The 65,311-nt window shown below is 46.6% G+C and overlaps 1 protein-coding gene across 1 annotated transcript; it reads left to right on the plus strand.

The window, feature by feature from the left end:
• Positions 1–39,316: 39,316 nt before the first annotated feature.
• Positions 39,317–40,164, plus strand: LOC123094560 (dirigent protein 22). Its single transcript, XM_044516536.1, has one exon. It carries the CDS (start codon positions 39,375–39,377, stop codon positions 39,936–39,938), a length of 564 nt encoding a protein of 187 aa, XP_044372471.1. The 5' UTR covers positions 39,317–39,374; the 3' UTR covers positions 39,939–40,164.
• Positions 40,165–65,311: the final 25,147 nt, after the last annotated feature.

Raw genomic sequence — 65,311 nt, forward strand, 5'->3', positions numbered from 1 at the left:
CTTAGAGTCCCATGTACCATACCCCTGCTGAGCCACTAAATCGGAGTCGCTGAAGCAACATACCCGGATTAGGTTCATCTCCTTAGCCACCCGAAGACCGTGGAGCAAAGCCTCATACTCAGCTGCATTGTTAGTACAGGGAAACATTAAGCGGAGAACATAACAAAAAAATTCACCTCGAGGGGAAGTAAGAACCACTCCAGCCCCCGAGCCCTCCAATTGTCTGGATCCATCGAAGTGAATAGTCCAGTATGTGTTATCCGGTTTATCCTCTGGTGCCTGCAATTCTGTCTAGTCATTGATGAAATCCACGAGTGCTTGGGATTTGATAGCAGTGCGAGGCATATATTTTAACCCGTGAGGCCCAAGCTCAATAGCCCACTTAGCGACCCGGCCAGTCGCCTCCTTGTTCTGAATGATGTCTCCCAATGGAGCGGAACTGACCACAGTGATGGGATGGCCTTGAAAGTATTCCTTAAGCTTCCGGCTTGCCATAAAAACTCCATACACCAGCTTCTGTCAATGTGGATATCTCTGTTTGGACTCGATAAGTACCTCACTGATATAATAAACCGGCCGTTGAACCGGATATTCCCTACCAGCCTCCTTGCACTCCATCACGATAGCCACGCTCACAGCTCAGGCATTAGCAGCCACATATAACAGCAAAGGTTCCTTATCGATGGGGGCAGCAAGAACGGGTGGTTCGGCGAACTGCCTCTTCAAATCCTCAAACGCTGTGTTAGCATCATCACTCTAGACAAAGTTGTCTGTCTTCTTCATCATCTGATAAAGCGGGATCGGCTTCTCCCCCAATCGGGTGATAAACCAGCTTAGCGCTACAATACGACCCGCCAGCCGTTGAACATCATTGATACACACCGGTTTAGCCAGGGACGTAATAGCCTTGATCTTCTCTGGATTAGCTTCAATGCCCCTGTTAGACACCAGAAAACCCAAGAGCTTGCCAGCTGGCACACCAAAAACACACTTAGCCGGATTAAGCATCATCTTATAATTCCTCAGATTATCAAAAGTTTCCTGCAAGTCAGCTATGAGTGTCTCTGCTTTCCTGGATTTCACCACGATATCATCCACATAAGCATGAACATTGCGCCCAATCCGATTATGAAGGCAATTCTGCACACACCGCTGATAAGTTGGCTGAGCACTCTTGAGCCCAAAAGGCATAGAAACATAGCAGAAGGCTCGAAAAGGAGTTTTAAAAGCCGTCTTCTCCTGGTCCTTAACTGCCATTTTGATCTGATGGTAATCCGAATAAGCATCCAGAAAACTCAAACTCACAACCCGCCGTAGCATCAATGATTTGATCAATATGAGGGAGGGCAAAGGGATCAGCTGGGCCAGCCTTGTTCAAATCTGTGTAGTCCACACACATACGCCAAGTGCCGTTCTTCTTAAGTACCAGCACCTGGTTAGCCAACCACTCAGGGTGAAAGACCTCCACAATAAACCCTGTTACCAATAGCTGGGCTACCTCTTCACCGATGGCCTTGCGTCTCTCTTCATTAAAGCGGCGAAGAAACTGTTTGACCGGTTTAAACTTGAGATCAATATTAAGAGTGTGCTCAGCGATTTTCCTCGACACACCTGGCATGTCAGAAGGTTTCCATGCAAAGATGTCCTGGTTCTGACAGATGAACTCGATGAGCGCGCTTTCCGATTTCGGATCCAAGTTAACACTGATGCTAAACTGCTTGGATGAATCGCCAGGAACAAAATCAACCAACTTGGTCTCATCAGCCGATTTAAACTTCAAAGTCAGATCATGCTCTTTAGTGGGTTTCTCCAGAGAAGTCATATCCGCCAGATCAACATTGTCTTTATAAAATTTTAACTCCTCTGTTGCACAAACTGACTCAGCATAAGCCGCATCACCCTCCTTGCATTCCAAAGCAATCTTGCGGCTGCCATGAACTATGATGGTCCCCTTATGACCCGGCATCTTGAGCTGTAGATAAACATAACACGTCCTTGCCATGAACTTAGCATAAACCGGCCATCCAAACAGGGCATGATATGGACTTCTGATTTTGACCACTTCAAAGGTCAATGTCTCGGACCTTGAATCATGATCATATCCAAAAACCACCTCCAGAGCTATCTTACCGACCGGGTAGGCCGATTTACCAGGTACCACACCGTGAGAAATGGTGTTCGATGGTTTAAGATTCTTATCCGTTAACCCCATACGCCGGAAGGTTTCATAATACAAGATGTTGATACTGCTCCCTCCATCCATGAGCACTTTGGTGAACTTATAACCTCCAACCTGTGGTGCGACCATTAACGCCAGGTGACCCGGATTATCAACCCGGGGCAGATGATCTTCTCGACTCCACACAATAGGCTGCTCAGACCAGCGCAGATAACGAGGCACTGCCGGTTCAACGGATTTCACTGCCCTCTTATGGAGTTTTTTATCGCGTTTGCATAGACTAGTAGTGAAAACATGATACTGTCCACCATTTAATTGCTTCGGGTTACTCTGATAACCTGACTGCTGCTGTTGTTGATTCCCTTGTTGATTATAACCACCTTGGTTGCCCTGATTGCCTTGATTACCCTGTCCACCTTGGTTACCCTAAAAACCTGAACCGGAGTTACCTCCACCATAACCCGGCCCATGAAACTCGGGTCGTGAACCACTGGACGGTCCATGATCATACCGGAAGAGATCTTAATTTTTGAATTCTCTCATAATGAAGCATTCCTTCCATAGGTGCGTAGCCGGTTTATCTTGCGTCCCATGCTTTGGGCAGGGCTGGTTCAACAGACGCTCCAGATTCATGCCTGATCCTCCGCCCCGTGGGGGCGTTTTACCCTTGCGGCGCTGATTATTGCCCTGCACATTGGTGTTAGCCACAAAGCCAGAATTATTATCCGCCTTGCGCTTACCGTTATTCCCATGGCTCGCCTGGTTATGCTGCTGCCCTTTTGTGTCGGTGTTCTTCTTTCCCTTCTCCGGCTCCTCGTCGTCAGACTCGGGATCCTTAGAATTATCAGAATCGGCATACTTAACCAAAGCTGCCATATGCGTTCCCATGTCATTAAAGTGACGCTTGAGCCGTCCCAATTTCAACTTCAACGGTTTTAACCGGGAATTGCCCTCCAATGTTATGATTGCCGAATCAGCATTGATGCGGTCCGATGAATGCAGAATTTCCGAAACCCGGCGCACCCAATGAGTCGTTGATTCGCCTTCTCCTTGGATACAGGCGGCCAGATCCATGATTGACATTGGTTGCTTGCACGTGTCTTTGAAATTTGCTATAGATCGGGCCTTCAACTCGTCCCATGAACCGATCGAATTAACCGGCAGACTCTTTAACCAAGTGCGAGTCGTTCCACCCAACATCATGGTGAAGTACTTTGCACACGCCGCTTCATCCACATCCAGCATCTCCATTTCCATCTCATAACTCTCAACCCATGACTCGGGGGGTAAATGGGCGGTGTAATTAGGCACTTTACGCGGGCCCTTGAAATCCTTGGGTAACCGCACATTACGCAGAGATGGGTTGAGACATGGTACCCCCCAAGAGCTGAAAGCCAACCCTCTTTCAACTGATGCTGTCAGTTGAACCAGAGCGGGTTGATGATTCGCGTACTGTGCTACCAACTGCGCTGCTAACTCTGCCTCCCATCATGCTCTGCCATTGTTTACCACATCCTGAGCATTCATACCACTGCGCGCAGGATTAGGCCCTCGAGGGGCGTCACGGTGCCGCGCACTGCTTGACACGGTCGGTTCATCAATGTGCATGCTGTAACTCTTGCTCGGACGAGGGGTTGAATGTATTCTGTCTCGGCTATATGAATAAGCTTGCTGCTACACTATAGTGGTTTGAAGAAGATCCCTGGCCCGGCGCATTTCAACCGCCGCTAGTGATTCGCCCTCCATCAGAATAGCTGCCAAATGAGACGCCACAACAATCATGTTATACAAAGGGCTAGAGAAGTGACCCGACGGCGTCGACATGTATTGCGGCGGGTTATCTGTTCGTCGAGGCGGGTGATACGTCTCCAATGTATCTATAATTTTTGATTGCTCCATGCTACTTTATCTACTGTTTTGGACTATATTGGGCTTTATTTTCCACTTTTATATTATTTTTGGGACTAACCTATTAACCGAAGTCCCAGCCCAGAATTTTTGTTTTTGCCTATTTCAGTGTTTCGAAGAAACAGAATATCAAACGGAGTCCAAACGGAATGAAACCTTTAGGAACGTGATTTTCTCACCGAACGTGATCCAGGAGACTTGGACCCTACTCCAGGAAGTGCTAGACGCAGTCATGAGGGTGGAGGCCCCCCCTAGGCGCCTCCCTACCTCGTGGGCCCCCTGTTGCTCCAACGACGTACTCCTTCCTCCTATATATACCTACGTACCCCCGACAGATCAGAGACGGAGCCAAAAACCTAATTCCACCGCTGTAACCTTCTGTATCCACGAGATCCCATCTTGGGGCCTGTTCCGGAGCTCCGCCGGAGGGGGCATCTACCACGGAGGGCTTCTACATCAACACCATAGCCTCTCCGATGAAGTGTGAGTAGTTTACTTCAGGCCTTCGGGTCCATAGCTAGTAGCTAGATGGCTTCTTCTCTCTTTTTGGATCTCAATACAATGTTCTCCCCCTCTCTTGTGGAGATCTATTTGATGCAATCTTCTTTTTGCGGTGTGTTTGTTGAGACCGATGAATTGTGGGTTTATGGTCCAGTATTATCTATGGAAATATTTGAATCTTCTCTAAATTCTTTTATGTATGATTGAATTATCTTTGCAAGTCTCTTCGAATTATCCATTTGGTTTGTCCAACTAGATTGGTAGTTCGTGCAATGGAGAAGTGCTTAGCTTTGGGTTGAATCTTGTGGTGTCCTTACCCAGTGACAGAAAGGGTTGCAAGGCACGTATTGTGTTGTTGCCATCGAGGATAACAAGATGGGGTTTTTATCATATTACATGAATTTATCCCTCTACATCATGTCATCTTGCTTAAGGTGTTACTCTGTTTTTAACTTAATACTCTAGATGCATGCTGGATAGCGGTCGATGAGTGGAGTAATAGTAGTAGATGCAGAATCGTTTCGATGTACTTGTCTCGGACGTGATGCCTACATACATAATCATTACCTAGATATACTCATAACTATGCTCAATTCTGTCAATTGCTCAACAGTAATTTGTTCACCCACCATGGAATACCTATGCTCTTGAGAGAAGCCACTAGTGAAACCTATGGCCCCCGGGTCTATTCTCATCATATCAATCTCTATCGCTTTATTTACTTGCTTTATTTTTTACTTTGCCTTTTACTTTTCACTTTGCATCTATCTATCAAAAATACCAAAAATAATATTTACCATCTCTATCAGATCTCACCCTCATAAGTGACCGTGAAGGGATTGTGAAAGTGCAACTATCCCTAGGTGGTTTTGGTAATTCATAACAACATATAGCTCATTGAGCTAATGCTATTCCAAGACTATTATTTCAGGAAAGCTCAATGAATGGCATGGCATGGATGATGAAAGTGGATCCCTCAAAATATCAAGGACAAAGAATTGGCTCAAGCTCAAAAGCTCAAGACTCTTCATTTTACATTTTAGTGATCCAAGATCACATTGAGTCTATAGGAAAACCCAATACTATCAAGAAGGGATGAGGTGTTGCTTAATGAGCCTCTTGCTTCAAGTGCTTAGTGATATGCTCCAAATACCCTCAACTACTTCCTCACATCCTCATATGACCTAAACCCAAAGTCAAAATCGGTCACACTGTTTCTTTCTATCCGGGGCCACCGAGTTCAAATGTCATAGCCACTGCCACAAACCCTAGGCAAATCGGTCTCACCGATAGGGATCTCGGTCTCGCCAAGATGGGATTGTAATCTCTCTGTTTCCCTTCGTAATGTTTTGGTCTAACCAAAGTGAGTGATTGGTCCCACCGAGATTGCAATGTAAACTCCCTGTTTCCCTTTCGTAACATTTTGGTCTCACCGAAATGAGTGAATCGGTCCTACCGAGTTTACCTGACCAACTCTCTGGAAAGCTTATTACCAAAATCGGTCTCACCGAGTTTGTGTAATCGGTCTTACTGAGATTACGTTATTCCCTAACCCTAACCATATCGGTCCTACCGAGTTGCATGTCGGTCCCACCGAAAACCCTAACGGTCACTAGGTTTACTAAATCGGTCCGACCGAGTCTGTTGAATCGGTCCCATCGAGTTTGGTAAATTGTGTGTAATGGTTAGATTTTGTGTCGAGGCTATATATACCCCTCCACCTCCTCTTCATTCGTGGAGAGAGCCATCAGAACAAACCTACACTTCCAACTTATCATTTCTAAGAGAGAACCACCTACTCATGTGTTGAGGGCAAGATATTCCATTCCTACCATATGAATCTTGATCTCTAGCCTTCCCAAAGTTGCTTTCCACTCAAATCTTCTTTCCACCAGATCCAAATCCCATGTGAGAGAGTTGAGTGTTGGGGAGACTATCATTTGACGCACAAGAGCAAGGAGTTCATCATCAACGCACCATTTGTTACTTCTTGGAGAGTGGTGTCTCCTAGATTGGCTAGGTGTCACTTGGGAGCCTCCGACAAGATTGTGGAGTTGAACCAAGGAGTTTGTAAGGGCAAGGAGATCACCTACTTCGTGAAGATCTACCGCTAGTGAGGCAAGTCCTTCATGGGCGACGACCATGGTGGGATAGACAAGGTTGCTTCTTCGTGGACCCTTCGTGGGTGGAGCCCTCCGTGGACTCGCGCAACCGTTACCCTTTGTGGGTTGAAGTCTCCATCAACGTGGATGTACGATAGCACCACCTATCGGAACCACACCAAAAACATCCGTGTCTCCAATTGCGTTTGAATCCTCCAAACCCTTCCCTTTACTTTCTTGCAAGTTGCATGCTTTAATCTCCGCTGCTCATATACTCTTTGCATGCTTGCTTGAATTGTGTGATGATTGCTTGACTTGTCCAAAGATTGCTAAAATCTGCCAAACTCTAAAATTGGGAAAAGGTTAAGTTTTTAATTGGTCAAGTAGTCTAATCACCCCCCCCTCTAGACATACTTCAAGGTCCTACAAGTGGTATCAGAGCTTTGGTCTCCATTTGCTTTGATTTCCATAGCTTTTGGTGCTCATAGCTTGGTTTCACAACCTAGGAGAGTATGGCGTCTAGCGAGGGAAATTATCACCGTAGAGGTCCTTACTTTGATGGTACTAATTTTGCTAGTTGGAAGCATAAGATGAAAATGCATATTCTCGGACATAACCCCGCCGTTTGGGCTATTTTTTGTATTGGCTTGCAAGGTGAATTCTTTGATAGGAGAGAGCCGAACTATGAAGCTAATGCGGATGAATTGAAGATGATGCAATACAATGCTCAAGCTTGTGATATCCTCTTCAATGGATTGTGCCCCGAAGAATTCAACAAAATCAGCCGTCTTGAGAATGCAAAGGAAATTTGGGATACTTTGATTGATATGCATGAAGGTACTGACTCCGTCAAGGAATCCAAGTTGGATGTGCTCCAAAGTCAGCTTGACAAGTTCAAAATGAAGGATGGTGAAGGTGTTGCTGAAATGTACTCTAGGCTTGCTCTTATCACAAATGAGATTGCCGGTTTAGGAAGTGAAGAGATGACCGACAGATTCATCATCAAGAAGATCCTAAGAGCATTGGATGGAAAGTATGATACCATGTGCACATTGATCCAAATGATGCCAAACTACAAAGATATCAAGACAATGGAAGTCATTGGAAGAATTATTGCTCATGAGATGTCACTCAAGGACAAAGAGGAACTTCACAACAAGTCAAGTGGTGCTTACAAAGCCTCGTGTGAAGCCCCTACATCATCAAGTGTGAAACAAACCTTCAATGAAGAAATGAGCTTAATGGTGAAGAACTTCAACAAATTCTACAAGAGTAGAAGCAAAGAAAGAAGCTCTAAGTCAAGGTCCTACAATGACAAAAGATCTTCTAGTCGAGAGCGCAATTGCTACAGTTGTGGGAGACCCGGACACTATGAGTGTATGGGACCCTATAAAAGAAAAGAAGATTCTCCCAAGAGAAGAAGTAAAAGAGAAGAATCACTGCCAAGAGAGAGAAGGAGTAGAGATGATCGTTATGAACGAAGAACATCCCAGAGAAGCAAGGATTCGGAAAGGAAGGATAGGTCATCAAGGAGCTACACAAAACAAAGACATCAAGCTCATGTTGGTGAATGGGTATCCGGTTCAAACTCTGAACATCACTCCGAGAGAAGTTATCACTCCGACTCCGAACATACTCAAGATGAAGGTGTTGCCGGTCTAGCACTTGTGTCAACAAACTCCTACGACATATTTGATTCACCAAATGAAGGACTTGGAAGATGCTTCATGGCTAAAGGCCCTAAGGTAACACACCCCGAGTATGTTGATTTCAATAGTGATGAAGATGACTTGTTAGGTGATGATGATTTACTTGTTGACAACTCTAGTGATGAATACTATGATGAAATGTCAATTAATCATGCTAAAATGAATGACAATGATAAGGAGAAGATTGAGCTTCTAACTAAAGAACCAGACACTCTTAAGTTAGCTCATGAAACTATCTTTGAAGATCATCGAGAACTTTTAAGGGAACACGAGAAGTTACGCTTTGAAAAGCTCAACCTTGAGCAAGAGCATGAGTTCTTAAAAGCAATCAATGATGATCTTCGCAAGAAAAGTTCTTCTTATATTGTCAAGTGTTTACTCTTCTACTTACATGCCTCAAGTCAAGTCCAGTAACAAGTACAAGAAGGATCCTTCCTCTAGTAGTAACAATAATAATGCTAAATCCAATATTGTTGCTTCTAGTAGTTCTCTTGATTCCACTAATGATTCTCTTAGCCAAGTTACACTTGAGCAAGAAAATAGCTTATTGAAGGGAATTATAGAGAAAGGTGTATACAAGATCCATGCCGGGAGTAAGCAATTCGAGGAAATTGTACGCAAGCAAGGAAGGCACCGGAAGAATCAAGGTGTTGGTTTTGAACGAAAGTTCAATGCCAATGGAGTTGAGTGGGAAGAAGATCAATACCCCAAGACGAAGTTTGTTCCTCAACAAGAGAATTATGATCCTACTTCCTTCAAGGGAACACAAACACAAGATGATCTTCTACCACAAGACCACAAGAACAAAGGCAAGGACAAGCTTCAAGAGGAGATTGATGCATTTGAAGAAGCACCTAAGGCCTTGGTCAAGTGGGTTCCCAAGACTATGTCATGTTCTACTTCATCAAGTACAACTACAACTCCAAGGTTTCCCATCAAGATGATGTGGATCCCGAAGAAGAAGAACTAGAGAGTTCTTGAGGGTGACTCCGCCAACATTCTTCACTCATATCATTATGGAAAGGACAAGTGCAATCAACTTCCACATCTTGCACTAGTTCAACGTGTCACAAACCCTCATGTTGGTAAGGCAAGGGGCAAGGTAACCTAATGATTTCATGGACATCATCTTGTGTGCATCACTCTATGTCTATGGATATTCTTGTTTGTTCCTTGTGGGACTAACCCATGTAGGTATGTTGAAAGTGCAACTCACTCCAAAGGATTGCTCCAAATGATCTACATCAACATTGAGCATCCACATCTTCAACACCTACATGAAGTCATCATCGACAAAACCCAAGGTTAGTTCATCCCTCTAAAAGGGGATATCACATCTAGGGGGAGCTTAACTCGAAGAATTGAGTCAAAGCAACTCTAATGGTGTGAACACATCAATGCATTATGTAAAAGTGGTAACCCCACTTGAGCTTAAACGATGAGTATGACCTATGATCAAATGTTCTCATTTGACTCCTAAGTCAATATACTCATATATAGGTGACCTAGTCATCACCAATTGTTTGATAGATGCTAGAATTGGTTGTGCATGCTTTGCCACATATTTCATTTGTCATTCTATTGTGTGAGCATGTTGGTTGCATATTTTTCTCATTCGAGGACATCCACTTGTTGCTTTGATTGTTTGGGTTCTTTTTCTTTTTGCCAAGTGGATGGACAAGAATGCCTAAGAACCTTCTCTAGCTATCTATGCTTTTCTCGTCTCAAACTCTATTCATGCTACATCACAAAATTTGATCAAGTCAGATTCGAACCACTCTGTGTGAGGAGCACTCGGAGTCCCCGATTCGTCATAGACTTAAACTTCCAAAACTTCTTTGTGATTCTCGGTCTGACCGATTCCTCAATTTCGGTCCTACCGAGATCACTAAGTTGATCTAGGTTTTCAATCTCGGTGAAACCGATTTGAACTTTTCGGTCACACCGAGTTGCTGTAACTGTATACAGTTATGCATCTCGGTGCCACCGAGTTGTTCCACTCGGTCACACCGACAGGGTCGGGCTATATATACTCACAGGCAAATATTTGGAAATTTCTCCAAACCCCTTCGCCCGCGCATAGCTCGCTCTGCCCTCCAGGGTCTCTGGATCGTCTCCTCGTCGCGAGCCGCCTCCTGTTGCTGGTCTCCGCCGCCGTCAACGGAATTCACCCCGCCGTTGCCGCCGTAGCGAGTTCATCGCCAAGTTAGGGTATGGACTCGATCACAGTGCTATCCTCGTCTGATTCCTAGCACATTGTGTTCATTATGCTTCTTGCCACGATTGAGGCACTCCTATCCAGTCAATACAATCCTTAGAATAGATGTGATTTGAAAATTTAGGGTTAGGTTTCCGTGAAACCATCTCGGACCCACCGAGTTGAAAAACTCGGTCCCACCGATTTGGCTAACGCCATTGCAATAGTAACTCTCGGTCTGACCGAGAATTGATAATCGGTGTGACCGATTTTAAAACTTTGTGAAACCCTAGCAGTCTCGGTGCCACCAAACTGTGACTCGGTCCTACCGAGTTCACCAGTTTAGGTTCCAAAAATGCTTCGGTATCACCGAGTTGGAAAATCGGTTGATCCGAAATACTTTCTGTGGAAAACTAAAACTGAGTTTCTGAATCATTCTTTTGCAAAAATCTCTGCATTTTGTGATGCTCATCCATTCTATCTCATCTATAACTATTCATAGGGTCAGCAGTCAGTGATTTGCAGCATGTCAGACCAAAGTGATAGTCAAAACAAGTCAGAAGAGCAGATTCACATGAGTGAGGGCACTAGTCCCTCAAGCACTTCAGATGATGGCAGCAGGAGCAACGCAAGCAATCTGCCTAAAGCTGCCACCAGGACAAGGAAGAAGAGAACCTCAGAATATGCGGATGAGGATTATATGGCAGAAGAAGATGAGGCTACTTCCAAGAAGGTAGTGCTCAAAAAGGAGTATGGCCCAACAAAGACCACAAATCCTGAGAGTCGATCTAGCACTATGCATTTTCTATGAACTTTTTGGTAACTTGTTGCCAAAGGGGGAGAAAAATGTATAGATCATAGGCTTCGAGAGAGAGAGAGAGTGTTGCTTTTGTTCTCTCTTGCTTTGGTGGTTAAACTTTGTTTGCTTTTGATTGCTTGAGATACTATGCTATTATTTGTGAGACATTGATGGTCATGTGTTTGATCATAAGCTACACTTATGCCTGTTTGATGATATTATCTTACCTATCCTTATATGATCATTCACTTTGCTTGGTGATGAGTGCATGTATTCAATCTTTATTATTTTGAGCGCTCCACCAAGATGTATGTGACATGGAAGAGTAACCCATGAGCCTAATTCCTTGTGAATTTGCAGTCCAAATCAAATCTTAAACTATGCACAAATTTAGGGGGAGCTCTTGCTTATCACATACTTCTCAAAGTGACGATGTTTTTCAATCTTATTATCATTTGTCAAAGCTTTGATCTATATGTTGTCATCAATTACCAAAAAGGGGGAGATTGAAAGTGCAACTATCCCTAGGTGGTTTTGGTAATTCATAACAACATATAGCTCATTGAGCTAATGCTATTCCAAGACTATTATTTCAGGAAAGCTCAATGAATGGCATGGCATGGATGATGAAAGTGGATCCCTCAAAATATCAAGAACAAAGGATTGGCTCAAGCTCAAAAGCTCAAGACTATTCATTTTACATTTTAGTGATCCAAGATCACATTGAGTCTATAGGAAAACCCAATACTATCAAGGAGGGATGAGGTGTTGCTTAATGAGCCTCTTGCTTCAAGTGCTTAGTGATATGCTCCAAATACCCTCAACTACTTTCTCACATCCTCATATGACCTAAACCCAAACTCAAAATCGGTCACACCGATTCTTTCTATCCGGCGCCACCGAGTTCAAATGTCATAGCCACTGCCACAAACCCTAGGCAAATCGGTCTCACCGATAGGGATCTCGGTCTCACCGAGATGGGATTGTAATCTCTCTGTTTCCCTTCGTAACATTTCGGTCTAACCGAAGTGAGCAATCGGTCCCACCAAGATTGCAATGTAAACTCCCTGTTTCCCTTCCGTAACATTTCGGTCTCACCGAAATTAGCGAATCGGTCCCACCGAGTTTGCCTGACCAACTCTCTGGAAAGCTTATTACGAAAATCGGTCTCACCGAGTTTGTGTAATCGGTCTTACCGATATTATATTATGCCCTAACCCTAACCATATCGGTCCTACCGAGTTGCATGTCGGTCCCACCGAAAACCCTAACGGTCACTAGGTTTACTAAATCGGTCCGACCGAGTCTGTTGAATCGGTCCCACTAAGTTTGGTAAATTGTGTGTAACGGTTAGATTTTGTGTGGAGGCTATATATACCTCTCCACCTCCTCTTCATTCGTGGAGAGAGCCATCAGAACAAACCTACACTTCCAACTTATCATTTCTGAGAGAGAACCACCTACTCATGTGTTGAGCCCAAGATATTCCATTTCTACCATATGAATCTTGATCTCTAGCCTTCCCCAAGTTGCTTTCCACTCAAATCTTCTTTCCACCAGATCCAAATCCCATGAGAGAGAGTTGAGTGTTGGGGAGACTATCATTTGAAGCACAAGAGCAAGGAGTTCATCCTCAACGCACCATTTGTTACTTCTTGGAGAGTGGTGTCTCCTAGATTGGCTAGGTGTCACTTGGGAGCCTCCGACAAGATTGTGGAGTTGAACCAAGGAGTTTGTAAGGGCAAGGAGATCGCCTACTTCGTGAAGATCTACCGCTAGTGAGGCAAGTCCTTCGTGGGCGACGGCCATGGTGGGATAGACAAGGTTGCTTCTTCGTGGACCCTTCATGGGTGGAGCCCTCCATGGACTCGCGCAACCGTTACCCTTTGTGGGTTGAAGTCTCCATCAACGTGGATGTACGATAGCACCACCTATCGGAACCACGCCAAAAACATCCATGTCTCCAATTGCGTTTGAATCCTCCAAACCCTTCCCTTTACTTTCTTGCAAGTTGCATGCTTTAATTTCCGCTGCTCATATACTCTTTGCATGCTTGCTTGAATTGTGTGATGATTGCTTGACTTGTCCAAAGATTGCTAAAATCTGCCAAACTCTAAAATTGGGAAAGGTTAAGTTTTTAATTGGTCAAGTAGTCTAATCACCCCCCCCCCCTCTAGACATACTTCAAGGTCCTACAGATTGACAACCCCTAATGGCGTTGGTTGTGAGTAGCTACCGTTTTGTGTAGGTACGAGGGACTTGTGCATGGTCTCCTACTGGATTGATACCTTGGTTCTCAAAAACTGAGGGAAATACTTACGCTACTTTACTGCATCATCCTCTCCTCTTCGGGGAAAACCAACGCAATGCTCAAGTGGTAGCAGCAGGTCTGTTACCCGTGGCTGACCCGGCGCTCCTGTCCCAGGTGCCTCGGTCTGGTTCACTGCTGCCGGATCACTTGGTCCAGCTCATGGCGTATTGAAGAGATTCATTCCTTCATAAACTGGTGGCAGACGAGACCGGTGCCTCCTCCTTAGTACTTCGTTTGATGTGTTCTGATCCAGCATGAGCCAGTAATTTTGCGCCTGGATCTGCTGTGACTGGGCATCTAAAGCGGCCCGTTCTTCAGCCATCCTGGTTTCCTCAGCCGCCAAGTCCTCCTTGGCCTGAGTTATCTGATCCGGCAGCTTTGTAACCTCCGCGTTATGCTGATCCCGAGTCTCCGGGGTAACTGCTGTGGTCAACAATGCCGTCCAGCCATCCAATAAACTGGACAGAACTTCAGCCGGCCGGCGCGCAGGGCCTCCTGCCCCGGCTGCCGATCCGGAAATCATTGCTGCTGTAGTTGAAGATTGCAATGTGGGCTGCGTACCGGCCATGAAGATTGCAACCAGGTTTGGTGGTTCAAAGGGATCCGGAATACTGTCGCCATCGGAACAGCCCCCGATCCGGCCGTCTTGCAATTGGTACAGCGACTTGGTTTTGCCAGTGGATGACTCGCCCAATCTTAAACAACTTGATCATGAGCATGTTGCCCAATCTTGGGAAATAATGAAATTAATGCTTCGCAATTGCCCTACTCATGGTTGGAATTTATGGATGATCATACAAAAATTTTATGCCGGATTGAATTTTTCTTCTAGAAATCTTTTAGATTCGGCCGCGGGAGGCACGTTTATGGAAATTACATTAGGAGATGCTACAAAATTGCTTGATAATATTATGGCTAATTATTCTCAATGGCACACCGAAAGATCTTCTAGTAAAAAAGTGCATGCTATAGAAGAGATTAATGTTTTGAGTGAAAAGATGGATGAACTTATGAAGATGTTTGCTCCTAAAAATACTCCTCTTGATCCCAATGATATGTCTTTGTCTACCTTGCTTGATAATAATAATGAATCTATGGATGTGAATTTTGTTGGTAGGAATAGTTTTGGAAACAACGCGTATAGAGGGAATTTTAATCCTAGGCCTTATCCTAGTAATCCTCCTAATAATTATGGAAATTCCTACAACAACTCTTATGGAAATTTTAATGATATGCCCTCTGAATTTTAGAGTAGAGTTAAAGAGTTTATGAATTCACAAAAGAATTTGAATACTTTACTTGAAGAGAAATTGCTTAAAGTTGATGATTTGGCTAGGAACGTTGATAGAATTTCTCTTGAGATTGATTCTTTAAAGCTTAGATCTATTCCTCCTAAGCATGATATCAATGAGTCTCTCAAAGCCATGAGAATTTCCATTGATGAGTGCAAAGAAAGAACCGCTAGGATGCGTGCTTCCAAAGATACCTTTATTAAAGTGTGTTCTTCCAATTCCCATGAAAATCAAGATGAAGATCTAAAAGTTATTGATGTGTCCCCCATTAAATCTTTGTTTTGCAATATGAATCTTGATGAAACTGAATATGATCTTCCTTTACCTAGAAGGCGTTCTAAGAATTCGGAGTTTGTAGATCTTGATGATGAAATTGATGAAAGTGGGATTGAAATCAAGGAATTTAATTATGAAAATTGCTTTTTGATTGGTTGTATTTCCTTGTTGCAATCCGTGCTAGATTCTCCTCATGCTTATAGTCAAAATAAGGCCTTTACCGAACACATTGTTGATGCCTTGATGCAATCTTATGAAGAAAAACTTGAGTTGAAAGTTTCTATCCCTAGAAAACTCTATGATGAGTGGGAACCTACTATTAAAATTAAAATTAAAGATTATGAGTTTCATGCTTTGTGTGATTTGGGTGCTAGTGTCTCTACTATTCCCAAAACTTCATGTGATTTGCTAGATTTCCGTGATTTTGATGAATGCTCTCTAAACTTGCATCTTGCGGATTCCACTATTAAAAAGCCTATGGGAAGAATTAATGATGTTCTTATTGTTGCCAATAGGAATTACGTGCCCGTAGATTTTATCGTTCTTGATATAGATTGCAATCCTTCATGTCCTATTATTCTTGGTAGACCTTTCCTTAGAACGATTGGTGCAATCATTGATATGAAGGAAGGGAATATTAGATTCCAATTTCCCTTAAAGAAGGGCATGGAACACTTCCCTAGAAAGAAAATAAAATTACCATATGAATCTATCATGAGAGCAACTTATGGATTGCCTACCAAAGATGGCAATACCTAGATCTATCCTTGCTTTTATGCCTAGATAGGGGCGTTAAACGATAGCGCTTGTTGGGAGGCAACCCAATTTTATTTTGTGTTTTTTGTTTTTTCTTCTGTTTAGGAATAAATAATCCATCTAGCCTCTATTTGTATGTGGTTTTATGTTTTAATTAGTGTTTGTGCCAAGTAGAACCTATAGGATAAGCTATGATGATAGTTGATTTGATTCTGCTGAAAAACAGAAACTTTGCACTCACGAGAAAAAATTCAATAAATCACAGAAACGTGCTTTTGCATTGATTCTTTTTTATGCTGATCGATAAACAAAGTTTCCAGTACGTCATATTTTGGTAGAATTTTTAGAGTTCCAGAAGTTTGCGTTAGTTACAGATTGTTACAGACTGTTCTGTTTTTGACAGATTCTGTTTTTCGTGTGTTGTTTGCTTATTTCAATGCATCTATGGCTAATAAATTAGTTTATAAACCATAAGGAAGTTGGAATACAGTAGAATTAACACCAATATAAATAAAGAATGAGTTCATTATAGTACCTTAAAGTAGTCTTTTGTTTTCTTTCACTAACGGAGCTCACGAGATTTCTATTGAGTTTTGTGTTGTGAAGTTTTCAAGTTTTGGTGAATTCTTTTGATGGATTATGGAACAAGGAGTGGCAAGAGCCTAAGCTTGGGGATTCCCATGGCACCCCCAAGATAATCCAAGGACACTAAAAATTCAAAGCTTGGGGATGCCCCGGAAGGCATCCCCTCTTTCGTCCACTTCCATCGGTAATTTACTTGGAGCTATATTTTTATTCACCACATGCTATGTGTTTTGCTTGGAGCGTCTTGTATTATTTGTGTCTTCACTTGTTAGTTTACCACAATCATCCTTGTTGTACACACCTTTTGAGAGAGCCATCCATGAATTGTAATTTGTTAGAATACTCTATGTGCTTCACTTACATCTTTTGAGCTTGATAGTTTTTGCTCATAGTACTTCACTTATATCTTTTGAGCGTGATAATTTTTACTCTAGTACTTCACTTATATCTTTTAGAGCACAGTGATGGATTTGTTTTAAAGAAACTATTGATCTCTCATGCTTCACTTAGATTATTTTGGGAGTCGTTAATAGCATGGTAATTTGCTTAATGTTAATATACTTGGTATTCAAGATATGTGAAACTTTCTTTTGAGTGAATTGAATACTAAGATAAGTTTGATGCTTGATAATTGTTTTGAGATATGGAGGTGATAATATCAAATTCTTGCTAGTTGGGTGATTATGAATTTAAGAAATGCTTGTGTTGAAGTTTGCAAGTCCCGTAGCATGCACGTAAGGTTAAAGTTGTGTAACAAATTTGAAACATGAAGTGTACCTGGCTTGTGCATCCTTATGAGTGGCGGTCGGGGACGAGCGATGGTCTTTTCCTACCAATCTATCCCCCTAGGAGCATGCGCGTAGTACTTGATTTTTGATGACTTCTAAATCTTTGCCATAAGTATATGAGTTCTTTTGACTAATGTTGAGTCCATGGATTATACGCACTCTCACCTTTCCGCCTTTCTAGCCTCTTCGGTACCGTGCATTGCCCTTTCTCACCTTGAGAGTTGGCGCAAACTTCGCCGGTGCATCCAAACCCCGAGATACGATACACTCTATCACACATAAACCTCCTTATATCTTCCTCAAAACAGCCACCATACCTACCTATTATGGCATTTCCATAGCCATTCCGAGATATATTGCCATGCAACTTCCACCATCATCATCATGACATACATTACTTTTGTCATATTGCCATTGCATGATCATGTAGTTGACATCGTATTTGTGGCAAGGCCACCATGCATTATTTTTCATACATGTCACTCTTGATTCATTGCACCATCCCGGTACACCGCCGGAGGCATTCATATAGAGTCATATCTTGTTCTAAGTTTTGAGTTGTAATCCTTATGTTGTAATCAATAGAAGTGCGATGATCATCATTATTAGAGCATTGCCCAAAAGAAAAAAAAGAAAAAAAAGAAGAAAGGCCAAAAGAAAAAAAGGCCCAAAAAAGAGAAAAGAAAAAAAAGAGAAAAGAAAAAAGGGCAATGCTACTATCTCTTTTTCCACACTTGTGCTTCAAAGTAGCAACTTGTTCTTCATGTAGTGAGTCTCATATATTGTGCTTCAAAGTAGCACCTTGTTCTTCATTTAGTGAGTCTCATAAGTTGTCCTTTTTATACTAGTGGGAATCTTTCATTATAGAAGTTGGCTTGTATATTCCTACGATGGGCTTCCTCAAATGCCCTAGGTCTTCATGAGCAAGCGAGTTGGATGCACACCCACTAGTTTTCTTTTGTTGAGCATTCATAGCTCTAGTGTATCCATTGCATGGCAATCCCTACTCCTCATGTTGACATCAATTGATGGGCATCTCCATAGCCCGTTGATTATCCTCGTCAATGTGAGACTTTCTCTTTTTTCTGTCTTCTCCACACAATCCCCATCATCATATTCTATTCCACCCATAGTGCTATATCCGTGCTCACGCTCATGTACTGCGTGAAGGTTGAAAAAGTTTGAGATTATTTAAGTATGAAACAATTGCTTGGCTTGTCATCGGGGGTATAGAAGTTGGGAACATCTTTGTGTGACGAAAACGAAGCATAGCCTAACTATATGATTTTGTAGGGATGAACTTTCTTTTGCCATATTATTTTGAGAAGACATGATTGCTTTGATTAGTATGCTTGAAGTATTATTATTTTTGTGTCAATATGAACTTTTGTCTTGAATCTTTCGGATCTGAATATTCATATCACAATCAAGAAGATTTACATTGAAATTATTCCAAAGTATCACTCCACATCAAAAATTATTTTTTATCATTTACCTACTAGAGGACGAGCAGGAATTAAGCTTGGGGATGCCTGATACGTCTCCAACGTATCTATAATTTTTGATTGCTCCATGCTACTTTATCTACTATTTTGGACTATATTGGGCTTTATTTTCCACTTTTATATTATTTTTGGGACTAACCTATTAACTGGAGGCCCAGCCCAGAATTGCTGTTTTTTGCCTATTTCAGTGTTTCGAAGAAACGGAATATCAAACGGAGTCCAAACGGAATGAAACCTTCGGGAACGTCATTTTCTCACCGAACGTGATCCAGGAGACTTGGACCCTACTCCAAGAAGTGCCAGAGGCGGTCACGAGGGTGGAGGGCGCCCCCCTAGGCGCGCCCCTACCTCGTGGGCCCCCCTGTTGCTCCACCAACGTTCTCCTTCCTCCTATATATACCTACATACCCCCGACAGATCAGAGACGGAGCCAAAAACCTAATTCCACCGCTGTAACCTTCTGTATCCACGAGATCCCATCTTGGGGCCTATTCCGGAGCTCCGCCGGAGGGGGCATCTACCACAGAGGGCTTCTACATCAACACCATAGCCTCTCCGATGAAGTGTGAGTAGTTTACTTCAGACCTTCGGGTCCATAGCTAGTAGCTAGATGGCTTCTTCTCTCTTTTTGGATCTCAATACACTGTTCTCCCCCTCTCTTGTGGAGATCTATTCGATGTAATCTTCTTTTTGCGGTGTGTTTGTTGAGAACGATCAATTGTGGGTTTATGGTCCAGTATTATCTATGGAAATATTGAATCTTCTCTAAATTCTTTTATGTATGATTGAGTTATCTTTGCAAGTCTCTTCGAATTATCCATTTGGTTTGGCCAACTAGATTGGTAGTTCTTGCAATGGGACAAGTGCTTAGCTTTGGGTTCAATCTTGCGGTGTCCTTACCCAGTGACAGAAAGGGTTGTAAGGCATGTATTGTATTGTTGCCATCGAGGATAACAAGATGGGGTTTTTATCATATTGCATGAATTTATCCCTCTACATCATGTCATCTTGATTAAGGCGTTACTCCATTTTTAACTTAATACTCTAGATGCATGCTGGATAGCGATCGATGAGTGGAGTAATAGTAGTAGATGCAGAATCGTTTCGATCTACTTGTCTCGGACGTGATGCCTATATACATGATCATTACCTAGATATAATCATAATATGCTCAATTCCGTCAATTGCTCAACAGTAATTTTTTCACCCACCGTAGAATATCTATGCTCTTAAGAGAAGCCACTAGTGAAACCTATGGCCCCCGGGTCTATTCTCATCATATCAATCTCTATCGCTTTATTTACTTGCTTTGTTTTTACTTTGCCTTTTACTTTTCACTTTGCATCTATCTATCAAAAATACCAAAAATATTATTTATCATCTCTATCAGATCTCACTCTCGTAAGTGACCTTGAAGGGATTGACAACCCCTAATCGCGTTGGTTGCGAGTAGCTATCGTTTTGTGTAGGTACGAGGGACTTGTGCGTGGTCTCCTACTGGATTGATACCTTGGTTCTCAAAAACTGAGGGAAATACTTACGCTACTTTACTACATCATCCTCTCCTCTTCGGGGAAAACCAACGCAGTGCTCAAGTGGTAGCAGCGGGTCCGTCACCCGTGGCTGACCCGGCGCTCCTGTCCCAGGTGCCTCGGTCTGGTTCACTGCTGCCGGATCACTTGTTCCAGCTCCTGGCATATTGAAGAGATTCATTCCTTCGTAAACCGGCGGCAGACGAGACCGGTGCCTCCTACTCAGTACTTCGTTTGATGTGTTCTGATCCAACATGAGCCAGTAATTTTGCGCTTGTATCTGCTGTGACTGGGCGTCTAAAGCGGCCCGTTCTTCAGCCATCTTGGTTTCCTCAGCCGCCAAGTCCTCCTTGGCCTGAGTTATCTGATCCGGCAGCTTTGTAACCTCCGTGTTATGATGATCCCGAGTCTCTGGGGTAACTGCTGTGGTCAACAATGCCGTCCAGCCGTCCAATAAATCGGACAGAACTTGAGCCGGCCGGCGCGCAGGGCCTCCTGCCCCAGCTGCCGATCCGAAAATCATTGCTGCTACAGTTGAAGATTGCAATGTGGGCTGCGTACCGGCCATGAAGATTGCAACCAGGTTTGGTGGTTCAGAGGGATTCGGAATACTGTCGCCATCGGAACAGCCCCCGATCCGACCGTCTTGCAATTGGTACAGCGACTCGGTTTTGCCAGTGGATGACTCGCCATCTGAGTAGATAACCGTCTCACCGTCGGACACCGGTTCAGATTCCGCACCATGGATGAATCCTACGAACGCATGCTTCATGGCAGGCTAAACCCGGGAAGGACTCGTGCGCTGAGCCGTCTCGACGAGGTCGGTGGAGATGTCCGGCTCAGGGCCCGGTTCGCCGATCTTGCCCATGAAAATGTGAATTCTACCAAAGGGGACCCGGTACCCGTACTCAATTGAGCCGGCCTCGGGGCCCCAGCCTACATCGTCGATGTAGAGCTTCCCGCGACGACTCTTGGTCATCCGACCAACTGTGTATCCCTTGATTCCGTCAAAGTTGCCCTTCAAGAACTCGAAACCATCGTGCGATAGCCCCACGGTGGGCGCCAACTGTCGTGGAATTAACACGTCAGATGTCCTAGTGAGAGGACTTAGTCGTGGAGGCATCGCAACGAGATTAGCTTAAAGGGGTTAAACCGGACAAAGGACACGGGGAGTTTATACTGGTTCGGCCCCTTGCGGTGAAGGTAAAAGCCTACAATCCAGTTGTGGTGGAATTGATGGGGTCTCGATGAGCAGGGAACGAATCCGCTTTACCTATCTCTCGAGTTGTTGTTTCTTGTCCCTGAACCGCCGCCGGGTCGTCCCTTTATATACACAGGTTGACGCCCGGCGATTTACAGAATACCGAGGCCGTCTCATACACGTGTCCGGCTCGGTTTCTACCTTTCCTTAACTTACAACACAAGTTACACATCTCATGGCGCTTTATGACTATGGGCCCTAATCTGCCCTTGGGCCCTAGGCCTCTAAGCTTCAATAGTACAATGCCATATTCCTTGTCTTCATGGGCTTCAATACGGATGAGCATAACCCGGCCCCTCCTGGGCGGTTTATACTCAATAGTTATATCCCCAACACATGTTATTGCCCATCATCCATTGATACATCACTGTCACCTCGGTCCACCACAGTTTTGTGAGAGACCGTGCAGGTAGCATGCATGTTCAAAATAGGTTCTCCCTCCTCTGTCATGTAAAGAACACATGCACTTTAATTTTCTTTTTACATTTTAGACCATTCTTATATTACACACCGAAATTCGGTTTCTGAATTTTTTTCTATATTTGAATTCATTGAAAAAACACCTAAATAAGACCAATCCCGGATACATTTCAAAGTATTTTAATTTACACGATCTCAGTCATATTTTAATTAATACGTACCAAAGTAGTTTAAATTTCACTATTCAATCGGATTTCAATCAACTGAAATATGTGTAAAAAATATAAAATTCTGAAATAACTAAAACTTGTTTTTTTCCTGAAATTGAGTAAAACAATTCTTCAATCTCTTGCTCAAATAACTGAAACTTATTTCTTGTGAATATAGTGAACTAGTTATACACATATCTTGAAACTTATGTTTTTCAACACGTTAACCTTATTTCACTCAACTTATTTAAAAATACCAAAATAATTTTTTTTGGAAATGGGTGACTCTATATTTTGAAAAAATATTGAAATATATATTTTTATGTAAGTGAAATTTGTTTTTCCTAGTGAGTTAAACCAACTTCTTGAAATGAGTGGAATTTGTTTTTTGAATTAAGTGAAATTGGCTTTTGAAAGTAAAAAAAACATGTTTTTATTAGAAATAAGTGAATTCCGATTTCAAACTGTGTGCCATCAATTGTAATGAGTGAAATAAATATTTTTAAATGAGTGATACATGTTTTCAATGAGCGGAATGTGTCTCTTCAATGAGTATAATTATTTTCCTAATCGAGTGAAATCAGCTTTTTGAAATGGTTGAAAATATAATTTTAAATGAGTGAAATATGTGAAACCGGTTATCTAAAATATGTGCAACTTGTTATTTCAAATACATGAAACTATTTATCTCTTATTTAGCAAAACTCATCATTTCCAATCAGTTTTTTGAAATTAGTGAACTTACCTTTTAATTGCATGAAATATGTAGATTCACAAATATGAAATTCCAATTTCAATAAAATAAGCATGTTCAATGTAAAATATATCTTGAATTGAAATATGATTGAAAATTCGAACTAGTCAAAATATATCCAAAACTGGTCTTATTTTAAAGACCTTGTTGACTTGCATTCAAATAACCAAAAAGTTCTGAAAACAAAATTTTGGTTCACAAGTTATGACTTAAAGAAAATATTACAAATGAAATAAAATGCAAGTCTTTTGCTGGAGAGAGATAATTTTGTATCCATGCAGCCATGCGTCCTCCTCTTTCTCACACTCTCTTATGTGACAGAAAGTGTGACTAGTGGTGGACCATCTTCACATTGTATTTCTATGTATCCCAAAAATTTCTTTTGGAGGCCGAGCTCCATGGAAGTCTCCATTTGCAATTTCTAAAATTCCTATTTCTCTGTTTCAAAATACTCTTGAAAAATACAAATATACATGGAGACATAATGTACATGTGTGTAAATTTTCAGGACGAAATACATTGAAATGAGGGATGTGCAAAAAATACAAATTTGGGGCTTTTTAGCCCATGATACCATTCATCCTCAAAATTCATGGATTTGTTTTTTTGTATAGGTCGCATTTCAAGGTATTTCATCCTGAATTTTTACACGCATATACATTTGATCCTTGTACACTTGCATATTTCTTTTCTTCAGATTTTTTGAAATTGAAAAAATTGAATTTTGAATTTTTCAAAAACTCTAGGCTCCATGGAGCCGGGCCACCAAAATGACCCACTCTTCGTATCCTATATACCTAAATAGTTCATCCCCGCTATCTCACTTCTTTCAACATGCACACATGCCAGGTCACCATATATGCCACCTCACCAACTTTCTCTCTTAACATGCATGAAAAATATTACTTATATTCTCTCTCAACATGCATACATCCCAACTCCCCGTGGATGCCACCTCATGAATCACACTGATTATATTTCTCTCAACATGCATGAGAAATATTTGTGACACCCAATAGTTAAGCTCTAGTAAAACCTTGTTAATGATGCCAGGTCATCATGATTAAATTTTGCTAAACCTCACTTGTTTCAAACTTAGTTCAAATACAAGTTCAAATAACAAGTCAAATTATAGTTTCACAAAACAGTGGATTAAAAATGCTCACAAGGTTACAAATATTCACTAACTAATTAACAAACAACATCCAACACTTAATAAAATATTTAATTGCCCTAAAACAATTAAAATAGTGACCAAAACAACCCCATTAATCCATTTTCAATTATGCAAATTCAAATGAATTAAAATGCTCACCAAACATTTTGTGGCAGTACTAAATAATGCCAGTAATTGAATTGACAAGTTTCTTATTTTACAAAATACATTTGGTGTCTCAACTTAACACAAATAAGAAAAATGAAAATAGAAAATAAAGAAATGTAAAAAGGAGAGAGAAGGCTGAACTGTGCACTGTAGCCCACTGCTATAGTACACAACCCAGCCCATATATCCCTCTTCTTCTTCATACTGCTCATTGAAGCTCTGTGGCTGCACACGGAGCGTCCACGCCGCGGATCCTCCACGCGGCGGTGATCCGGACCTCCCCGGCGTCTACAAAGACCCCCTTGACCCTAGAAACAACCCTAACCCCCTCCGTTCCCCATCCTCGCGTCACTCCCTTCTCCTCCTCGCACACCCAAGACGCCATCGTCACGGCCTCCTCCATGCAGGCGCCAAACGACCTCCCCACCACCTGAGACTACATCGTGAGCACTGTCTGCGTCGCCTACGACGACTATGTGGGAGCGTTCGACCTCGGAGCCACCGCAACGAGGGATCGACTTCGTCTTCAACCTCCGGCCACCGTGACGCCATCGCCGAATTCATCGTGTTCACTGCACCCCTGACCTCCTCGAGCACCTCTTCCGGCTCACCGTGAGCTCCTCTCCTTGTTCCCCCTCTTTACCCCTCGATTTGGTCGGCGTAGGTCACCAATCCACCACTGTGATCGGTGCTCCGTTCGTGCGCGCCCCTGGCACTCTCATCGCGCCTCTGGCCGACCTGGCCGTGCGTCGCGCGCCTTGCCCTTGTCCACCTCTGCACGCGCCCGCTGCCTGCCATTTCCCTCCATACTCCCCTGCTATAGCTGATGCTTCTACTCAAACTGCTCCGGCTGCCGCTGTTGTTGCTACTTCTCAGGCACCTGGGGGTTGCCGTCGCTCGCTTCCGCACCCGTGTTCCCCGTGCCCTGCGCCTGCTCCCCCTCGACGCTGCTCGACGCTGCGCCTCCCCTGCCGCCTAACGCCACGCGCCCGCCGAAGTCGCCTCCCCCACGTGCGTCCTCCTCCCCTACGCCCGCGCACGCAGCTCGGGGCCATGCCTCACGCCCCGCTCGCACCCACGCATGACCGCAGCCACCTGCGCCAGCCGCCCAAGCCCCGAGCTCCTCGCTCGCTGGCCTCGCCCGCCATCCATACCCCGCTCACCCACGCCCGCCGACGCACACCCCCGACCGCTACCGAGGCTGCTGCTAGCATGCTGCTGCCTGCAGCACGCGCTCGGCCGCCGCCATTGCCTGTTGTGCGTCGTCCCGTTCTCCCAGTCTCGCGCTGCTCGCTGCCCCGCTCGCCGTTCCGGCCTGCCGCGCCGCCCCGACCTGCTCCCCGCGTCGCCGCCTCCCCACCTTTCCGACCGGCCGCACCCCCCCCCCCACACGCTCTCCTGGTCCGCGCCCGGCATCCTCTGGCCGCCCAGTCAGCGGGGCCAGCGCCCCGCCGTGTGTATGACGGGGGGGGGGGGGCACCTCCTGTTGATAAGTCAAACTTTGACTGGTCAACTGGGTCCCCTGGCCCACATGTCATCCTGTGTGTACACTTCTGTGTACACAGAGCTGGGTACCCATAGAAATTTACTAATTAATCTCATTTTAATAATAATTTTAGAAATTGCTAAAACTTTAATAATTCATAGAAAATAATCCATAACTCGGATGAAAATACTTTGTACATGAAAGTAATTAAGAACGACGAGACAAATCAGAATACGCAGTCCGTTCATCCGCCACGCATCCCTAGCATAGCAAACATGCAACAATCCACCTCCGGTTCATCTGTCCGAAAACATCAAACACCGGGAATACTTTCCCGGGTGTTTCCCCCCTTTTGCCGATATCACGTACTACCGCATTAGGGCACACCTAGCACCGCTATTTTCCTTGTCATGCATCGGCATGCATCTGTTTGCAATGTATTCATTGTTTATTCCCCCTCTTCTCTCGCTAGACGATGAGGCTGACGCCGCTGCTGCCCCGATCGACTATGGTGTTGACGACCCCTCCTTCTCCGCCGAGCTTCCAGGCAAGCCCCCCCCCTTGATCAACCCGATAGCCCCCCCCCCCCCTTGATCAACCCGATAGCGCCTATTCCTACTCTCTATTGCTTGCATTAGAGTAGTGTAGCATGTTACTGCTTTTGGTTAAGCCTATTCTCCTGCATAGCCCCTCTTTGCTACTAGTGTTGTTACCTTTACCTGCAATCCTAAATGCTTAGTATAGGATGCTAGTTTATCATCAGTGGCCCTACATTCTTGTCCGTCTGCCATGCTATACTACCGGGCCGTGATCACTCAGGAGGGGATCATGGGTATATAGTTACATACTCCCTCCGTTCCAAAATAGATGACCCAACTTTGTACTAACTTTGTAATAAAGTTAGTATAAAGTTGAGTCATCTATTTTAGAACAGAGGGAGTACATATTATACATGATATAGATGGTGACTAAAGTCGGGTCAGCTCGTAGAGTACCTGCGAGTGATTCATGGATTGGGGGCTGAATGGACATTTGTCCCGATGGCCCTCTGTGTGCATCTTTGTGGTGGAGCGACAGGGCAGGTTGTGACCACCTAGAAGACAGGTGGGCCTGGTCCCTGGGCAGCGTCCCTGGATACATCAAATAACATGCTTAACAAGATCTTGGTATTTGATCTGAGTTGGGTCATTGACCTTATATGCACTAACCACCACGTGGGACAAGATATGGGCAACCGGCGTCGTGGTATCAGCCGAAGCATCGCAGACGTTAGCGACTGAGCGCCGCGCGCCGTGTTGGACCGTGTAACGCAACTTCCTTTGTAACAGAGGTTGCTAGGTCTGCTCACCGGCCGTGTATACAACGTGCAGGTGTGCAATGGGTGATGGGCCCAGACCCCTGCGCGCATAGGATTCAGACCAGCGTGCTGACCTCTTTGTTAGGCCTAGGTAGGGCTACGACGTGTTGATCTCCCGAGGCCGGACATGACCCAGGAAAGTGTGCCCGGCCAAAGGGATCGAGCGTGTCGGGTAATGTGATGCCCCCTGCAGGGAAGTTTGATCTATTTGAATAGCCGTGTCCATGCTAACAGGACGACCCGGAGTTGTAACTCGACCTTATGACAATCAGAACCAGATGCTTAATAAAACACACTCTTTAAAGTGCCAGATACAACCCGGTGGTCGCTCTCCCACAGGGCGACAAGGAGAGGATCGTTGGGTAGGATTATGCTATGCGATGACACTTGGTGAACTTACCAGCTACTCTCTTCTACATGCTTCAAGATGGAGGCTGCCAAAAGCATAGACTTCGACTGGACTAGCTATCCCCCTCTTATTCTGGGATTCTACAGTTCAGTCCACCGATATTACCCCTTTATACATATACCAATGCATATGTAGTGTAGGTCCTTGCTTGCGAGTGCTTTGGATGAGTACTCACGGTTGCTTTGCTCCCTCTTTTCCCCTTTTCCATTCTTCTTGGACGCCGCAACCATATGTTGGAGCCCAGGAGCCAGATACCACTGTCGACGATGACCCCTACTACTCCTAGGGTGCCTATTACTACGTGCAGGCCGCCGATGACCAGAAGTAGTTTAGGAGGATCCCAGACAGGAGGCATGCGCCTCTTTCGATCTATATCCCAGTTTGTGCTAGCCATCTTATGGCACCTTGTTTAACTTATGGCTGTACTCAGATATTGTTGCTTCTGCTTACTCGTTTATGTTCGAGCACTTTCGAGCCCTTGAGGCCCCTGTCTTGTAATATGATGCTTGTATGACTTATATACTTTTGGAGTTGTTTTGTGATATCTTCCCGTGAGTCTCTGCTCTTGATCGTACATGTTTGCGTGCATGATTAGTGTATGATTGAATCGGGGGCGTCACAAGTTGGTATTAGAGCCGACTACTTGTAGGAATCCCCCTTCCACACTCCTTGGCCGAAGTCGAGTCTAGTAACCGCAAAACTTTAACTAACATGGTTGTTTGTCTTACGGGCCCACGTTGTGATTGGGTAGTATTAGGATCTTTTACTCCGGGACTCTAATCTCTCTTATATTCGGGTTAAATGATTTTACTAAATCTGACTCTAGGTTCTAGTAACTACTTTCTCCCAGAGATCCCTTTATTACAGATGAGCGCCTGCTGCACCAGGAGATTCTGAAGATACCCTACGATGTTCTCTCGAGACTTTGTGCCATCGTTTTAGCAATTCCCTTCCATCGATAAACCCCTATGGATAACCATGTACACTTGTCATTCATACAATCATTCCCCATTGATCTTGTTATTACAAGATACCCTGAAATACTCTCTATTGTTCCAAGAATACTTGTGCCTACTGCCTTGCAGTTCTTTGTCACGTGAATCCCCTTACAGATAAATCCTGGAACTTGCCGAGTATCCGCTCGTCCCCAGTTGTTCATGTGTTTCACAAAAGTCTTTAAAATACCATTCAATCTTCCAAAAATCCTTAGGAGCATTTTTCTCTTGAAATTCTTGCTTAATTGCATTATGGTTAATAGCATAAGTCTAGTAATTTTATTGACATCCTTTGTCATTATCATTTTGAGTCCGTTAATTCAATATGCTGCGGTTGCTCGCGATCCTCATCTGAATCGTAGAATTCACCCTTCCGGCTCATACATCATTTTAAACAGGAGCTGGTTCTCGACCAATTAACTTGACGTTGATTATACCCCTAAGTCTATTCAACTTACCCATCCTTATCAGAGTGGTTGATTTGGTCCCCTGCTTTGGAAATCACAATTCCTTTGCATTTGAGCTGGGAATTAGTTAGTTGTTTCTGTAATATGATCCCTTGCATTCTTTCTTATTCTGGTTGAGAACCGATGCTCACATCAGATCCCTGGTGGACCAACAGATCCTTTGTTGGATTGTTATCCGACAGCATCCTTCATTATCATTAGCCTTGTGAGCCTTTTCTCGGATACATAATGCCATTGGTAAATCCTATTATCTTATTTGGCCAACTATGCTCTGCTTTCGAGCTGGTGGTATTTACTCTCGAAGCTTGTGGTATATGTTTCTAAGATGCCCCGATGGGCTGAAGCTATGCCTTCTCTAATCCGTGTGAACCCGAAAGTTTTCACGAATCATACTCTTCTGGTGCTTCACCAGATAAAATTTCAGCACTACAACTTCTTCGTAAAAGAGATGTGAATGAAATGTTAAGCATTACAGAAGTGGGAGTCGACCTTGAACTTTGTGTTCATGCCCACGGACACAATGTGGAACTTATCATGAAAGCTTCTTGCAAGATATTTAATCATTCGAATAATTCTTCCGGTGTCGTAAATTGGATCCCTTGCAGTTATGGTTCCGACCATGCCAAACTTATTCAATATATCTGAAAGGAAACCATTCCATTGCCTCGTCTATTATGACAGATTAAAGTATCTGCTATTGTAAGTCAATGCTCCAGTTCAGTTACTATTCTGATCTGCCTTCGAGTATTACCCTCTAGTATCTCGAGAATACCACGGAACTACATAACTTCTTATGAGTTCTTCATCAACTATTATTCTCGTCGATTCCATTTTTCCAACGGGTTCTGAGTTGTTAGAACCCCTCCATGACACCGACAACTGAATCCAGTCCGCACTGCAATTCAATAATTCTTAGTAATCTTCATTGTTTACGAGTTTGTACTCGATCGTGCCATTCCCAGCTGATTGACTACATCATCATCGCCAGGCTGACGGCTTGACCATTCTACCTATGTCCTTCATCCGCGGGACACAATGCCGATAGTGCTATAAGCTTACATCAAACTTTCACCATCATATTGTTTTTCTTGAGAGACTTATCTGAATTCTGAGATGCCATCTTATCTATGGTTATAATAGCCTTTTGTTTCACCATTCCCTTGGCTTGATGTCGTCGCCGAGCGATTGCATCTTCATGGAGCCTCTCGACAAAATTTATCGTGATCATCATCAACATTTTGACTTCTTCTAGGATAACAATCGAATTCATGGTGATAAGTGCCATCCTCGTCCCTTGGTAATTTGAGTTACCATTGACAACATCCTTACCTTCCTTCCATCACAAACTTGTTCATGTTATGGATGCAACTTGCCTTCCAGCTTGTATTATGTTCTACCTTGAAGTATTAGTATCTTTTATGTCAAGGATGTTGAGAGGATTGCTCTACCACTTAAGAGTTCCTGGTATAGTGATACTTCTCACCATCACCATTAATTCTTGGTCCCCGTGTTGATTCTAACTGGGACACCAACAAGTGAATGGTACTGTTTGGATTATGCCCTTCTAGCAACCCTATTGCTTTGAGTTAATGGTCAATAGTTTCATTCTAAGTCTATTGCTTATTGAATCATCATTCAAACATTGATCGTGCAACCTAGTCCAGATTTTCGGGTACACCCTTCTATCATTGTTAAATTGTGTATGTTTTCCTCGAGCATACATCATTATATCATTTGATCTGACTCTCCTTGTTCACATAATTGTGGAAATCCATCTTTTTGGAAATCTAAATGAATTGTCGCTGAGTTAATCAGCCACCTCCTCACCTCTCCTTGATTTAATGATGAACTCTTGTTTCGGAACTCGCTTCCATAGTTCAATTCCCGAGAATCTTACAATGTGATCTCGATAATTTGTGTTGAACCTTTTCTTCTCAGGCATCCTGAGTCTGAGGTATCCTGACACCAATCAGAACTGAATCTCAGTCTGATATGATGGTTGGAACATATCTCCAAGAGTTATAACGTTGGTCTTTATATGACCCAGTAAGGTGGTGTCACACCTAGCCCACCTGGCCAGATGCCCTATTGTTATAGTTTCCTTTTTAGCAATGTTAACCATTCTTCCATGAGGAAATTGTAAGACTTATTCTATAAGTTGTTCCTGATGAATCCTTTGAGTATCCAAAGTCTAACCTTTGCTTGAAGACCATGTCAATGCTATCTCAAAGCATGTTGTGGTACTCCGATCTTCATTAAGAACATTTGAAGCACAATGCTAAATTTTCTTTATCAATTATCCTAACACCGATGTATGGGTAAAGTCATGAAATTCCTCTCCCCTTCCCTAAATGGTTTTCTACATTCTATCCATAATGGATATCATGCTATGCTTGTCCTTGGGAAGGATATCCCCCTGAAATATGTGTTTAAACACATTTTCCTTTCCATTGTTTTGTTTAACCTTTCTTGTGATATATATGATCTGAGCAGTAATATTTTCCTGCTTGTGAAAGCACCTCGGTGTACAACTCTGCCAGTAAGACCTTGTTGCTACTGTTGATGACATTCCGGTAACCGTTGGTGGAAGAGAACCTTTCCTACTGGTCCGCCTCGTCTTGCGAGCAGGAAAATGATTCTCTTCGTCCCTCGCCCTTGGTACCGATGTTGTAGCCGACATAACTGATAGGTTATACTCTGACCTGCCTTGCTTACATGATCGTGGAAGATGTCAGCACCCTTTCTACCTTTAACCCACACGGTGGGCCCATACCCACAGTTCCATAGGATCGAAACCTGACTCTCCTGTACATCCCTGTTTCCAAAGTTATTCCAACCGATTGGCTTCGAATGAGATTCACGAGCCACCTTCCTAGAGATCTATTCTGGCATCAAACACAATGTTTATTTCGTTGCTCTGAACCCCTTTCACCTTCTGATTTGGTATTGATCGATTGCCTGCCCATTCAAAACTTCTCTTGGAACCTTCTTACTATGCTGTCGATATTCTCTTAACTTCCAATTCGAGTGTTACTTCCTGCCACCTTCCCTGAGTTATCTACCAGATAATAATCAACCTTGTAGAGGCTCGTTCCCCCGGAATACCCACCCTTTATTCTTTCGTAAGTACGATGGAGCTCCCGAAGAAAGGATGTCGACTTCATCATGATGACCTGAAGCATAGAAATAAAGACATCAACGAAAAGGATCAACTACTTTGGGAAGTGCAACAAAGAGCGAGAAGACCCGTTAGAATTTCGCAACCTAGTCTTTCCCCTTACTCAACCTCATAAATCTCGGGACGAGATTTCTTGTAGTGGAGGAGATTTGTGACACCCCGATAGTTAAGCTACAGTAAAACCCTGTTAATGATGCCAGGTCATCGTGATTAAATTTTGCTAAACCTCACGTGTTTCAAACTTAGTTTAAATACAAGTAGAAATAAAAAGTCAAATTATAGTTTCACAAAACAGTGGATTAAAATGCTCACAAGGTTACAAATATTCGCTAACTAATTACAAACATCATCCAACACTTAATAAAATATTTAATTGCCCTAAAACAATTAAGACAGTGACCAAAACAGCCCAATTAATCCATTTTCAATTATGCAAATTCAAATGCTCACCAAACATTTTGTGGCAGTACTAAATAATGCCTAGTAATTGAATTGACAGGTTTCTTATTTTACAAAATACATTTGGTGGCTCAACTTAACACAAATTAAAAATAGAAAATAAAGAAATGTAAAAAGGAGAGAGAAGGCTGCACTGTGCACTGTAGCCCACTGCTACAGTATACTGCCCAGCCCATCTATCCCTCTTCTTCTTCCTACTTCTTACTGAGAGCTCTGTAGCCGCACGCAGAGCGTCCACGCCGCGGATCCTCCACGCGGCGACCATCCGGACCTTCCCGACATCTACAAGGACCCCCTTGACCCCAGAAAGAACCCTAAACCCCCTCTGTTCCCCATCCTCGCGCCGCTCCCTTCTCCCCCTCGCACACCCGAGCCGCCATCATCACGGCCTCCTCCGTGCAGGCGCCCAACGACCTCCACACCACCCGAGACTACATCGGGAGCATCGTCTGTGTCGCCTACAACGACTACGTGGAAGCAATCGACCTCAGAGCCACCACAACGATGGATCGACGTCGTTGTCGGTGTCAAAACCGGCGGATCTCGGGTAGGGGGTCCCAATCTGTGCGTCTTAGGCTGATGGTAACAGGAAGCAAGGGACACAATGTTTACCCAGGTTCGGGCCCTCTCGATGGAGGTAAAACCCTACTTCCTGCTTGATTAATATTGAAGATATGTGGAATACAAGAGTAGATCTACCACGAGATCGTAGAGGCTAAACCCTAAGAGCTAGCCTATGATGGTATGATTGTAATTGTGATCAGCCTTCTAAGGACCATGCTCTCCGGTTTATATAGATACCGGAGAGCTAGGGTTTACATGGAGTCGGTTACAAGGAAGGAAACATAATATCCGGATCGCCAAGCTTGTCTTCCACGCAAAGGAAAGTCCCATCCAGACACGAGCCGAAGTCTTGGGTCTTGTATCTTGACGCTTCTATAGTCCGGACGATGAATACAGTACGGCTGTCCGGATACCCCCTTATCCAGGACTCCCTCAGTCATCTTCAACCTCCGGCCACCGCGACGCCATCGCTGAATTCATCGCGTTCATTGCACCTCCGACCTCGTCGAGCACCTCTTTCGGCTCACCGTGAGCTCCTCTCCCCATTCCCCTTGTTTACCACTTGATTTGGTCGTCGTAGGTAACCGATCTACCGCTGTGACCGATGCTCCGTTCATGCGCGCCCCTGGCACGCTCGTTGCGCCTCTGGCCGACCTGGCTGCGCGCCACGCGCCTCGCCCGTGTCCACCTCTGCCCGCGCCCGCGCCCCATCCTCTATGTACTTAAATTAATTAATAATATAATCAATTACTTAAATCAATTAATTAAATTGATTAATCTCGTTTAAATAACTAATTAAGTTTAATTAAAATGCTAGTTAACTACTATGTGTACGACACGGGGGGGGGGGGGGGGAGCCTCCTGTTGACCAGTTAAACTTTCACTGGTCAAGTAGGTCCCCTGGCCCACATGTCATCCTCTGTGTACACTTCTATGTACACAGAGCTGGGTGCCCATAGCAATTTACTAATTAATTTTTTTTTAATAATAATTTTAGAAATTACTAAAACTTTAATAATTCATAGAAAATAATCCGTAACTCGGACGAAAATACTTTCTACATAAAAGTTGCTCAGAACAATGAAACGAATCCGAATATGCAGTCCATTCGTCCACCACGCGTCCCTAGCATAGAGAACATGCAACAATCCACCTTCGATTCATCTGGCCGAAAACGTCAAACACCGAGAATACTTTCCCGGATGTTTCCCCCCTTTTGTTGATGTCACCTACTACCGTGTTAGGGCATACCTAGCATCACAATTTGCCTTGTCATGCATCGTCATGCATCTGTTTGCAATGTATTCATTGTTTCTTCCCCCTCTTCTCTCCGGTAGATTACGAGGCTGACGCCGCTGCTGCCTCGATCGACTACGGTGTTGATGACCCCTCCTTCTCTGTCGAGCTTCCAGGCAAGCGCCCCCCTGATAAACCTGATATTGCCTATTCCTTCTCTCTACTACTTGCATTAGAGTAGTGTAGCATGTTAGTGCTTTCGGTTAATACTATTCTGCTGCATAGCCTGTCTTCGCTACTACTATTGTTACCTTTACCTGCAATCCTAAATGCTTAGTATAGGATGCTAGTTTATCATCAGTGGCCCTACATTCTTGTCCGTCTGCCATGCTATACTACCAGACCGTGATCACTAGGGAGGTGATCACGGGTATATAGTTACATACATACTATACATGATGCAGATGGTGACTAAAGTCGGGTCAGCTCGTAGAGTACCCGTAGGCGATTCACGGATTGGGGGCTGAAAGGACATTTGTCACGATGGCCCTTTGTGTGGATCTTTGTGGCAGAGCGACATGGCAGGTTGTGACCACCTAGGAGACAGGTGGTCCTGGTCCCTGATCGGTGTCCGCGGGTACATCAAATAACACACTTAACCAGATCTTGGTATTTGATCTGAGTTGGGTCGTTGACCTTATACGCACTAACGGCCATGTGGGACAAGATATGGGCAACCGGCGTCGTGGTATCAGCCGAAGCCTCCCAGACGTTAGCGACTGAGCGGCGCGCGCCGGGTTGGACCGCGTAATGCAACTTCCTTTGTAATGGAGGTTGCTAGGTCTGCTCACCGGCCGCGTACGCAACGTGCAGGTGTGCAACGGGCGATGGGCCTAGACCCCTGCGCGCATAGGATTTAGACCGGCATGTTGACCTCTCTATTAGGCCTAGGTAGGGTTGTGACGTGTTGATCTCCTGAGGTTGAACATGACCCAGGAAAGTGTGCCCGGCCAGAGGGATCGAGCGTGTCGGGTAATGTGGTGCACCCCTGCAGGAAAGTTTGATCTATTCGAATAGTCGTGTCCATGGTAATAGGACGACCCGGAGTTGTACCTTGACCTTATGACAACTAGAACCAGATACTTAATAAAACACACCCTTTCAAGTGCCAGATACAACCCGGTGACCGCTCTTTCACAGGGCAACGAGGAGAGGATCGCCGGGTAGGATTATGCTATGCGATGATACTTGTTGAACTTACCAGCTACTCTCTTCTACATGCTTCGAGATGGAGGCTGTCAGAAGCGTAGTCTTTGATAGGACTAGCTATCCCCCTCTTATACTGGCATTCTGCAGTTCAGTTCACCAATATTACCCCTTTATACAGATACCAATGCATATGTAGTGTAGGTCTTGCTTGCGAGTACTTTGGATGAGTACTCACAGTTGCTTTGCTCCCCCTTTTCTCCCTTTCCATTCTTCTCGGATGTCGCAACCAGATGTTGAAGCCCTGAAGCCAGACGCCACTATCGACGACGACCCCTACTACTCCGAGGGTGCCTACTACTATGTGCAGGCCGCCGATGACCAGGAGTAGTTTAGGAGGATCCCAGGCAAGAGGCGTGCGCCTCTTTCGATCTGTATCCCAGTTTATGCTAGCCATCTTATGGCACCTTGTTTAACTTATGTCTGTACTCATATATTGTTGCTTTCGCTGACTCGTTTATGATCGAACACTTGTATTCAAGCCCTAGAGGCCATTGGCTTGTAATATGATGCTTGTATGACTTATTTACTTTTAGAGTTGTGTTATGATATCTTCCCATGAGTCTCTGATTTGATCGTACACGTTTACGTGCATGATTAGTGTACGATTGAATGGAGGGCGTCACAATATTACTTATATTCTTATATTTAGAACTATATAATAATCAAATATAATATGCTATATTTATTTTATTTAACTTTAATCAAGAAATATTGCAACCAATCCTGGTTGCAATGCACAGGATATCATCTAGTTAATTTGAGAAAATGGTGCACAAGTTATACAGAAAAGGACGATGTGGATCTTAACAACCCAATGGACAGTGGATCCGTAGCCGCTACGACTCGGGCCATTAACTGCGGTTGGATTGAAGCGGTATTCGTTCATCGTCCAGCTCTCACACGTACATGAGGAAAAAAAGAAAAAGGTCAACCCAACAGCACATCTCACGCGAGGGGAAATAACGGCCGCCGGCATCCGCGGCGACTGCCAACCCCATCACAGCACCGCTCAAAGAGAAAAAGCATCCACATGATTGTTGCTGCGCCGTCTCTATTTGCCCCTTCATCCTCAGAGGTTGCAGCCTCGCTGGCTGGTCGTCGGCCTTCAACTCTCATCGTCTTCCGGTTCCAGCTCCCGCCGTAGATGGTTCCAGCAAGCCGTGGTGCCAGACGTAGCACGCAACAGGACCACCGTGCCGCCGTCGCATCACTACTGCGCCGCCGGTCGCAACTCTCAGCGGCACCACTCACACCCTGTTGAAGCTTTTTCTCGCGTCGGTTGAAACTTATTTCCACGCTGGTTGAAGCTTTTTTTCACCGTCTACGTTCGCTGCACAGGGTTGCACGAATGATGGCCACCAATCATCACCATTAAGATAGATGTAGCTAAAAAACTCGCTGGTGGTAGCAAAAGACAACGACATTTGCAACCAAAATTATCGTCGTTATTGTCCCGGGTGCATCTCTGCCATGAATTGATGTAGCAAATTTCTTCGTCAGTTGTAGCAAAATCCGACAACAGTTGCAGCAAAAATCATTGTCCCAGTCATCTGCCCGAACGCCGGCCACCAATCATCACCATTAAAATGGATGTAGCAAATAAACACGCTGGTCGTAGCAAAAGACAACGATAGTTGCAGCAAAAATCATCGTCGTCGTCGCGGGTCACATCTCTACCATGAATTAATAGAGGGTGAGGGTGTCGACGAGTCATGAATGATTTAGGCATCCGACCACACCTTCCTCGTCGCCTTCCTAACATAGAATTGGGCCATGCTCCTTAGAGGCGGTTGAACATATTAAAAGATCTTTGGCATGTCAACTTTGTCCATGTACCACAAGTCCACAACCTTCGCTATAAGGTGTCATATGCACCCTTATTACTCATAATCTCGACCACATGGCTACACACTTATGGAAAGTTGTTTCTATAAACAAAAAACATATGTATTTTTCTTTGGAAAAGGATCTAGACCTTGTCTAAAAATTCATCAGAAGTAGAAAGCAACTCAACATAATAATTACATCGAGGTTCTTGGACCACTGAATGACCACTAGTGCCATCAGAACAATCCGTTGACGCGCCGTTGTCGCCGCACCCCACTGAAGCCTGCCTGATCTTATTGATGACAGTCCGGAACATGCACGTGCCCCTGAGGACCAGGGCTCTGGAGCCACATCCATTTCCGTTGAATTCTTGATTCGATCTGAAGCATCGAACATTGAATCTCACCAGCATACACGCATGGCGACAAAGCCTAGCCTTGTCGCCCGAAGAAGACGGCAAGTGTTCTATCATAATGCCTTTATCTTTTTATAATAAGACCAAAGCCATTTACATCTGAAAATGTAGAGGAAAGGTGGCTCTACATTTCTTTCAAAAGATGAGCGATTTTTTTTCGTGAGTACAAATGCATCTCTTCTGATTGTTTTGCAAATTTAAGTGACCGGTATTTAAGAAGTATTTCATGCAACCGGGGTTGAGGAAGACCCGGGAATAACAAAAGTACAAGTGCAACTGTTATGAATGTTTCAGCTTTATCTTCTTTTTGCTGCGAATCGGATTCGAGACACTAGCTAGTACTTCCCTCGTCTTATAATGTAAGATTATTTTGCAAGCTAAAAACATCTACGTAACTGTGCAAGCACAACATATCAAGCCCTGCTTTCATCCTATCGCAAAAAAAAGAGCTCTGCTTTCATCCGTGATCCATCCAGAGCGACTCGCACTGCTGCTGGCCAGCCGGTGGCACGCATGCACCAGTGCTTTTTGAGTTTTCTCAGCTCTGGTTGCCCGGCGTGGAAGCCAAGCACCACAGGATCGGCCCACTACACAAAGGCTGCGATGACCAACATTCTGCACCCTAGCTTGTCTACCAACAAATACATAATTTTTGAACTTCAAAAAAGAAAATACAGAATTTTCGTTCTATCCAGTCGGGGCTCGATAACTCAGGTACCGTTCTTTTACATCTCAAGAGCAAACCACCACATGGCATTTTTCTTTTTTTTGCGGGAACACCACATGACAATTTTCCTTTTTTGCCGGAACACCAGATGACAAATGTGGTAAGCAATCTAAACTATTAAAATAAAAAGAGCAATTCTAGCTAGCTCCGACCGAGCATCCATGGATTTGCCAGTTGCCAAGTATTCATCCTCCATAGAAGCTGTGAGCCATTGGCGATTTGAGTTCCACCCCAGTGATTAATATTTCCCCATAGTTGACTCGCCACCGGCAGCTGAAATCTGTTGATCCACCAAAACCACAATCCACAAGTAACATCATAACCATTGATCCTCTGCATCGTGCTCCCCAGCTGCATACCACCATTAACATCGGTGCCCATTTTACCCTGCTACCACTCCCGTTTATGGAGCAGCCTTCTGAATCCCAATTGCTGCGCGCCACGTGTCACTTGTGTTCCTTTTACGCTCCTTCCATCCACTATAAATAGCTGGTGACCTACACATGAAAGAGCACAAGTCACAGACACACGTAATAGCATCTACGGAGTAGCACACATTACTTACTTAGCTCAAGAGATGGCCAAGGGAGCGGTGATGCTTCTTGTTCTCTTCATCACGGTGCTGTCCGCGGTGAGTGAGGCCCATAGGCCCGGTAACAGGGCCCTAGCCCATGGGCGTCGCCCGGGGGCCGACCCATTGGCACCGACACACCTTCACTTCTACTTCCACGACAGCTCGACGGGTGCGTCCCCATCCGCGATGCGGGTGGCAGGGCCGAAGAATGTGCCGTTGCAGACCCTTTTTGGGGCGGTGTACGTGATGGACGACCCGCTGACGGTTGGGCCAGATCCCCGGTCAGCGGCCGTGGGACGGGCCCAGGGACTGTACATAGGAGCAGATCAGACGTCAACGGGCTTCCTGCAGGCCATGAACCTCGTCCTCACCTCCGGCCCCTACAACGGCAGCTCGCTCACCGTGCTCGGCCGCAACAACCCGTATGCTGACGTCCGCGAGATGCCCATCACCGGCGGCACCGGCGCCTTCCGATTCGCCCGCGGGTACGCACAGGCCCGGACCTACTCGATGGACCTGAAGACCGGCGACGCCAATGTCGAGTACGATGTTTATGTCATGCATTAGCATGCAAATATTTGAGGGCTTACTGATTGTAATGCTTCAGTGTGTTTTCATTTCATTTTTATTGCTTACTTCAGGTTGGCCGTGCTTTGAGATTTGGACTTTTCCTTTTCCTAAATATTGCTGTGCCTTTGCTTGGGTTAATCGCCTAGCAAGTGGCAAGAAATAAACGGGCCTAGGTGAAATGTGGTGTGCTTTTTCTTGAATCAATGGAAACTTATTTATCGCATTTAAATTTGTGTTCCCTTCTTTGCGCTTCTGAATTTGATTGCTTTATGACTTTATCCTTGCTGCTCCCTTCGTTTAAAATTAAGTGTCGCTGATTTAGTAATTTAGAACCAAGGGAATAGTTCAGAAACTATAATTTCTAAAGTATTCTAAAGAGACTGACATCTTGCCATCACCGATGTAGATTTTTAAGTCGCTTTAAGCTGCGTTTCAGTCAGTGCTATTTTTCACTCAGTGTGCTATAGCATACTAGCATTCCTCCAATGTTTAATACTCACATGGGTCTTAGTTTTGAGCTCAAATGTCATTCATTTTTTTCTTGTGGTTTTAACCCCTCGAATCATGTCAAAGAAGATAAATGATTTTTATTCCTTATTATGACTTGATCTTAGCACTATGACCCGGTCTTCAGATTTTTTTTCTTGTTTTTTGCTAAGACCCTTCCTTACAATCCTCGAGGACAGGTTTTAATGCTATTTTTGGGCTTAAACGCCATGTCTTTGCAACACAGGAGACGCCCGGGTCACTAGTTCACTACTACCTAGCAACTAGCATGACAATAATGTAGTAGGCCAAATTACGTGCGCCGACGTTTGGTCTACGGGTGTCTATACACTCTATATGGAAAAAAATAGTAATTACACAAAAACTAAAAAAAATCTGAAAATATTTTTGAAATAAACTTGACCTTCCATTGTACTCCTAAAAAATCCACGAAAGAAAAAAAAACCCGTTGACTTCAGAGCCAAAAAAAGGTCAAAATAGTGTGAATAGTGACTTGTATATAGCAATATTTTTTTATTTTTTGCCCTAAATTCAAGTCTATGTTTTTATTCGCGAAAAATTATATACTAGTGCAAAAGAAAGTCAAGTTTATTCCAAAAAATGCTTCTGAACTTTCTAACTTTTTTGTAATTATTATTTTGTTCTCCATATAGGGTGAATATACACCCGGGAACCAAGACATATTTCCCAACAATTTAATGCATACTGTCGTTGCCTGCAAATCTAATTTTGATCCCGAGCTCAGATGCTCCTTGGATGAATTAAACAGTAAATTCGAATCAAATACCAAAAAAAACTGAAAATTTCACACATCAAAGATGAGAGACTCTTCTAGGTTCTTGCAATTTTATTTCATTGAGATGACATCTGAGGAGCTCGATACAAAAATAAAATAAAATCGGAGCTCGAATCTTGTTGCAGCATTGGACATTTTGGAGCTCCAATTTTCTTATTTTTATACTGAGATTCTATGATGCCACCTCAGGGCGATTTGCAAGCACCTAGGAGAGTCCCTCTTCTTTGATGTATAGAACCTTCAGATTCTTTTGAATACATTTTCTATTTTATTTGAATTTACTATTGGCGCGGGTGCCGATGACCCAAGCACCAAAACGCCTCGTTGGTACCTATAATATTTAAGTTGCCAAGTGATAGTTACATTATAAACTAGATGATACCCCGCGCGTTGCTGCGTGAATCGATTGCAATATATTTCAGTAAGATGTGATTGTATGAAATATAAGTACTTAGATTAATAGCACATGAAGAAAAATAGAAATACATATGACTTATAATACTTAATTATGTATAGTTGTAAAATATTTGTTGAATATAAATAGAATAATAGAATGAAAAATATTTTCCCTTGCATGGTTGCATGTGGTGATGGGTCTTTTTTCCATGCATGGTTGCATGTTAAGGTGAGTCTTATCCCATTCATAATTATATGGTGATGTGGCATGTTTGCATGTTGAGATAAATAAATTACTGGAGATCACTCTCTTAGGTAGTATATGGCATAGGATAACTAGAGTTTCTCTGACGAAAATGTTCTCATGGATGCTGAAGTGAATATGTACTTGTACTAGTAAAATCATAATGTTATAAATGAAAATACAAAAATCAAGTTAGTCAAAAGTAAAGTTAAAGAGAAAACTATTTTACTCGTCCACATTTTGTTCCTCATCCTTTCAAACCGAACATGACTCGTCCAAACAGTGGTTTGGCATTGATGTGGACCTGGTATTGAGAATTGATCTCGTCATATTAGCGCCATGTCACACAATATGGGTCCAAAAATCTCTCTCGATTCCCATCGCAGTCCGATAACGAAGGCAAATTGCAGGAATAGCATTGCACAGAGGCGCGGGGCACAATTGCAAAGGTGTTCGAGGCTCTTAGGTGGAATGATGTTGCGTTGTTCTTGGCGGAGGAGTCATGTCATATTTTTCTTACGGGTTGGGGATGCTCCTCCCTACTCTATTCCCACTCTCTCTCCATCCCTCTCTATCTCTACCTCCCTCCCTCTCTCTCTCATGTCCCCTCTCTTTCCAACTGGGGTCGAGCAGGGTTGAAACGACGAGTGCGAGAATAGACCTCGAGAAAGGTAATACGAGGGAGCAGGCGCACATTGTTGCTGTAGCTCGGGCAACAAGGTGGTGGCCACAGTTGCGACGTCCTTGATGCCGAGCTCAAGGCGGCGGAAATAGAGGCTCCTGCATCTTAGATTCTTGAGAGGAAAGGGACGTCGGTAGTCAAGGTGCATGACATATCTTTCTCCTCGTGAGGAGGATGGTGGCCACGAGCTGCATGACCACAACGGCGTCCAGGCGTGTCGGGAAAACTGATCCACGAACACCTATGGGGCCGGCGGACCGGGCCCCTTTCGGTTCGGCTGGGGGCGGAGATCACACGAAGAGCAGATCGAGGCGAAGCACACGAGCAGTTTACCCAGCTTCGGAGCTCTCCGGAGAGATAACACTCCTACTGCTGCTTGTTTGATGATCTGGTGTTCTTGCTCCAGAGAGAGAGCGTAGTGTTTTTATGGGTTCTCAACCAGTCGAACCTCGCGAACCAGTCGAACCGAACCCCCTCTACGTTGCGCATGTGCCTCCTTTTATACGCTAAAGGGGTCACCGACAGGTGGCAACGCAGAGAAGGGTACGAATGTAAAAAGTGAGGTGGTTGGTACAGTTACTTGTACAGTGCACCCTACCTAACCCTGACGGCAGGGGACAAGGGCATTAAATGCCCGTCTGAGTCGCCCAAACAGTGCAAAAAAGGACCGTTAGGGGCGCCACCGTACGCCACGATGGCGATCTTGTCAGCTCCGCATGCCACTGCGCACCGCTGGCTACACAGCCTCCCGCCACGCGCGCCTGGAGAGGCCCCCAGGGCGACACATTGGTGGATGCACTGGAGCGTGGGCACAGAGTGGCCGCCTGCCGCGGCAAGCGCCTTGCCGCTGCTGTTATCTTGTCGGGTCCGAAAGCTTGTCGCTCACCGGGCCTCGAGGTACCTTGGTTGGTCCTCCCGGCAAGCTCCTCTTGCCGGGGCCTTGTTTCCTTGCCGGAGCGCGTGGCGCGTCGTGGCGAGTTCCTTGGAGTGCCTTGGTTGGCCTTCCCGGCAAGCTCCTCTTGCCGGGGCCTTGTCTCCTGAGCTTAAATACTTTGTTCTTGAATGGCTCCAAGGGAACCACGGAGGATCTTGGCGTTCGCCCGGCAAGCCTTGCCGCGGGGTGCTGCAACTGCCCGTGCACAAGTTCGGGGTACTAGGGTACCCCTATTCTAGTACACCGACAGGAGCCCCCGGGCCTGGGCCAGACACGGTGCCGAGCGCTGTTGGGCCAGGCCCAAGACAGGGCACGGGCACACGCGGACTGGGCCACGCCGAATCTCGCTCCGTATCCACCGCGCTCTCCCCTAACGGCACGCGTTGAATGCGGCATCGTGGGAGAGATCGTGGGTGGTTCTTTATTCGGAAGGGCGAAACGTCTGCCCCGTCCCTCTTTATAAGCAGAGGAAACAGGGGCAGTTCGTTCCCCCTTGCTGGTTGCTACTACTCCGTCTTCACGAACCTCCGTCGCTCCCCCCTTCTTCTCGAAGCCGAGAGAGCAGCGCTCCGCCCCCCATTGCCACCAGCATCACCAACGCCGTCGACCTCCCCCACCACCTCCGCCATGGCTCCGAAAGCCGACAAGGGAAAGGGCGTGAAGTCGGCCAAGGCGCAGCGGCGTGCAGCGCTGCGGAAGGAGCGGGCGATCTTCTCCCCCAGCTCGGCGTGAAGGAGCTGAGGGAGTACTTCTACCTCTTTTGGGCGACGGAGACGCGGGCGCATCCGCGCATGAGGGTACTCCCGGCCGCTGCTTCGGAACTGGCTCCAAACGGGTACCCATTCTTCGCGCTGTTCTTCTATTGCGGGCTCTGCCCGCCCTTCTCGGAGTTCTTCTGCGATATCATGAACACCTACGGCTTCCGCCTCCTTGATTTCACCCCCAACACCGTTCTGACCATGGCAGTTTTCGCACATTTGTGCGAAAACTTTGTCGGAGTCCACCCCAATGTTGCCCTTTTCTGCCACTTCTTCATACCTCGGGTAGAGAGAGGAGAGCCGCTTGCCGGACGGATCGCCTAATCTCGAGAGTCGGCAAGAAGGAGGCGTACTTGGAGGGTGAGCTCTGCAGCAAGTGGGAGGAATGGAGAGCGGAGTGGTGCTGGATCGTCGAGGAGAATCCGTAGCCCTTCACCGCCGTGCGCCAAGCTCCAATAGTGCGCGGCAATGACTGGAGCAACATGGCCCCGGAAGACAAGAGGCTGAAGATCGCCATTACTAGGATCCTTCGCCTCAGGCTTGCCGTGCTCACTGTAGGCGCAGATTTCCTCCCCCGCAGATCTAGAGATAAACCTGCTGAGAGCAGCCACACAACCGGCAAGCCTTCGTACATCCTTGACGCGCTTTGGTGCTTCGATCTGCTCAATGGTCTTGATCTTGTCGGGATTGGCTTCAATTCCCCGCTGAGACACGAAGAACCCGAGAAGCTTGCCGGAAGGGACTCCAAACACGCACTTCTCGGGGTTAATCTTGAGGTTGATCTTGCGCAGGTTTGCAAATGTCTCGTCTAAATCTTGAATCAGGGTCGCCCTGTTCTTGCTCTTGACCACTATGTCATCCATGTAGGCTTCCACATTTCTGTGCATCTGCGGCTCGAAAGCGTGGTGGACTACCCTTGCGAATGTTGAACCAGCATTCTTCAAACTGAAAGGCATCCGTACGAAGCAGTACGTGCCACACGGGGTGATAAATGCGGTTTTCTCTTCATCCTCTTCTGCCATGAAGATCTGATGGTATCCTGAGTATGCATCAAGAAATGAAAGCAAATCACATCCGGCTGTGGAGTCAACAATCTGGTCAATGCGCGGCAAGGGAAATGGGTCTTTGGGACAAGCTTTATTAACATCAGTGAAGTCAATACAAAGCCTCCATTTCCCATTAGCCTTGCGCACGACAACAGGATTGGCCAACCACGTGGGATGCAGCACTCCTCTGACAAGGCCTGCTGCTTCCAACTTCTTGATTTCTTCTGCGATGAATTCTTGGCGCTCCACTGCCTGTTTCCTGACTTTCTGCTTGACGGGCCGCGCGTGAGGACAGACGGCAAGGTGGTGCTCAATTACTTTCCTAGGAACACCGGGGATATCAGACGGCTGCCACGCAAACACGTCGACATTCGCCCGCAGGAAAGCAACGAGCGCGCTTTCCTATTTGGGGTCAAGAGTGGCGCTGATGGTGAAGGTACCACTAGTGCCGTCCTCCTTGGCGGGCACCTTCTTGGTCTCAGGTGGAGCTGCCATTGCCTTCTTACACTTGCCGGTGGAGCTCGATGGTGCGTCCTCGACGGTAGCGCAGCACTCCGAAGAGGTGCGCTTGCCGGAGTAGGCATCAGAGCTCTTGCCGGACTTGGTCTTCTTCTTCCCCCCGGGAGCTTCAGCGGCAAGTGTCTTGCGTTCTGCTGCGGCTGCTGCTTCCCGGTAGATCTTGTCGGCATAGATAAGAGCATCCTTCTTGTCGCCAGGGACAGAGATGACACTTATCGGGCCTGGCATTTTTAGTATGTTGTATGCATAGTGAGAGGCTGCCATGAACTTGGCGAGTGCCGGACGGCCAAGGATTCCATTGTAAGGTAATGGAAAGTCAGCAACATCAAACGTGACCCTCTCAGTCCTGAAGTTCAGCTTGCTGCCAAATGTTACCGGCAACGTGATCTTTCCCTTCGGCTTGCTCCTTCCCGGGTTGATTCCTTGAAATGTACCGGTCTCTTCGAGCTCGCTGTCGGGGATCTGGAGTTTCTGGAGTACCGCGGAGGAGATCAGGTTCAAGCCGGCCCCGCCGTCAACTAGCATCTTTGTGACCTTGAGGTTGCGGATTGTTGGTGAAACCAACATTGGCAAGCACCCGACCGCAGTTATGCGATCAGGGTGGTCCTCAATATCAAAGATGATAGGCGTGCTGGACCATTTTAGAGGCTTGCGTGACTCGACGGGTGGTTCTGCTGCATTAACTTCCCGCACCCACTGCTTGAGCTGACGGTGCGAGGTATGCAGAGAAGCACCACCGTCAACGCACAGGACCTCTGTGGCTTTCTGGAACTCCTGCTCATCAGTCTCCTCATCATCCATGTCTTCATCGTCGTCGTCATCTTCATCCTTGTCGCGGGCGCGAGGAGGTCTGTCTCCTTGCCGCTGCTTGGCCTTGCCGCGGCGTCCTCCTCGGCCGGGACGTTTCTTGCCGGATCCCCCAGCACCTTCCTGGGCCTTCTCCTTGTCGCGCCGCTCGTATTCAGCTTTCTGTTGCTCAACAAGCTGCTCGACTTTTCTGCAGCTCTGGAGATCATGGCCCTTGGTGCGGTGGATCTTGCAATACTGCTTGTTGGTGCCATCCTGCTTGTCGGCGACCGCCACCTCCGCGGCAACCTCCTTGCCGGAGTCACCAGCTTTGGCTTTCTTGGCGCCACCACCGTTGCCGGACTGCTCTACAACTAGCACCTCTTTGCTTTTTCTCTTCCTGTTGTTTCGCCGCCGGTTTTTCCTTGCCGGGGCAGCATCTTCACTGTCAGATCCTCCCGCTCCTACATTCTCTCCGGGGAGTCTCCTCCCTTCCTCAGCACGTGCACACTTGTCGGCCAGTGCATATAACTCACTGACGTCCCTGATCTTGCACATCGCCATTTCCTCCCGCATCCTGTGGTTTCGCACGTTCTGATGGAATGCACTGATCACCATGGCAGGGTGGACGTCTGGGATGTTGTGCTGCACACTGCTGAATCTCTGAATGTACTTGCGCAGGGGCTCTCCTTCCTTCTGGGCGAGCAGATGAAGATCACTCTCCTGGCCATGAGGCTTGTGTCCGCCTGTGAAGGCGCCGACAAACTGATGGCACAAATCAGCCCAAAAGGATATGGAGTTGTCCGGCAAGTGCATGAGCCAGGATCTGACGTTGGGCTTGAGCACCAGCGGGAAGTAGTTGGCAAGGATCTTGTCATTCCGTCCCCCGGCAGCCTGCACCGCAATGGTGTAGATGCTGAGGAACTCCGACGGATGCGTCTTGCCGTCGTACTTGTCCGGTACGTCTGGCTTGAAGTTCTTCGTGCTGGGCCACTGGACCTGCCGCAGCTCACGAGTGAACACAGGGCAACCTACCGCGTACGGCAGATCGCCTGGTTCCCCTGGCGCATGCATGTCAACAGAGGGCCCAGCGCGCTTGTCGAATTGACGTCGCGCTTCTCTTCGGCGCTCGATGCGAGTTCGAGCGTCTTCTTGTTGTCGATCATGAAGAACTTGGCGCTGATCGCGACGAGCTCGTGGATCCCACGATGCGGTGGAGTCGCTGTCGAGGTGGATCCGGCGAGTCGGCGATCTTGGCCTTCGGGGTGGTGATTGCATGGTAGTTGCACCTCCACCCGTTTCATCGCCACCGGCTCGCGCCCGGCAAACCTGCCGTGGCGGCGACGTGCTCGGCCGCCGTGGAGTGTCGCCGTTGGCGTAGCCGATGAGACTCTGAATGGTGGCCCTCCATTTGTCGATCTTGTCCGACGTCAGAGGGTAATCTAGGAGCAGTTGAGCTCGCGCCAAAGCTTCTACTGGAGTGGTGGGTGGCAGTGGCGGACGACGCGAGGAGCGGGACGTGCTCGGACTTCTAACTATGTTAGAAGGAGCAGTATCCCGTCCAGGCGACCGTGCCCCGCTCGTGCCAGCACGCTGGCGTGCATGCTGGTCTTGAGCGCCCCAAGATCCACCAGCTTGGTCTTGGCCTATCATGCGTATGGCACCGCAAGTGCCATGACGCTGTTGGTCTTGCGCCTCCTGAGAGTGGCGCGGAACATGTACAGTCGTCGAGGTTTGTGCAGCCTTGTCCTTGGACCTGGCAGCATCATAAGCTTCCTCGCCGACGTCCATTCTTCCGCTGGCGTCCATTCCACCACCCGTTTGCTCCAACGGTGGCGGAAGTGATGTGGACGGAGCGGCTGCCGTCGAAGTCTTCTTCTTAGGTGGCATGTTGATGAAGGGAATGAAGATCCAGCCGTGTGAACGCCGGATCAGGTTCACACAATCTCGACGCCCCCTACCTGGCGCGCCAAAGATGTCGGGGAAACTGATCCACGAACACCTATGGGGCCGGCGGACCGGGCCCCTTTCGGTTCGGCGGGGGGCGGAGATCACACGAAGAGCAGATCGAGGCGAAGCACACGAGCAGTTTACCCAGCTTCGGAGCTCTCCGGAGAGATAACACTCCTACTGCTGCTTGTTTGATTATCTGGTGTTCTTGCTCCAGAGAGAGAGCGTAGTGTTTTTCTGGGTTCTCAACCAATCGAACCTCGCGAACCAGTCGAACCGAACCCCCTCTACGTTGTGCATGGGCCTCCTTTTATACGCTAAAGGGGTCATCGACAGGTGGCAACGCAGAGAAGGGTACGAATGTAAAAAGTGAGGTGGTTGGTACAGTTACTTGTACAGTGCACCCTACCTAACCCTGACGGCAGGGGACAAGGGCATTAAATGCCGTCTGAGTTGCCCAAATAGTGCAGAAAAGGACCGTTAGGGGCGCCACCATACGCCCCGATGGCGATCTTGTCAGCTCCGCATGCCACTGCGCACCGCTGGCTGCACAGCCTCCTACCACGTGCGCCTGGAGAGGCCCCCAGGGCGACACGTTGGTGGATGCGCTGGAGCGTGGGCATAGAGTGGCCGCCTGCCGCGGCAAGCGCCTTGCCGCTGCTGTTATCTTGTCGGGTCCGGAAGCTTGTCGCTCACCGGGCCTCGAGGTACCTTGGTTGGTCCTCCCGGCAAGCTCCTCTTGCCGGGGCCTTGTTGCCTTGCCGGGGCGCGTGGCGCGTCGCGGCAAGTTCCTTGGAGTGCCTTGGTTGGCCTTCCCGGCAAGCTCCTCTTGCCGGGGCCTTGTCTCCTGAGCTTAAATACTTTGTTCTTGAATGGCTCCAAGGGAACCACGGAGGATCTTGGCGTTCGCCCGGCAAGCCTTGCCGCGGGGTGCTGCAACTGCCCATGCACAAGTTCGGGGTACTAGGGTACCCCTATTCTAGTACACCGACAAGGTGTCCAGTCGAAGCCGAGGAAGAAGGTCGAGTGCGATCTCCCATGATTTGGTGACCTCTATTTTCTGGGTGTGGATACAACTGTGGATGCTCCTCTAGAACATGGGTAAAATCCCCGTGTGTGATCCCTTCTGGAACATCTGGTAGTGCTGCAGCTACTAACGGATTTCAGTACCGTCTACCGGCGACCAATCGTGCAATTTGATTAAAAAAACAAAGCTCGCGGACCATCTATTACATCTCATGGCAAAGAATGACAGCAATTCCAACATGAACTATGTGAACTCCAAGTACAATGGTAGAAATGCCGACCCAACACTACAAAAAAATGACACATCCATGACATTTTGGGCCGAACGATTTTTTTTCCTGTCATACTTATGACACTTCTATGACGATAATTTTGACAAAACCCGGTATCATCATAGATGTGATGGGCTCCTACTTCTATGACAAAAAATCATGACAAAAAATGGGCTTTTCGTCCTGAGCGGGCCGGAGACGCAACTGTATGACATTCTTTGGGCCGTCCATGACGGAAAAAATCATGGTAGAAGTGAGGGTGAGGAAAATACCAGGGTGTTCCCGGTTACGGTGGGTGGTCGGGGCCGAGCGATGCATGGAGGTTTGTGCGTTTCTCTCATACACGCACGCGCATGGGTGTGAGGCATTGGGCTCTAACAGGACCCGAGTGAGGCGTTGCCTAACTGAACCCGAGTGATTGCACTGCAGGCTAAGCGTTACTAAACCCGAGCAATCGATCGATGGCTGTTAACTGTGTTGGAAATATGCCCTAGAGGCAATAATAAAATGGTTATTATTATATTTCTTTGTTCATGATAATTGTCTGTTATTCATGCTATAATTGTGTTATCCAGAAATCGTAATACACGTGTGAATACATAGACCACACCGTGTCCCTAGTGAGCCTCTAGTTGACTAGCTCGTTGATTAACAGATAGTCATGGTTTCCTGACTATGGGCATTGGATGTCATTTATAACGGAATCACATCATTAGGAGAATGATGTGATGGACAAGATCCAATTCTAAGCATAGCTCAAAGATCGTGTAATTCGTTTAGCTAGAGCTTTTCCAAATGTCAAGTATCATTTCCTTAGACCATGAGATTGTGCAACTCCCGGATACCGTAGTAGTGCTTTGGGTGTGCCAAATGTCACAACGTAACTGGGTGACTATAAAGGTACACTACGGGTATCTCCAAAAGTGTCTGTTGGGTTGGCACGAATCGAGACTGGGATTTGTCACTCCGTATGACGGAGAGGTATCTCTGGGCCACCTCGGTAATGCATCATCATAATGAGCTCAATGTGACCAAGTGTCTGGTCACGGGATCATGCATTACGGTACGAGTAAAGTGACTTGCCGGTAACGAGATTAAACGAGGTATTGGGATACTGACGATCGAATCTCGGGCATGTAACGTACCGATTGACAAAGGGAATTGTATACGGGATTACTTGAGTCCTTGACATCGTGGTTCATCTAATGATATCATCGAGGAGCATGTGGGAGCCAACATGGGTATCCAGATCCCGCTGTTGGTTATTGACCGGAGAGGCATCTCGGTCATGTCTGCATGTCTCCCGAACCCATAGGGTCTACACACTTAAGGTTCGGTGACGCTAGGGTTGTAGAGATATGAGTATGCAGTAAAAAAAAGTTGTTCGGAGTCCCGGATGAGATCCCGGACGTCACGAGGAGTTCCAGAATGGTCCGGAGGTAAAGAATTATATATAGGAAGTGAAGTTTCGGCCATCGGGAAAGTTTTGGGGGTTACCGGTATTGTACCGGGACCACCGGAAGGGTCCCGGGGGTCCACCGGGTGGGGCCACCTATCCCGGAGGGCCCCATGGGCTGAAGTGGGAGGGGAACCAGCCCCTGGTGGGCTGGTGTGCCCCCCCTGCGCCTAGGGTTGGAAACCCTAGGGGTGGGGGGCGCCTCCACTTGCCTTGGGGGCAAGACACCCCCTTGGCCGCCGCCCCCCCTTGGAGATCCCATCTCCTAGGGCTTGTGCCCCCCTAGGGGCCCTATATAAAGAGGGGGGGAGGGAGGGCAGACACACCCATGCTCTTGGCGCCTTCCTCTCCCTCTGCTACACCTCTCCCTCTCGCAGACGCTTGGCGAAGCCCTGCCGAGATCGCTGCTGCATCCACCACCACGCCGTCATGCTACTGGATCTTCATCAACCTCTCCTTCCCCCTTGCTGGATCAAGAAGGAGGAGACGTCTCCCTAACCTTACATGTGTTGAACGTGGAGGTGCCGTCCGTTCGGCGCTAGGATCTCCGGTGATTTGGATCACGACGAGTACGACTCCCTCAACCCCGTTCTCTTGAACGCTTCCGCTCGCGATCTACAACAGTATGTAGATGCACTCATCTCTCTCGTTGCTAGATGAACTCATAGATTGATCTTGGTGAAAGCGTATAATTTTTTTATTTTCTGCAACGTTCCCCAACAAACTGAACCCGATCGAGCGATTCCTTCGCTACTGTCGGATTTCGGGTTCCGCAAACCCTTGAGAGGTTCGAACTCTGGGGTGCGTGCGAAAATCTCAACCTACCCAGCCTGCCTACTCACAATTCTCCTAAGCCTAGAGTGACGAACTCGAAGAGACAAGGAGACACAACAGTTTATCTTGGTTCGGTCCACCTTGCGGTGTAATACCCAACTCCAGCGTTTTGGTGGATTGCCTCGAAGGGCTGAGGATGAACTAGTACAGTGGATGAACTGGCCTCAGAAGGTGAGGTGTTCTTGAGCTCAAGAGAGCTGGTGGGATGTGAACTAGATCAGATGCCCCTCTACGGTGGTGGCTAAGTCCTATTTATAGTGACCTTGGTCCTCTTCCCAAATGTTGGCGGGAAGGGATCCCACAACGGCCGGATTTGAAAGGGGACAAGTAGTACAGCTTATCCTGACAAAAGTATTCTTCGCCTGCGAGAAGCCCCTGGTCGTGACGCTGCGGTGGGCTTGGTGATGACCTCCATCCTGCCGTCCTGGCGGTCTTGGTCTTGTTGCACCAGAATGGAACCCTTTGGTTGATTCCTCGTGACTCCGCGCCCGCGGCTTGCCTCCCTTGCACCGAAGAGGAAACTGGCGCTCTGCGCCCGCCTGGCCTTGGTCGTCATGTCTCACATTAGCTGAGCCTCGTGAGGTGCACCTTGCATAGAACTCTCCGCCCCTCAGGAGCCAGCCTGAAGAGGCCGATCCCCTCAGGGGTCTTGGCGTCGTCTGCCTCGCGAGGCTTGGCTCCTCGCGAGGGTCTTGAGCTGTTGATGTCGTAGTTGGGCCGTACCAGGCCGTCGATGGAGCCACATGGTGGGCTGCAGTCAGGCAAGTCTGGATACCCCCATAGCCCCCGGGCCCAAGACGCGCTCGGACTTGGCTTCCAGGCGAAGCCAAAGGGCAAGTGAGGAGTGTCGCGGGCCGTAACCACCTGCGGCCTTGATAACGCATGGCGATTGATGGGACGTGGGCGTCTCCACTTCCCCACGCCGCCTCGACAACTGTTCAACTTGACAGATCGATGCGGCATGCAGGAAATCATCATGGCACGAGGTCGTGGAGGCTGGCGGTTGGCCTTCCTTGGCTATAAATGTGGGGGAGTGGCAGAACCCTCGCTCATCTCTCCTTCATCTTGCTACCGCCCGCTTCTCTCCTTCATCTTGCTCTCATGGCGTCGCCAAGGAGGTTTTCAGCGACCGAGAAGGGGAAGGCTTTTAAGGAGGGACCAGCCTCTACGGCTCCCAAGAGAGGCCGCGGACATCCCCGCAAGCATCCCGCGGCTCCTGCGGCGGCCCCTAGGGGGTGCGGGCGTGCACCCCCCCAGAGCCGGCGCTTCTCTTGGTGCCTGCGAAGGCACCTCTTCTTGCGGTGTGGGCCACCGGCTTCAGAGCAGCCCCCATGACGAGGGGAGGCGCGCCGTGATCGTGCGCCCGCCTCGGCCGCGCTTCTCCTTGCTGGACGTGCTCCCTGAATTCATGGTTTGGTCAGAGAGCCTGGACGGCACCTTGCTCCGGCTTCCGTGTTTCTTCTCCGGCGAGCTTCCTTCCTCCGGGCTTGATGGTTTCTGGCTGCAGGCCGATGGCTGCTGCAGCAGGGCATGGGTCGGGGCCGAGGGCGCCGCCTCCGGCAGCATGGTCCTGACCCGTGGCTGGCAGACATTCGACCGTGCGTGAGGCCTGGGCGGGAGGTGCACCCTCCACTTCAAGTACGACGGTCTGGCGACCCTCTATGTGAGGGTGTTCAGGGAGGACGGCCGCCGCGTGGGGTGCTGCCCGAAGGATGGCAGCGATGACGAAGGTGGCAAGGTGAGCTTGGCCTTGGCGGCGTGCGCTCCTCTTCCCGCGAGGGCAGCTCTTCCTCGGATGAGAGCTCGAGCAGTGGTGGCTACGACCGGCCCCCACGTCGCCGTGCTCGGGCCGAGGATGTCGGTGGTTCGTCCCACCGCAGCACTCTAGTGAAGCTGGAGAGGAGCCCGGCGTGAGTCTGGGGCCCGCCGAACTTGGACTCAAGACCGACCGCAGCCCCGGGTCGCCTATGGGGGAACTGGTGGAGCGCTGGGCCACCTTGAGGCGTTGCTTGAGGATGCGGCGCTGGTGCCGGGTTCGTACGCCTTCGAGCTTTCTTTGTTTAGCCTTTCCTTTCTCCTGTAATTCGAAAAAAGATGATGTACCCCGCCAGGGCGTGTAATGAACTATGGAAGTTATGCCCTTTATGCTATGCTTTGCTATCTTGGTGTTGTGTTGTAATGTTTACACTCTGAGTAAGCCATGATAGGAAGACTTAGCTTGACATGTGTGCAGTAGCTTTCCACCTTGCAAAGACCTGGCTTCAGGCATTCAACGGGGCCCCCCTTCTTGGGGAGCTGAAGATTGCAGACCTCAGGAGACGCCTCGGGGTCACAGGAGCTGCCGCAGAACTGCTGCAGGGCTGCTTTAAAGGAAAAGGAAAACTGACAGACACCTCACTCCTCTTTATGTGAGCCCCTTGCCATAGATTAGCTCTGACTTAATGCACCACGTCGTGCTGCCCGGGGGGCACGGATATGAGGGGTGCTTGTGCCTGTGAAGTTGATCGAGGGCTCCTCGCAAGGACGAGGCCGGAACACCAGGTGCAGCGTGGTTCGGTGCAGTGTGCGCGTATGAGGGTAGGCCCAAGGCGCACACACCTGCCTAGCCCCCACGCACGAGGTGCGCGAGGGTGAGTGACGGGCAACTTCCACCTCTCTGCTATCCTCAGGCCAAAGACAAACGAGCGAGAGAAGAAATTAACTGGGCGAAGCAAAACACGAGAGCACCAAATCCATTGAAGATCACTAAAAACTGCAAGCAACTTCGGAAAGCAAATGAACAGCTGCGTTCGGCACCTAATCTAGTCTTCTCACCAGCGCGGAGCTAAGTGATGCCACTAAGACGTGGGAGGGAGCCCCCATGAGGCCCTAGGGCGACTCTGAGGAGACTCCGGGGCGTGTACAACCCCACTCATTATTACGTGAGAGTGTCACAAGCGGAGACCTTCATAGGCCGCAGCCTTTCTTCAGGGGTAGAACTTCTGGAGGTGCTGAATGTTCCAGGCATTCTGGATGGGGACCCCATCCTGTGTCTCCAGGCACGCGCTGCCAGGCCTGGAGACACGACAATCCTACATGGGCCCTCCCACATGGGAGAGAGCTTGTGCAACCCCTCCCTGGAGAGCACCTGCCTTAGGACGAGGTCGCCCACCTCTAACGTCCTGGAGCTAATGTTGTGGCAGTGATACCGCCGTAGCGCCTGCTGGTATCTTGCCGCCCGAAGTGAGGCTTGATGGCGGCATTCCTCCCCCAGCACGAGATCCATCCCCCGCGTGGCGTTCTGATGCGCCTTGTCGAACGCCAGGACCCGCATGGAGCGATGCATGATCTCGTGTGGGAGAACCGCTTCTGGTCCGTAGATGAGGAAGAACGACATCTCTCCTGTTGGCTTGGTCGCGGTGGTGTGGATGGACCACATCACGGACTGCAGTTTGTCGAGCCAGCCCCTGTCGCAGGCCTCGAGCTTCTTCTTGAAGGTCCTTGTCTTGAGGCCCCGCAGGACTTCTGCATTGGCCCGCTCAGCCTGGCCATTGCTCCGGGGTTGTACCACTGAGGCGTAGCATATCTGTGTTCCAAGGTTAGCACAATATGTTTTGAAAAGGTTGCTAGTGAACTGCGAGCCGTTGTCGGTGATGATGTGGTTAGGGACCCCACACCGGCTCACGATCCCCTTGATGAACTTGATGGCTGACCCAGCTAGGATGGTGCGGACGACTTCTACCTCCGCCCACTTGGTGAATTTGTTGATGGCGACGTAGAGGTATCGGTAGCCCCCTGGCGCTCGAGGGAACGGCCCTAAGATGTCCAACCCCCAGACGGCGAACGACCATGTGAGCGGGATTGTCTGGAGGCCTTGTGCGGGCTGGTGGATTTTCTTGGCGTGGAACTGGCATGCTTCATAGGAGCGCACCAGCTCTATGGCGTCGCTGAGCATGGTTGGCCAGTAGAAATCGCTGCGGAACGCATTGCCCACCAGAGTGCGTGATGAGGAATGATGCCCGCAGTCCCCACCATGTATGTCCGCTAGCAGCTCAAGCCCCTATTCCCTGGAGATGCATCACAACAAAATGTCATTGGGCCTCTTACGATATAACTCACCATCCTGAATGCAGTATGCGGTGGCTTGACGAGCCACGCGCTCGGCATCCTCCTCCTTCTCCGGCAAGGTCCCTTGAAGCAAGTGCGCCTTGAAATCTTCAGTCTAGCACCCCTCCTGAGGCTCGAGCGCAAGCAACAGGCAGGCCCTCGTGGGGTGGCCACAGGCTGGGGCTCCCATCCTAGGTGCCTGAGGCAAGTCCTCCTGAGGTGGTGCTGGAGTCGTTGGGGGGGGGGGGGGAGCCACAGACGGCTTGAAGAGCCGCTCCTCAAACACCCCCGACTCCTAAGGGAGCCTGCGGAAGGCTCTCTTGGCGATATCATCCGCCTCCTTGTTCGTTCCTTGCGGCACGTGCTGCAGCTCCAAGCCTATGAACCGCGTCTCCATCTTGCACACCTCTTCTAGGTACGCCTCCATGTGCTCGTCCTTGGGCGTGTATTACTTGTTGGAGAAGTTGATGAGGAGCTGAGAGTCGCCCTTGATGGTGAGGCGCTTCACCCCAAGCGCCACCGCGGCCCAGAGACCAGCAAGCAGGCCCTCGAACTCCGCAATGTTGTTGGAGACCTTCTTGTCCTGCTGGAAGCAGAGTTGTACCACATAGTAGAGCTTGTCCTTGGTGGGCGAGATGAGGACGACCCCTGCTCCTGCGCCTTGTCGTGCGAATGCTCTGTCAAAGTACATGATCCGCCCGTTTGGTTCCTCGTCTCCGGGTAAGAGGGAGCGGTCCTCGCTCACCCCGTGGTCGGGGATGTCAGTCCATTCGGCCATGAAGTTCGCGAGGGCTGCACCCTTGATGACCCTGGTGGTGCTGAACTCGAGGTGGAACGCCTGAAGCTCGATGTTCCATTCTGCAACTTGCCCGGCGGCGTTCAGACTCCGGAGCACCCTCTCTAGTGGGTATGCCGAGACAACCTTGATGGGGTGGCCTTGAAAGTAGTGGCACAACTTTCAGGAGGCAACAAGGAGTGCGAGCATGAGTTTCTGAGGCATGGGGTAGCGTGCCCGTGCCTCCCTTAGTACCGTGCTGACGAAGTAGACAGGGTGCTCAACGAGGGGAGAGGCATTAGTTGAGTCTTGCTCTTCTTGTGGGTGCGGGTCTTTGATGGCTTCACGAGGTCAGTCCTCAGGAGCCCCCCAGCTGTGGGGTCAACCGCAGACTCAGGAGGGACATCGACCACTGGGTTGGCCGAGGCCCCAAGCGCATTGTCCCGAGGAAGCTCCGTCTTGCTTGGTGGTTGAGCGTTCTGCCAAGGGTCCTTGGACGGGCGCTCCTTCCTTAGCACCACCAGGGCGGAACTGGCTGAGTGGGGGGTGGCTGCCAGATAGACCACCAAGGGCTCAAGAGGGCGCGGTGCCACCATCACCGGCGGGCTGGTCAGGTATCTCTTGAGGTCTTGAAAGGCTACTTCTGCCTCTGGGGTCCACTCGAATGGCTCCTTCCTTTTCATCAGCTTGAAGAACGGGAGGGCGCACTCCCCCAGCTTGGAGATGAAGTGCCCAAGCGAGGTTATGCAGCCCGCCAGCTTCTGCATCTCCTTCAGGGTCTGCGGGGGGCTCATGTCCTCTATTTCCTTGACCTTCTCTGGATTAGACTCGATCCCTCTATGTGACACCAGGAAGCCCAACAGTTTACCAGAGGGGACCCCGAACACACACTTCTCTGGATTGAGCCAAAGATCCACCTTGCGCAGGCTAGCAAACATCTCCTCCAGATCTGTTATCACAGTCCTGGCCTACCGAGACTTCACCACTATGTCATCAACATAGGCCTCTGTGTTTCTCCCAAGTTGCGAGCCCATGGCGATATGCATCAGCCGCTGGAAGGTAGCCCCGGCATTATGCAGCCCAAAGGGCATATAGGTGTAGCAGTACACCCCGCAAGAGGTCTGGTAACCCGCAAGTATACATGATAGTTGTAGCCTCTTTCGATAAGTAAGAGTTTCGAACCCAATGAGGAGCTAAAGGTAGAACAAATACTCTCTCAAGTCCTATGGCCACTGATACGACTCTATGCACGCTTGACATTCGCTTTACCTACAACAAGTATGAAACTAGAAGTACTTTGCAGGTGTGATAGGATAGGTTTGCAAGATAATAAAGAACACGTAAATAAAAAGTAGGGGCTCTTTAGATAAATAAACAATAAATTAAATATGGCGAGTATGGAAAAGTGGTGGTAGGAGTTGTGAAATTGTCCCTAAGCAATTGACTACTTTACTAGACCGGTAATCACTATTGCAATTCTATTTGAGGGAGAGGCATAAGCTAACATACTTTCTCTTCTTGGATCATATGAACTTATGATTGGAACTCTAGCAAGCATCTACAACTACTAAAGATCATTAAGGTAAAACCCAACCATAACATTAAAGTATCAAGTCCCCTTTATCCCATACGCAAACAACCTACTTACTCGGGTCTGTGCTTCTGTCACTCAGGCCATCCACCATAAGCAAATCATAAACATATTGCAAACCCTACATCGGGAATCCCTCACGCTTGTGCGACACGGAGAGCACCATAGGACAGCACCAATAATGAAACATGCAACTCAAACCAATCATAGCAATTCATCAATCACCGATAGGACAACGAAAATCTACTCAGACATCATAGGATGGCAACACATCATTGGATAATAATATGAAGCATAAAGCACCATGTTCAAGTAGAGGGTACAGTGGGTCATGGGAGAGTGGACCGCTGAATATAGATGGGGGAAGGTGATGGAGATGTTGCTGAAGATGGCAGAGGTGTTGGTGAAGATTGCGGTGATGATGATGGCCCCAGGCGGTGTTCCAGCACCACCGGAAGCAAGGGGGAGAGAGCCCCCCTTCTTCTTCTTCTTCTTCCTTGACCTTCTCCCTAGATGGGAGAAGGGCTTCCCCTCTGGTCCTTGGCTCCCATGGCTTGGGAGGGGCGAGAGCCCCTCCAAGATTGGATCTATCTCTCTATTTCCGCGTTCTGGAATTCTGCCCTCGCACCATTTCTTTTATATCCGGAGATCCGTAACTCTGATTGGATTGAAACCTTCGCCCAGATCTTTTTCCAAAAATTAGCTTTCTTGTGGCCAAAGAAGAGCGTCAACCACCTTACGGGTGGCCCAGGAGAGTGCCAGGCACTCCCAGGGGGGAGGGCGCACCCCCTATCTCCTGGCCACCTCGGGCACCGTTTCGTGTTGATTCTTCCTCCATAAAATCCCAAATATTCCAAAATAATTCTCCGTCCGTTTTTATCCTGTTTGGATTCCGTTTGATATTGGGTTTCTGCGAAACATAAAACATGCAACAAACAGGAACTAGCACTGGGCACTGGATCAATATGTTAGTCCCAAAAAATAGTATAAAAAGTTGCCAAAAGTATATGAAAGTTGAATAATATTGGCATGGAACAATCAAAAATTATAGATATGATGGAGACGTATCGGCATTCCCAAGCTTAATTCCTGCTCATCCTCGAGTAGGTAAATGATAAAACAGATATTTTTTGATGTGGAATGCTACCTAGCATAATCTTGATCATATGTCTAATCATGGCATGAATATTAAGACACGAGTGATTCAAAGCAATAGTCTATCATTTGACATAAAAACAATAATACTTAGGGCATCCCAACAAACAATCATGTCTTTCAAAACATCAATGCTTCAGAACGCTATCCCTACAAAATCATATAGTCTGGTATGCTCCCTTTTCTTAACACAAGGTACCCCTCATGCCTATCCCGGTGTCAGCCAAGCAATTGTTTCATACTTTAGTATTCTCAATTTTTTTCAACTTTCACGCAATACATGAGCGTGAGCCATGGATATAGCACTATGGGTGGAATAGAATATGATGATGGAGGTTATGTGGAGAAGACAAAAAGGGAGAAAGTCTCACATCGACGCGGCTAATAAACGGGCTATGGAGATGCCCATCAATTGATGTCAATGCAAGGAGTAGGGATTGCCATGCAACGGATGCAGTAGAGCTATAAGTGTATGAAAGCTCAAACTGAAACTAAGTGGGTGTGGATCCAACTTGCTTGCTCACGAAGACCTAGGGCATTTGAGGAAGCCCATCGTTGGAATATGCAAGCCAAGTTCTATAATGAAAAGTTCCCACTAGTATATGAAAGTGACAACATATGAGACTCTCTATATGAAGAACATGGTGCTACTTTGAAGCACAAGTGTGGAAAAAGGATAGTAACATTGCCCCTTTTTTTGGGTGCGCTTCTTTGGCCCCCCCTTTTTTATTTAGGCTTCTTTGGCCTTTCCTTTTTTCTTCTTTTTTTCATGGGGCAATGCTCTATAATGATGATCATCACACTTTTATTTACTTACAACTCAATATTACAACTCGATACTAGAACAAAGATATGACTCTATATGAATGCTTCCGGCGGTGTACCGGGATGTGTAATGATCTAGCGTAGCAATGACATCAAAAAACGGACAATCCATGAAAACATCATGCTAGGTATCTTATGATCATGCAAAGCAATATGACAATGAATGCTCAAGTCGTGTATATGATGATGATGAAAGTTGCATGGCAATATATCTCGGAATGGCTATGGAAATGCCATGATAGGTAGGTATGGTGGCTGTTTTGAGGAAGATATAAGGAGGCTTATGTGTGATTGAGCGTATCGTATCACGGGGTTTGGATGCACCGGCGAAGTTTTCACGAACTCTCGAGGTGAGAAAGGGCAATGCACGGTACCGAAGTGGCTAGCTATGATGGAAGCGTGAGAGTGCGTATAATCATGGACTCAACATTAGTCATAAAGAACTCACATACTTATTGCAAAAATTTATTAGCCCTTGAAACAAAGTACTACGCACATGCTCCTAGGGGGGAGGTTGGTAGGAGTTAACCATCGCGCGCCCCCGACCTTCACGCAAAGATGAACAATCAAAATACAATGCGCGCCAATTTGGTTACATAGTTAATAGACAATACGTGCATGCTTCGAGAATCACAAACCTTAACACCAACATCCTTACTAAACACAACCATCTACTAGTACCTCCCACATATTATCACCTCTATATCGCAAAACTATTGCAAGGAATCAAACATATCATATTCAGCGATCTACAAGTTTATGTAGGATTTTATGACTAACCATGTGAATGACCAATTCCTGTCATCTCTCTAAATTGATATAAGTGAAGCAAGAGAGTTTAATTCTTTCTACAAAAGATATGCCCACGCATCTAACAAATATAAGTGAAGAAAAAGAGCATTCTACAAATGGCGGTTTTCTATGTGAAGAGAAATAGGCAATCCAGACTTCAAATGATATAAGTGAAGCACATGAAGCATTCTATAAAGCCATACTCAAAAGATTTAAGTGAAGTGCAATGAGCATTCTATAAATCAACCAAAGGACTATCTCATACTAGCATGGTGTATAAAAGAAAAGTGAAAACTAAATGCAAAAGACGCTCCAAGGTTGCACATATCACATGAACGAAACAAATCCGAAAACATACCGATACTTTTTGAAGAAAGAGGGGATGCCTTCCGAGGCATCCCCAAGCTTAGACGCTTGAGTCTCCTTGAATATTTACTTGGGATGCCTTGGGCATCCCCAAGCTTGAGCTCTTGCCTCTCTTCCATTTCCTCATATCGAGACCTCCTCGATTAGACACTTCATCCACACAAAACTTCAACAGAAAAGTCGGTAAGATCCGTTAGTATAATAAAGCAAATCACCACTCTAAGTAATGTAGCAAACCAATTCATATTTTATTTTTGCATTGTGTATACTTTAATATACTTTTCCATGGCTTAATCCACTAATATAAATTGATAAATTCATCAAAACAAGCAAACTATGCATCAAAAACAGAATCTGTCAAAAACAGAACAGTCTGTAGCAATATGAACATCCACCATAGTTATGGTACCCCAAAAATTCTACCAAAATTAGGAACAATAAAAAAAGTTGTATATCAAGACAGTACAAAAAGAATAAGAACAGTTTGACGTTCCAGTTAAAAATGTAAAATCGCGCACTACAGACAAAGTTTCTGTCCTGCACCATACAAACCAACAAGCATTGTAAACATCCTAAAGGAAAACCTTGCCACATTATTTTTATAATACAATGGAATTTTACAAGGGGATAATTATTTTTGATGAAAATTTTCTGTAATCAAGATTCACAAAGTTTTCGTGAGCATGAACAGAGTTCAAGGCTAGCTCCCACTTCAACAATGCTTGTCTTTCTCACTTTCACTTTCCTTTTTGAAAAGTTTTTAGGTTCCCCTCTTTATTTTGTTTTGTTTTTAGACTATATAAAAGCACTCAACAGAAATAAAAGACTCTCTAAAACTTCCGGGTTGTCTCCCTGGCAGCGCTTTCTTTAAAGCCATTAAGCTAGGCATATAGTGCTCAAGTAATGGATGCACCCGGATCCCAAGGTATATCAAAGCCAAGTTTAATTAACAATGATTTGTAATTTAGTAGTGAGCACAAAGTAACATAAATCATGCAGCAACAAAGTCTAACTCTCTTCCTATGCATCGGCATGTCATAAAAGAACAATTCATGCACACCAAGTAAAGGCCAATGCATAGTATAAACAGTCTCTTGCAATTTTATCATATTGGAAACATAGAGAGGTGGAGATATAGTTCCTCTCTCATAATAATTTCAAGTAGGAGCAGCAAGCACATGCATATCACATTCATCAAAATCATCATGTGCAATGGTAAAAGGCAACCCATCAATATAATCCTTAGTAAGCACAAACTTCTCCGATATAGTGTAGTAGGGAGAATTCAAAAAGATAATAGGACTATCATGCGTGGGTGCAATAGCAACAATTTCATGTTTAACATAAGGAACTATAGCAAGTTCATCTCCATAAGCATAATTCATATTGGCATCTTGGCCACAAGCATAGCAAGCATCATCAAAAAGGGATATTTCAAGAGAATCAATGGGATCATAGCAATCATCATAGCTATCATCCTTCGATAAGCACGAAGGGGAATTAAACAATGTATGAGTTGAAGAGTTACTCTCATTAGAAGGTGGGCACGTGTGATCAATCCGCTCTTCCTCCTTTTGTTCTTCGCGCTCCTCATCATCTTTTTCATCCAATGAGCTCACAGTTTCATCAATTTCTTCTTCCATAGCTTACTGCAAAATATTAGTATCTTCTTGGACAGCGGAGACTTTCTCAATAAACGCATTAATATTGTAACTGTATTCATAATTTTCATAGCAATATTTCAATATAGAAAAATTTTCAGGCCTATAAACATCATCATCTAAAGCTTCATACTTTTAAACAAAGATTCAATTTCATTGGCAGCCTTAAAAGCAACAAATTCTTCAATTCATTCAACATCATAGTAATCATATATACCATTAGCATAAGAAGCTAAGGTTTCATTATCATTAAATTTGCATGAAAAGGGAAGGTGTGGAGCCTTCATCCTAGAGCAACAAGTAATATCATATCTCAAGCATAGATCCCGGGCATACCAACGCAACATATTAATTTGATCCCATAGTAGTTTCCCTTTTTGTGTCAAGCGATAATCCCTAAAGTATTCACGTTGATCCAACGTTACTCCCATAACATAAATGAATGGGGTTTTCTCAGGATTATCAAAGTAGTACATAATATCCTGAACATAACGAGCATCGAGGGTTTTAGGAGGTTCCCCATCTCCATGAGTAGCAAGTACACCTAATTTTTTTGGTATTTCGTGTTCCATATCCATAACTAAAGATAGAGAACAATTTAGAACAGCAAATAAAAAATACTTAGTGATAAAGCAAACAAGCACACACGAGAATATTCACCCCACGCTATGACTCCCCGACAACGGCGCCAGAAAAAGGTCTTGATAACCCGCAAGTATACGGGATAGTTGTAGCCTCTTTCGATAAGTAAGAGTGTCGAACCCAACCAGGAGCTAAAGGTAGAACAAATACTCTCTCAAGTCCTATCGGCCACTGATACGACTCTACGCATGCTTGACGTTCGCTTTACCTAGAACAAGTATGAAACTAGAAGTACTTTGTAGGTGTGATAGGATAGGTTTGCAAGATAATAAAGAACACGTAAATAAAAAGTAGGCCCTGTTTAGATAAATAAACAATAAAGTAAATATAGCGAGTATGGAAAAGTGGTGGTAGGAGTTGTGAAATTGTCCCTAAGCAATTGACTACTTTACTAGACCAGTAATCACTATTGCAATTCTATTTGAGAGAGAGGCATAAGCTAACATACTTTCTCTTTTTGGATCATATGCACTTATGATTGGAACTCTAGCAAGCATCCGCAACTACTAAAGACCATTAAGGTAAAACCCAACCATAACATTAAAGTATCAAGTCCCCTTTGTCCCATACGCAAACAACCTACTTACTCGGGTCTATGCTTCTGTCACTCATGCCACCCACCATAAGCAAATCATAAACATATTGCAAACCCTACAGCGGGACTCCCTCACACTCGTGTGACACGGAGAGCACCATAGGATAGAACCAATAATGAAAAATGCAACTCAAACCAATCATAGCATCTCATCAATCACCGATAGGACAACGAAAATCTACTCAGACATCATAGGATGGCAACACATCATTGGATAATAATATGAAGCATAAAGTACCATGTTCAAGTAGAGGGTACAACGGGTTGCGGGAGAGTGGACCGCTGAATATAGATGGGGGAAGGTGATGGTGATCTTGGTGAAGATGGCGGAGGTGTTGGTGAAGATCGCGGTGATGATGATGGCCCCCGGTGGCGTTCCGGCGCCACCAGAAGCAAGGGGGAGAGATCCCCCCTACTTCTTCTTCTTCCTTGACCTTCTCCCTAGATGGGAGAAGGGTTTCCCCTCTGGTCCTTGGCTCCCATGGCTTGGGAGGGGCGAGAGCCCCTCCGAGATTGGATCTATCTCTTTGTTTCCGCGTTCTAGAATTCTGCCCTGGCACCATTTTTTTTATATCCGGAGATCCGTAACTCCGATTGGATTGAAACCTTCGCCTAGATCTTTTTCCAAAAATTAGCTTTCTTGCGGCCAAAGAAGAGCGTCAACCGCCTTATGGGT

The sequence above is a fragment of the Triticum aestivum genome, chromosome 4B (assembly GCF_018294505.1).
Source record: "Triticum aestivum cultivar Chinese Spring chromosome 4B, IWGSC CS RefSeq v2.1, whole genome shotgun sequence".
Classification (NCBI taxonomy): domain Eukaryota; kingdom Viridiplantae; phylum Streptophyta; class Magnoliopsida; order Poales; family Poaceae; genus Triticum; species Triticum aestivum.

Excerpts from the sequence above, each read along its gene's own strand:
- LOC123094560 (XM_044516536.1), top strand. The coding sequence starts at position 39,375 with ATGGCCAAGGGAGCGGTGATGCTTCTTGTTCTCTTCATCACGGTGCTG.